Genomic DNA, 72,089 nt, shown 5'->3' on the forward strand with positions numbered 1-72,089 from the left:
TGATCCTCACACTAAATAAATTAACAATAATCAATCTGGTTCATTGTCCACCTTCTCAACTACTAAGCTAAACGACGCCCGAACTGCCGGCCGCCGTGTTATCCTCAATCCACAGGAGTCACCGAATGCGGATAAGGGAGGGTGTGTGGCCAGCATACCGCACACATCCGCTCGTATGTCAGTTTACGAGACCGCTCAGCTACTAATATTACCTATTTTTTATTCTTCTGCAACGGGCATCTGTGAATTTTACAGTCTAGAGTCTTTTCCCTTCTATTTTATTCCCCCTTGCTTCTGCTATTCTTCGATGACAATCACAACCGCGTTAGTTATTGTAATTTACTATTTTGCTACAACAACGTTAGCACGACAATTTCGTGGCAACTTCAGCGTTCGTCTCGTCTCCACATGTCCAAAGCGCTTCAAGTAAACTGCCTCCTGTCTATCACTCCTTCCGCTACTTAAAAGACACGCCCCTCACGTCTGTCTTTGTACGTCAACGGAACGGTAACCATTAACTCTCATTTGTCGCTTCGTCCTTAAAAACCTGTTCCGCCAATTTAAGTTTTCCTACTAGACCAAAGTGCTTCCTTTTACATATAAATTACGCACAATCAAGATTACATAGAATATGACAACATACACTCCAAGACAAAATAAAATGGCGTACCATGAACGAGTTATGCAAATCCGCCCAATTCGGATAATTCCTTCTTGGTGTGTCGTGTCCTTTGTGTGTGTGTGTGTGTGTGTGTGTGTGTGTGTATGTGTATGTGTATGTGTCTGTGTGTCTTAGAATGTGTTTTCAGAAGACATTAAATGTAATCTATTATGTACATTTAAAAAGTTGATGATACACAAATTATATACAATTAACATTACATATGTCGTTAATTATTGAATTACATGGTGTTTTATTATATTGGAGGAAATCCTCGGTATATAGGCAATCAGTCACCTCACTGTTCTCATCGATTCTCACAATACATCTGAGCACAGCTTTATAAACTTTATCAATACTTCATTCACCTCCGACCATTTCGTTTCCCTGTAAGCTCAACCCACTTCTAATGTAGTTTCGTAGCAATCAGTATCACGACCCCGTCTCCTGTCTTTCATGCCACCCGCTTGTATGTTTACTACTCTTTTTCTCTTTCTGTTGTGCCAAAAACACAACTTTCCATTCCTTGTTGGACGACTCTCAATTTCTGAACTGCTGGTAAATTTATCGTCCATTAAGCTTACCCATTACGTATATTTTAGAACCCGTGACTGTTAATTGAATGTAAATACATAAAACTGCAACCAATTATTTGAATAGTTATTTATTATTCCATGACACGGTTTTCGAATCTTTTCACGTTCAACTTCAGATGGTTTTCCATAAGTTTCATTTTATTTCTAACATATTGCTGGATGCTATCTTGCGACAGTATGGACACTTACAGAAAAAAGCTGCCCATACTGTCGCAAGCCAGCACCTAGCATTATGCTAGAAATAGATATGTCACTTCTGAAAAACCATATGAAGATGAACCTGAAAAGATCCGAAAACCAGTGTATGGAAAAATAAAAAAAATGTTAAAAAAAAGTATTGGTTGCAGTTTTATGTATTTACATTTACTATCCATGTTTCACTCCCGTTAGTTAGTAGCGGCGTCGTAAACTGGTCACAGACTTATTGTTAAGAAACATTGGTTATTTATTTATGAATACAGAATTTATTTTTTTAATTGAATTTTATCTACCTGCTCATTTTGTTTTTTTATTTTTTATTTTAATTTTATTTTTTTAGCGCAATCCTCTTGTTACTTTTATTTGTCCTAAAAAAATAATTCTTCGATTATTTCTCTAATTTCACCATTAAACTGTACTATTTTCCTGTCAGCGTGTTTGTTGTACTTTACTCTTCCAGTCTTTAACCTTTAGAATTGCTGTCGTAATTACTCTGTTCAGTTTCTCCATTCTTTGTTGATGTTCTTCTGTACCTGAAACAAATCGAAGACGGTTCAGCTAGGATACATTTATGCTTATGTCTTCTTCATTCCAATTTATAAATGTGAGGAGCACTTTCACAGCTACCGAAAATAGTTTTAGTGTATTGGAATCACCTTGCCTAACTCCTTTCTCAATTCTGATCTCCTCAAATAAAATGGAAACTGTAGCCTGGCTATATAGTATAGTATGTAACAAAATGATACAGAAATATTCAGGTCCTTGATTCTCAAGAGTTGTCAACAAAGTCCTTTTCATGACAGAAACAAAAGCTTTCTCGTAATCTACAAACTCCTGCTAAAGTAGAAACTGATATTCCTCGATTCTTTGCATAACTTTGTTGACAATTTGTAAATAATAATTATAACGTGTGGCTCAACGTCTCGGTGCAATTGGACGCCACTGCAACGACTTGCATATCTTTAACCAACCAAAAAAATATTTCCAGGAAGAGAGGAACCTGCAGTGTAACGTGGAATCCGAACCACGTGTCTTTCCTGGCGAATCTTCACATCACTGAGAGGTGAAGGCTTGGTTAAAGGCAGTCCATGGCTCGACCGAGCCTCGATCTGGCGTCCTTTCCGTTTCCAGGAAATGGTAAAAATACGGAGCGGGATGGTAAAAGCATAATGTGCACAGTTGTTCATAGGATGTTTGCGTAAGGGGACAGTACAAGGTGTTTGAAATGATGCTGTGATTGATATAATTCGGAGGGTAGAGAGTTGGAAAAAAGTGATATGCAAGATTTTTACAAAAAGTTTACTGCTCATTTAGAAAAACTTAAGATTAGCAAGTACGCTTGAAGCTAATAATTTTCACCGTTGATACACCATAGGATTATTCATCAGTATACAGTTTGCAGCTCTTTTTTATCTTTGGAACATCAAATTTTTCTTTTGTAAACGTACGTCGTCGAAGTACTATCAAGCCAAAGATATACTTCTGACCTTGAGCATTTCTCAAAATTACTAAAATTTTTCATGTGCTTCTAACCAGGTGATTGAAATTCCACAATAGCCACAACTGAAATAATTTTTTTCCATGACCAAGGTAGTAGGCTTCATTCAGTAAAAATTAGTTATTTTTTATAAAAAAAGTTTCACATGGTTTATTTCCACTAGAAAGCTAAAACGTTAGGCTATGTCATAAAATGTCCTCATTAAATAAAATGAACATGATTCGAGAGTGTGCAAGAAGATACTGAGCACATTTTTGAAGACATACATGACATTCAACATTCATTCATTTATGTCATTTCAAGATCATAACTGCCGCAGGAGATATGATATTCCGTAAGGGTTCCTGTTACCGTGATCTGGCTTCTACCACCTAGACATTGTATCCACCGCCATGATAACCTCGTGCTGCTCGAATTATAACCGTTAGTGCTCGCCAGCCTCCATGACATATATTTAAGAAGTAAAAATAAATAAAAACATTGAAATTTACATTAAACAAAATATTATTATAAGAGGCTTATTAGCTTGTGGTGGTGGACCATGGTGACGTTCGATTTTGGATCCGATATTCATGATTGTTCTCAATAAGAAAACAAATAAATTTCAAAACTGACTTTAGACGTTTACTGTACACCCTTAAGATTGTATCATGTATTTCTAATAAATGGTTTAGGCAAGAAGAGAATAGAAGCTTTCGAAATGTGGTGCTACAGTAGAATGCTGAAGATTAGATGGGTAGATCACATATCTAATGAGGAGGTATTGAACAGAATTGGGGAGAAGAGGAGCTTGTGGCACAACTTGACTAGAAGAAGGGATCGGTTGATAGGACATGTTCTGAGACATCGAGGGATCACCAATTTAGTATTGGAGGGCAGCGTGGAGGGTAAAAATCGTAGAGGGAGATCAAGAGATGAATGTACTAAGCAGATTCAGCAGGATGTATGCTGCAGTAGGTACTGGGAGATGAAGAAGCTTGCACAGGATAGAGTAGCATGGAAAGCTGCATCAAACCAGTCTCACGACTGAAGACCACAACAACAACAACAACAACATTTTAACAAAAAACTTGCACCCTTATGACACTACACATCGACGAGAGCCCTTCGTGGAGTGCGAGGGCGGTTGGTGGGAGCTCTGAACACCACAGTTTTCAACCTAGAACCAAATTTGAAAAATTACTTTGAAACTGATGATACTGTATAGCGTGGGACGCAGGGGTATTTAAAAAATGTCAATGTTCTCGACAAAAAAGTCATTATAAAAACGTGCACCTAAAATCGAAATTAAAATATATCGCAAAAATCCTACACGCTACACTGGACTCGCATTCGGGAGGACGACGGTTTAAACCAACGTGCGGCCATCCTGATTTAAGTTTTCCGTGATTTCCCTAAATTGCTTCAGGCAAATACCGGGCTGGTTCCTGTGAAAGGGCACGGCCAACTTCCATCCCAATCCTTCCCTAATCCGATGGGACCGATGACCTCGCTGTTTGGTCCCCTCTCCCAAATCAGCCAAGCAACCAACCCACATACTACATTAGAAAAAACGCCGAATCACAAGTTACAAAAAGGTATAAAGTAATTGCATGTGTATTTCGTGAGCTGTAGCTCTCGCCTATTTGAAATATGTTGTATAGAAAAGTAAGTTGAAGTTTTAACTTGTAATTTTGATACTAAAACTGAACAAACCTTTAGTTGGTAATGCCAGCACCGTACAGTTCGTCTTTTTCTCGCAGATGTTGATTAAAAGGCGTCCGCTTAGCAACCGAAGCGTTCTTTTGCATAATTGGGATAAATTTTCCAATATTTTCTGTCCGTATAAATAGATCTGCTTGTCATTTCCAAGGACTCACGTTTTACTTACAAGCGGAATGGCAAGTTAAACAGACGCGAGACAAGCAGACTTTTCAGACTGTTTACCACAAACGAATGATGTTATGAAGAGAAATCTTATTGAGCATAGTATTTTAGTTGATGCTGATACCTTCTGTGATACATCCGAAACTAATAAGATTCCTGTTCCATAGGTAACTATTATATGCTCGTGTTACATCGGTTGAGTTCGAGTGCTCGGGTGGGCCACACTTCCATACAGTAAGACGCGGTTTTAAAATATTTCAACATTTATGGCACACTTTATGCCAGTGCATCTTAAATACAGACTCTCTAAGAAACATTATAAGCCAATAAAAAATAAGCCTCAAAGACTTTCTACCCTGGTGTATCCCCTTAAATACGTATATATCGTACCTACCGTGTATGCGGTAAAGTTCTCTGTGATAGTGCTCATCTTGCATACCAACGCAACTGGGAGCAGATGAGTATGAACCTCATTGATCGACAGCGTCAAGGCGTAAACACAAACAAGCGACAGTGGTACATCGCCTCAGTTGGGGGAACTCTTTCTAAAACCCCAGCTAGTCGTGGTCTCTTCGACGATGGTGAGTTCTCGCCCCGCACTTGAACCGCTTAAAATTACCTTCTGGTCTGAAAACCAACTGCTGTAATTACTCCTCCGTCAGTTTGTCCCTAACGGTCGGCAAGAAATACACTACTATCAAAAGTATCCGGACATTTATCAGTGTACATTACCACGGTGTGTGTCCAGCCTTCATCTTTATGACGGCTGGGGACACTTTGAATGAGGTATCTGAGTGTCTGTGGAGGAGTGTCTAACAATACCACCACTTGCAAAGCAGGTTAGAAATCAGATTAATAATGTTGCTCACGCAGCATATGTTCGCTTTATCGGGCAACAACAAAGTTATTGGCTGTGGATAGTATCGTCAGAATGGAAATAATGAAGCCACTGTAAAAAAAGTCATTAATTTTGGCACTTATCTTGAATGGATTCCCACGTAGATTTCGTCGAAGTAGTTATGGCTCATCTTGTTGATTTTAAGGTGATTCCACTTTGACTGCTGGAAGGTCCAGAGCTCTGTTTTAGCAATATTTGAAGACCTAACAAATGCGTTTTTCAGGAAATTCTTAATGATCAATTAATCCCAGATCAGAACAATGGTATGGTAGAAAATAATTTTTGACTTGGTGTTCACGATCCACATTTTTATTAAACTTCTTGTAAATTCACATATCCTTCTTCTTAATTGTCACATCGTCAAGAAAACAGTTTTGCATCAATCTTCATATATTTAATTTCCCGTTTTAACCAAACACAAGACTTGACTGTTCTTTTACAAAGCAAAATAACAACTTAACTTCTGCAAAGTGAAACAAAGATTGCACTGTGCGCATTCGCGCCAAACGGTCATTAGTATGTCAAAGATTATGACAGTCTCACAGAAATGAATACACACGAGAACCATATCACTGTAAAATATCGATACATCGGAGTACCTATACATTAATAAAACCAAATGTGAATATTGTCACAAAAATATGTCTGTTACTTCGCAGAAAAGTAGTACGATATTACTGGTATCGAGAACTGGGGTTGGAGTGCCTTAATAGTCACATAAATAGAGAACCATTACAAGTGGCAGTTCTTTTTTCCTCAAGGGACGAAACAGGAGAAGGTAGTGATGTTGCATGCTGGGACATGAAGCAAAGTAGATCTTCTAATAAGTCACAAATGTGTTGCATTGTGTCCAGATTGGGACTGTGGGCAGGCTAGTCCATTTGAAAATCTTGCCTCACAAAGACCGAGTGCAGCGTCATGCTGATACAATCATCGTCTCCGAAACGTTCCTCTACCATATGCATGTAAAATGTCTTCAGATCCTTCCGCATTTAGCGCTTTCTTAAGTGCAATAAGGGAGTCATACCATAACGACGATATACACTCTCATAGTATACCATCACCTGTTCTGTACTTCACTGTTGACGCTACACGCCAAGGCAGCTAACACTCTCCGGGCATTCGCCGGATTGTCACAGGGTGCAGCGTGATTCATTAAGAGATGTCTTATGAGGAGTAGATGTACCATTGTGCCCCATTCTCTTTAATTCCCTATGCACAATGTGCTGGCTGGACTGCTGTTAGCATTTTGGAATTAAAGAGTCATTGTTTCTGCCGATTTCATGCGAATTTTTATTACCAAACTTCCACAGTCATCCTGGGTCCTATCCATCAGTGCATGATGTCTTCCTGATCTTGATTTAGTTGTGGTTACTCCTTCGTGTTTTCACTCCACAGTCACACTACTAGCACTCGGCTTGGGCGGCTTTACAAAGGTTGACGAGCCCCTTTTGGATTTGTTACTCAGAATGACATGCAATGAATAATTCACGTTCGAAGTCGCCGAGTTCTCCTGAGCGACCAATTCTGTTGTTACTGCAAGGGCGATCAACATTTGATCACGGTTTTAAAGGAGATGACCAATATCTGACTTCGACTTTAAGGGAGCATTTTCCGAGAATGGGTGACTACGAAATATAAAAATAAAAGAAACTGGCGTAATTTGGTTAGGTTTAGTCTATTATGTCACATGGTATCATATTTTGCATTTCTTTTGTGTCTGTCAAATGAGGGAAAAAGTAGTGTAACTAGTGTGTTTAAACATGAACATCTCTGTAATCCGCTTTCTCGAATCCTTGTTACTTCCGTGCGTTATATGTAACACAGCTGCCGACCGGTACGAGGTGAGCGTGCATGTGTGTTGCCAGTACTGACAGAGAAGCAACTAAACATTACCCTTCTTACGACTCTTCCAGACGCGTAGATGGTTCAAATGGCTCTGAGCACTATGGGACTTAACTTCTGAGGTCATCAGTCCCCTAGAACTTAGAACTACTTAAACCTAACTAACCTAAGGACATCACACACACCCATGCCCGAGGCAGGATTCTTACCTGCGACCGTAGTGGTCTCGCGGTTCCAGACTGTAGCGCCTAGAGCCGCTCGGTCACCTCTGCCGGCCCCAGACACGTAGACTATATTATTCTGTCTCCACTCCTCGTATTACCTTGAGCCAAACCGTCTTCTTTCCATAGAAGCACAACAGAAAAAAGACTGTATGTCGACAATGTTGGCGTTTACTACTCGATAACTTTTTGTGACCTGCCGGTCAGTAAATCTGAACTGTCAATAGCAGTGTCCGGGATTAATATTTATACTAGTGATCACTGATGAAATATACGCGAGGAACAGGTGGTCAATAAGGGAGCCGGGAAGGTTATAACAGAGTTGTTATAATATGGGAGATCCCTGGAAATGCGGGAGAGTTGGTCACCCTAGTTACTGCTTCTCTACTCACAACACAGTACTCCCCACCTCCTTCTATAGTGGCATGTCTGCCTTTTGTGGCAAAGACTGATCAGCCAATACATTACGACCACTGCCCACCGCGACGTTGGATGTCGTCTGGTGGTGCTTCTGGCACGTGATGCCGTAACGAAAGTATGTAAGCGTAAGAGACATCGACGGCGCATCACCCTATCGAAGATATGGGCCGCAAATGGAGAAATCCATTGAGTTATTTAGTTAATCGAATGGCTAGGGTCCCCCGTCGGGCAGGTCGTTCGCCGGGTACCGGTCTTCGAATTTGACGCCACTTCGGTGACCTGCAGTCGATGAGGATGACAGGATGATGATGAGGACAGCACAACACCCAGTCTCTGGGCGGAGAAAATTCCCCGACCCAGCCGGCAATCGAACCTGGGCCCAGAGGACTGACAATCCGTCACGCTGACCATTCAGCTACAGGGATCCATTGAGTTAAACGACTCTGAGAAAGGGAAGATTGTTTTTACGCATATCTCGAAAATGACGAGGCTGGTCGAATGTTCACATGCTACTGTCTTGAGCATCTACGGTAAGAGGTAGGACAGTGAAACTACCACTAGGCGCTAAATGGTTGAACGTTCACGACTCTTCACAAAACGTCGTGTTCGGATTCTTGACTACTGTGTAAACTAGGACAGATGGTGATCTGTGGCATCTCTGCCGAAAGAGCACAAAGCTGGTGCATGCAGAAGTGTTTCGGAACACTCCGTTCATCATACATCGTTGAACATTGATCTCCGCAAAACGCCATCCCTACGTTTTCACGTGCTGGCTCAACGACATCGTGAATTACGACTGCCGTGGATTCCACCGTCGATCAGTGGAAACGTGTGGGCTCTTCCGGTGAATCACATTTCTGCTGCACTAAGTCATGGTCGTCTCAAGGAATGCCGTCACTGAGGTGAACGACGTCAAGAAATGTGCAGCGCGCCACGGACGCAGGCTAGTGGATCTTACGAGAGACATTCTCCTGCGCTTGCATGGGACCTGTGGTAGCAATCGAAGACATGCTGACGGCCGCGAACCACCTGCATCCCTTCATGCTTCACGTCTTCCCCGACGTCGATGTCGTTATTCAGTAGTATAATTGTCTGTGTCTTGGAACAGAACCGTGCTACAGTAGTTGAGGAACGTTGCTGTGAATTCACGTTGATGTCTCGCCTGCTAAAATCACCTGATTTAACCCTTTGGGGACGCCAGGCCCGTATACGCAGCCCAATTGTCGCGTCACACACCCACCGCTGTATCTAGAGACTGGCTTGGAGTATCAACACGACATCATGACGAAAGGTTAATTGTCCTGGTTAATTTCTGGTGGGGATCAAAACATGGTTCAGATGGCTCTGAGCACTATGGGACTTAACATCTGAGGTCATCAGTCCCCTAGAACTTAGAACTAGTTAAACCTAATTAACCTAAGGACATCACACACATCCATGCCCGAGGCAGGATTCGAACCTGCGACCGTAGCGGTGGCGCGGTTCCGGACCGAAGCGCCTAGAACCGCTCGGCCACCCCGACCGGCGGTTAGTTAGGTTTAAGCAGTTCTACGTCTAGGGGACTGATGACCTCAGATGTTACGTCCCATAGTGCTTAGAGCCATTTGAACCATTCGACCTTCCAAAAATCTGCCAACAAACTGTCGGATCCCCGACAGGCAGAACAAGTGAAGTATTTCATTTCGTTCCAAAGACGGAAAAACAAGTTGTTAAGCAGGAGATCATAGTGTTTTGGCTCATTAGTGTGTACAATGACGATGGGACACAGAAATTGCTTCGCCATTGCATACAACAGTGTCCAAGCCGACGTTGCTATGATACTGGAACGATTACAGTAGGCCCATGAAACCTCTCCAAAGTGTAAATAACTTCTAAACGATGCACTTTTGCATGTTTATTCTAGCCTTGGAAGTGTGACAATAACGATGGTACACAGAAATTGCATCGCCCTTGCATACAACAGGGTCTAAGTTGACGTTTCTGTGGCACTAGAGTGATTACCACAAGCACATGAATCCTCTCCTGAGTATAAATAATTTGTAACCGATACACTGTTTGGTTCAAATGGCTCTAAGCACTATGGAACTTAACATCTCAGGTCATTAGTCCCCTAGAACTTAGAACTACTTAAACCTAACTAACCTAAGAACATCGCACACATCCATGCCCGAAGCAGGACTCTAACCTGCGACCGTAGCGGTCGCGCGGTTCTAGACTGAAGCGCCTAGAACCAGTCGGCCACCAGCGGCCGGCGACACACTTTTTCATGTTTTTTCTAGCCTTGGAACTGTCACAATGACTATGGTACACAGGAATTGCTTCGCCACTGCATACAACAAGGTCTAAGCCGACATTGCTATGGTACTGTAACGATTACGGTAAGCGCATGAATCCTCTCCCAAGTGAAAATAACTCGTAACTGATGCACGTTTGCAAGTTTATTCTAGCCTTAAAACTGTCATAGTGTCGCCGGTACATCGCCCTTGCACACAACACGGTCAAAGCCGACGTTTCTGTGGTACTAGAGTGATTATCGCAAGCACATGAATCAGTGCATACTGGTCTATTTCGCGTTACTTAGGGGTGGCCGGGTGGTAGGGTGATGCTGCGGGAATTAGATTATGAAATGAGACACTTAAAGTAGTAAAGGAATTTTGCTATTTGGGGAGCAAAATAACTGATGATGGTCGAAGTAGAGAGGATATAAAATGTAGTCTGGCAATGGCAAGGAAAGCGTTTCTGAAGAAGAGAAATTTGTTAACATCGAGTATAGATTTAAGTGTCTGGAAGTCGTTTCTGAAAGTATACGTATGGAATGTAGCCATGTATGGGAGTGAAACATGGACGATAACTAGTTTGGACAAGAAGAGAATAGAAGCTTTCGAAATGTGGTGCTACAGATGAATGCTGAAGATTGGATGGGTAGATCATATAACTAATGAGGAGGTACTGAATAAGATTGGGGAGAAGAGGAGTTTGTGGCACAACTTAACTAGAAGAATGGATCGGTTGGTAGGACATGTTCTAAGGCATCAAGGGATCACAAATTTAGCATTGGAGGGCAGCGTAGAGGGTAAAAATCGTATACGGAGACCAAGAGATGAATACAGATTCAGAGGGATGTAGTCTACAGTAGGTACTGGGAGATGAAGAAGCTTGCACAGGACAGAGTAGCGTGGAGAGCTGCATCAAACCAGTCTCAGGACTCAAGACCACAACAACAACAACAGCGGTAGCCGCACACTTAAGATGAGGTAATGTACGTTAAGGGAACGGAGTCGCGGGTGGGAATATGCGGCGAGCCAGGTGTGAGCCGCCAGGAGCGAGCAGCCAGCAGCTAGGGCGCAGGCGCGGAGCCGAGGCGCGTGGGCGCCGGGCCGAGACCTTGCCGTGCCGGCGACCCCGGTGGGCGGCAGCCAGCCACACTCCTCTGGCCCAGCTAAGCCACGGCGGCTGCCGCCGCTTTGTCTGCAGCCGCGCTCTACGCAGTCGATAGCCTCTGCACTACGCAACCCCTCCTGTTAGACCACCCGCCAAACACCAGTGTTATCAACCTCTTCGGCGCCATTCGAGCACAGTTTGTTTATTTTTAGCGTACAAAAAACAGTACGCACCCACGTCAAAACTAGAGAACAAGAACACAGGGTGGAGTTAAACGACTATGCGTCAGTCCCAATGGACAGAATAGGAGACAGCTAAAAACAGGCACGTGGGAAAAGGGCTACAAAAACACCACACAGTAATGGAGGTCCAAAACTAATGTACTTGCGAGTGAGAGCGCTACGATCGTCTAGTGTGTTTACATGTACTCTTGAAACCGATCGGAATGTACTCTGCCGATCGAACAACCAGATCACTCGCTCGTGAAGTTTGTCAGCGTTCCAGAGTGTATACGATAGTCGAAAACATTGATTTTGTTTTCGAATGAAACAACAAGTTTACTACACATAGTCTTATACCGTATTTGCTGCACTACTGAGTCAAACAGAGCTCGGATGGCGTGTACAGGTACAGCTGCCCATCAAGCTTCAACACGATACCACTGTTCATCAAGAGTAGTGAGTGGCGTATTGTGACAAGCCAGTTACTCGGCCACCATTGACCAGACGTTTTCAATTGGTGAGAGATCTGGAGAATGTGCTGGCCAGGGCAGCAGTCCAACATTTTCTGTATCCAGAAAGGCTCGTACAGGACCAGCAACATGCGGTCGTGCATTATCCTGCTGAAATGTAGGGTTTCGCAGGGTTCGAATGAGGGGTAGAGCCACGGGTCGTAACACATCTGAAATGTAACGTCCACTGTTCATAGAGCCGTCAATGCGAACGAGAGGTGACCGAGACGTGTAACCAATGGCACCCCATACCATCACGCCGGGTGACGTGATACGCCAGTATGACGATGACGAATACACGCTTCCAATGTGCGTTCACCGCGATGTTGCCAAACACGGATGCGACCATCATGATGCTGTATACAGAACCTGGATTCATCCGAAAAAATGACGTTTTGCATTCGTGCACCCAGGTTCGTCGTTGAGTACACCATCGCAGGCGCTTCTGTCTGTGGTGCAGCGTCAAGGGTAACCGCAGCCATGGTCTCCGAGCTGATAGTTCATGCTGCTGCAAACGTCATCGAACTGTGCAGATGGTTGTTGTCTTGCAAACGTCCCCATTTAATGACTCAGGGATCGAGACGTGGCTGCACGATCCGTTACAGCCATGCGGATAAGATGCCTGCCATCTCGACTGCTAGTGATACGAGGCCGTTGGGATCCAGCACGGCGTTCCGTATTACCCTCCTGAACCCACAGATTCCATATTCTGCTAACAGTCATTGGATCTCGACAAACGCGAGCAGCAATGTCGCGATATGATAAACCGCAATCGCGATAGGCTACAGTCCGACCTTTATCAAAGTCAGAAACGTGATGGTACGTATTTCTCCTCCTTACACGAGGCATCACAACAACGTTTCACCAGGCAACGCCGGTCAACTGCTGTTAGTGTATGAGAAATCGATTGAAAACTTTCCTCACGTCAGCACGTTGTAGTTGTCGCCACTGGTGCCAACCTTGTGTGAATGCTTTGAAAAGCATATCATAGCATCTTCTTCCTGTCGGTTAAATTTCGCGTCTGTAGCACGTGATATTCGTGGTGTAGCAATTTTAATGGCCAGTAGTGTATGTATGTTGACGACTCCCAAGTATTTTGTGTCGTTTAATTCTTCATTTTTCCCGCGGATTTGACGATGGTAGGTTTTTTTCTCTTTTAATACTCTACCGACACCGCGAGCTGTGTTTTAGTTTACATTACGTTCATTCTGCAATGTTTTGTGATATTGGTTTCATCCTATCATACATGGATTCTCATGTGCTGTCCGGATTCGTCATTTGACTGTGTTTTGGAGATGTATTAGTTATCATACAGGTTCGGATCGGATGCCCATCCGCCGCTTCATACAAGGTTTTACCGAGGACTGACAGTTTTTACATGCACTTGCACGTTCGATTTCGTGGCCATAAAGTATTAACTTTGTGAGTACATCGCTTTGCTATCTACTTTGTTCCGTAGGTTATTTTGCCTACTAGCCCCTTCACTTACGTAGTTTTATTCTATATGCAGGTATGACAAAATGTTCAAATATGTGTGAATTCCTAAGGGACCATACTGCTGAGGTCATCGGTCCCCTAGACTTACACTACTTTAACTAACTTATGCTAAGAACAACACACACGCCAATGCCCTAGGGAGGAGTCGAACCTCCGGCAGGAGCGGCCGCGCAATCCGTGACATGCCGCCTAAACCACGCGACAACTCCGCGTGGCATATGACCTGATGGTATTTCTCCAGGATATGAAACCGGTCGTCATACAGTGAAAACATAGTAAACAACTATTGCGGATTTCGACTTTCACTCAGTTTTAATATAGATCATTTTATTATATCTGAGTTTAAATTATTTGATTGTCCTTCACATTATGAACAAGTTTACTCTTACCAGTCACTGTTTATTTATATCTACAACGCGTTTCGAAGGTTTAAACCTCCAATGTAAAGCGGATTTACATGTGTTAGTATGAAAAATGTTTGTGCGTTGTGTTACGATTTCAGGGTCACTTGTGGCTCTGTCTAGTAGACACAAAAACACTATTTCAGAACTTGGTTTTCGAGAGGTTTATGACTGAAAACTAAACGTATATCTAAAGGTGAAAATAAACAAGTACAATAGATTACCTCCAGTGGTCATAGGCTCCTTTCACCCTCGTAGCACATCACACGCAAACTGTCATGCTTTGGCCGGCCGGTGTGGCCGTGCAATTCTAGGCGCTTCAGTCTGGAACCGCGTGGCCGCTACGGTCGCAGGTTCGAATCCTGCCTCGGGCATGGATGTGTGTGATGTCCTTAGGGTAGTTAGGTTTAAGTAGTTCTAAGTTCTAGGGGACTGATGGTCTCAGATGTTAAGTCCCATAGTGCTCAGAGCCATTTGAACCATTTTTGTCATACTTTGTAAAAAAAGATGGTGTTTGGAAATTATTAGGTGCGGAGAATATACAGCAAAACAAAACACTGTCTCTATGTACAAAGAAGATGTATGACAGCAACATTATTTGAAATAAGTTTTAAAGGATTTTAGAGCTCTTTATTTGAGTTGCTGACTATTTCAAGGGGTATATAAATCCTTTCGTGTCAAGTTTATGTAGCTTGGATTTCACACTCGTTTATATAATCAGGTGGCATGTTGGAAACTTTAACTGCAATAATCATGTTGCCAAAAGTGGTAAAATGGTACATAAATACCTGGGATTCAGAGATAGGGATTAAAGAATGTAGCGAGTGAAAGAAAGAGGGAGAGACAGACAGACAAACTACAGAGAGACTGAAAGAGAGAGAGAGGGGGGGGGGGAGTCAGAGAGTGAGAGAGAGAGGGATTCAGATACAGGATGAAAGTAGTGATCGGAGAAGAGTAAACATTTCCAGAGCAGGGGGTTCCTAAGTTTATATCTGTTACATGGAAATATAAAGAAAAGATTGGAGTAATACATTGGTTAATGCTTTAAAAATTTGCAGATAGATGTACAGTTTATGGTGTTAGTTGATGGACAAACTGACAGAAGTGCAAGCGGCTGGAGACGGCCGGTGTGGCCGTGCGGTTCTAGGCGCTTCAGTCTGGAACCGCGTGACCGCTACGGTCGCAGGTTCGAATCCTGCCTCGGGCATGGATGTGTGTGATGTCCTTAGGTTAGTTAGGTTTAAGTAGTTCTAAGTTCTATGGGACTGATGACCACAGATGTTAAGTCCCATAGTGCTCAGAGCCATTTGAACCATTTTGCAAGCGGCTGGTATAATGGTATATTTGTAAATGAGGCCATTCCATTATCCATTTGGGAATGTTATGGGAACATAACTAATTATTTATAGTATATATGAAGGGTAATATATAATGCACACAAGTGTGTGTGTGTGTGTGCGTGTGTGCGTTAAAAATTTAATAACGAAGGCTGTCGTTGAAAACAGGGGTGATACTACCGTAAACGGTACCATTTTTATGATGTGTGTGTGTATGTGTATGTGTGCGTTGAAAATTTAATAATGAAGGCTGCCGTTGAAAACAGGGGTGATACTACCGTAAACGGTAAAATTTTTAACATTTAATATGGATTCAGGTTTTTTTCTTTGGTGTTTGTATATTTGGAATGTTTCAAGGATGTCTAGTTTTTGCCTTTAGTTTGGTGTGTAGGATGGTGATTCTTGTGTTGTTGACATGGTGTTTTGTTTCATAGCCGCGCGGTATTAGCCGAGCGGTCTGAGGCGCTGCAGTCATGGACTGTTCGGCTGGTCCCGGCGGAGGTTTCAGTCCTCCCTCGGGCATGGGTGTGTGTGTTTGTCCTTAGGATAATTTAGGTTATGTAGTGTGTACGCTTATTGACTGATGACCTTAGCAGTTAAGTCCTACAAGATTTCACACACATTTGAACTTCTTTTTTTTTTATTTTCATGGCAGGTAGGTGGTTACTGCTCTTGCGATGTATTTTTTTTTTTTGTTTTTGTACTGCCTTGTGTTCTTCGACTCTAATCTCAGATGACCTACCTGTTTGGCCTATTTAGAAACAGTTAGAGTCAAAACATTCAATTTTGTACACACCCATATGATGAAGTAGTGGATTCCGTGTCTTGCTGTTGTGAGGTAATTTTTGCCCAGTGCTGTTGTCGGTGGTAATGAATATCCTGACACCTTTTCGTTTGCAGACATTGGCAATCTGATATGAAATATTCCCTACAAATGGGACTGTATGGAAGATGTTCTTTTTGCGTTTTGTGTGGTGTGATTGCTTTACCACTACCGAGCGTTTTAGGAAGTGTACTATAGAGCTGTTGTAGCCATTTGCAATAGCTATTTGCTTTATTGTTTCAATTTCTTGTTTACATTTACCCTGGGAGAATGGTAGAGAATAGCTCCGTTGATCATATTCTGGAATGATTCCATTTTGTGGATTGTGGGGTGACAGGAAGATCTGAGGATGATATGTTTTTTGGATGGCTTCCGATAAAATTCAAACTATTATTCTTTATTGTAATTGTTAGGTCTAAAAAAATTTTTGCTGGCGCCATCTTGGTGTTCAATTGCGAATTTTATATTTCCATCGTAATTTTTGAATTATTTATTCAACTCACTAATATATTTTGTGCCATTGATTAAAATGATGGTATCATCTACATTTCTGTAGCAGATGTCTTCGAGGAAGTGGTGATTGGGATTCAAGACTTTGTCCTTTGAATTGCTTATAAATATTGCGTTTCCGATAACGGCCAGGGAAAGCCAAGCGCTCTAACATCACCGTTGGTCAGTACATCGCTCATCCTAACCACTGTACACTTGCCTAACTTGCACTGCGAATGCAGAACGTACTACTTGCAGCAAAGCAGAGACTTTGTTTTACCTTACTGGCGTGAAAACTGAATGTGACGTCATCAGGACTCGCAAAATAAACACAATAAATAAACATTTTGTATACCAGTACCTAATGAATCGCAAAGAAAATCGAGGAGCTGTTAGAAGACGATCACCACGGCTTTAGGAAACCTAAGGGCACGAGAGAGGCAACGCATATACGTAGTACTGTAGTCTTATTGTAAGAATCAATTTATTTGCCAAGGTCGCTGTGTTAACACAACTACTGGATTACTAGTTTCGATAATATGTATTGCTGTCTTCAGCACGATACAATTGCGCAGTTGTAGTTGTGTCATACAGTGCTTAAACCACTCTATCACAAATAGACTATACAGTATGCAAAAGAAAATCGAGGCGTTCCAGTGTATTGTCCTTATGCGGTAGAGTGGTTTAAGCATCTTATGATGCAACTATCACTGCACAATATTATGGATCTGAAGGTGGCAATACATGTTGCCGAAACTAGTAATACAGTAGTTGTGTTAACATAGCTATCTCTTTAAATAAATTGGTTTTCACAAGAAGAGTACAGTAAAAATTTATAGATCGCTTGCTGTTCTGAATGATCGTGTCTGGTAACCAAAATATTCATAGGATTTCTCAAACTAGGAACCACATTCGACATTGTAGTTAAATAAAAAACTAACAGATTTTTAAAAACGAATAAAAAGTATTATATAATTTCATCTTGCTCCCTAGAGATTCCTAACCTCACACAGATAGTTCTGAAAATTTGTGCTTGTTAATTTTTAGTAATTGTGACAATACGTGTGAAATTGAAAACGGAAACGTGGAGCGCATGCAATAGATAATTGTTGCATGAATAGTTCAATTAATTCCCTAACATTTTAACTGCACTGAAAATGATTTGTTGTGTAACTTTCTCTCTACACTCCTTACTATTATCTCTTACATACACCTCCGTTTTAAGCTTTAAATTATACAAGTACAATAGCTATTAAAAGCTCACAAACACAAATTTTCAAAATTATCTGTATGGGATTAGGAATCTGTATGGTGGCAGGATAAATTATTTTATACCTTTTAATCCGCTTTGAAAACATATTATATCAAACATTGTTTTTTACTAACAATTTTCTGTTTTTCTGCCTTGTGTGTGTGGAATATTTCGTACAATTTCGAACATTTTGATCGAAAAGTTCGTGAATGTAAAAATTAGGCAGAATCGAGAACACTCGGAGGCTTGCCAGCAACCCTTTTGCTGCAAAGTGTCATGACTGGATCAAGAAAAGGGGAAAATAGCAGTGGTGTACAAAATACCCTCCGCCTTACATCAGATGCGGATACGAATTAGCCGGCCGCGGTGGTCTAGCGATTCTAGGCGCTCAGTCCGGAACCGCGCGGCTGCTACGGTCGCACGTTCGAATCCTGCCTCGGGCATGGATGTGTGTGATGTCCTTAGGTTAGTTAGGTTTAAGTAGTTCTAAGTTCTAGGGGACTGATGACCACAGATGTTAAGTCCCATAGTGCTCAGAGCCATTTGAACCATTTGATAAGAATTAATGTGGCATTGTGATAAGCTTGAACTATATTGTAAGTTACAGCTGTCTAGCTCATCAGGAAGTTAGTTTAAAATAAATTGCAAAATTTATATCGAACAAACAGAAAAGCAAAGAACGCTCCGCCACACAGTAGACAATAAATCGAGTTAATATTGCATTATCATCCAATTCTGACCTATGTTGAAAATTACAAGTCTCTTGTTCATCGGGAAGTTAGTTTAGATAAATTACGAAATTTGTACCGAACAGACTAAGAAAGCGAGCTAATAAAAATTTGTTAATATGGTGCAGGATGTTCGAAATTCTCAGCAAAATTATAGGGAAAGACAGGAATACGTAGAGTATGTATAAGAAACAAGAGGGAACAAAAAGTATGAAAGACCAAGAACAAAGAGATCGAATTGAAAGGGTCAAAGACAAGGGTTTGGCCTTTCGCTTCAAGCGTTCAATCTGTACACCGAAGAAGCAATGGCTGAAATTAAAAAAACATTCATGAATGGGATTAAAATTCAGGGTGAAAGGTTATCAATGATAAGATTCGCTGACGCCATTGCTGTACTCGGTAAAAGTGAAGAAGAATTGGAGGATCTGTTGAATGGAACGAACAGTCTAATGATTACATAATATGGATTGAGAGTAAACAGTAAAAGGTGGAAATAGCGAGGTATAGTAGAAATAAGGTTGTTGGTAAACTTAACACATAAATTGGGGACCAAGTAGTACTTGAAGTTCAGGAATTCTGCTACATTGGAACCAAAATATCCAATGTGGAACGAATCGAGGAGGGCACAAAGAGCGGATTAGCACAGATGAGAAAGGCATTCTTGACCAAGAGCAGTAACCTAATATAAAAACCGGATAAATATAAGAAATAAATTTCTGAGAACATACATTTCGAGCACAACTTTGCGTGGCAGTGAATCATTGACTGACGTAAAGTCGAAAGTAACAAGAATCGGAGCGTCTGAGACGTCATGCTGCAGAAGGAGGATGAGAAGTAGGTGGACTTATAAGGTAAAAAATGAAAAACTTCCACGCAGTTCGGCGATGAAGCGAACATATGAAACAATATGACAGCAAAGGATAATAGGACATGTTTTAAGACATGAAGGAAAAACATCCATGGTACTAGAGGGAGCTGCATGGGGTAAAAATTGTAGGAGAAGACAGATATTGGAATATACAATAATCAAGGACATTGGAAGAACATGTCACTCCGACATGAGGAAGTTTGCACAGAAGGGGGAAACATGTTGGGCAGTATCAGATCAGCCAGATCAATGAAGACTTACAGAAAAAGGCCTTCATTGATGCCACACAGCGAAATTCCTCGAAACTGTTTGGTTCTGTGTACATATTTTGTTAAAAATCTGAAATATGAAAATAGAAACTGAAGCGGATTCTCGTATCATGCAGATACTTTAGTACACTACTGGCCATTAATATTGCTACACCAAGAAGAAATGCAGATGATAAACGGGTATTCATTGGACAAATATATTATACTAGAACTGACATGTGATTACATTTTCACGCAGTTTGGGTGCATAGATCTTGAGAAATCAGTACCCAGCACAACCACCTCTAGCCGTGATAACGGCCTTGATATGCCTGGGCATTAAGTCAAACAGAGCTTGGATGGCGTGTACAGGTACAGCTGCCCATCAAGCTCCAACACGATACCACAGTTCATCAAGAGTAGTGACTGGCGTATTGTGACGAGCCAGTTGCGCAGCCACCATTGACCAGACGTTTTCAGTTGGTGACAGATCTAGGGAATGTGCTGGCCAGGGCAGCAGTTCATTTTCTGTATCCAGAAAGGCCCGTACAGGACCTGCAACATGCGGTCGCGCATTATCCTGCTGAAATGTAGGGTTTCGCAGGGATCGAATGAAGGGTAGAGCCACGGGTCATAACAAATCTGAAATGTAACGTCCACTGTTCAAAGTGCTGTCAATGCGAACAAGAGGTGACCGAGACGTGTAAACACTTGCACCCCATACCATCACGCCGGGTGATACGCCAGTATGGTGATGACGAATACTCAGCCGGCCTCGGTGGCCGAGCGGTTCTAGGCGCTTCAGTCCGAAACCGCGCGACTGCTACGGTCGCAGGTTCGAATCTTGCCTCGGGTATGGATGTGTAAGACGTCCTTAGGTTAGTTAGGTTTAAGTAGTTCTAAGTTCTAGGGGACTGATGACCTAAGATGTTGAGTCCCATAGTGCTCAGAGCCATTTGAACCATTTGAACGAATACACGCTCCCAATGTGCGTTAACCGCGATGTCGCCAAACACGGATGCGACCATCATGATGCTGTAAACAGAACCTGGATTCATCCGATAAAATGACGTTTTGCCATTCGTGCACCCAGGTTCGTCGTTGAGTACACCATCGCAGGCGCTCATTTCTATGATGCAGCGTCAAGGGTAACCGCAGCCATGGTCTCCGAGCTGATAGTCCATGCTGCTGCAAACGTCGTCCAACTGTTCGTGTAGATGGTTATTGTCTTGCAAACGTCCCCATGTGTTGACTCAGGAATCGAGACGTGGCTGCACGATCCTTTACAGCCATGCGGATAAGGTGCCTGTCATCTCGACTGCTAGTGATACGAGGCCGTTGGGATCCAGCACGGCGTTCCGTATTACTCTCCTGAACCCACCGATTTCATATTCTTCTAACAGTCATTGGATCTTGACCAACGCGAGCAGCAATGTCGCGATACGATAAACCGCAATCGCGATAGGCTACAATCCGATCTTTATCAAAGTCGGAAATGTGATGGTACGCATTTCTCCTCCTTACATAAGGCATCACAACAACGTTTCACCAGGCAACGCCGGTCAACTGCTGTTTGTGTATGAGAAATTGGTTGGAAACTTTCCTCATGTCAGCACGTTGTACGTGTCGGTACCGGCGGCTCCAACCTTGTGTGAATGCTCTGAAAAACTAATCATTTGCATATCACAGAATGTTCTTCCTGTAGTGCGTCATAGTCGTGGGTAGCAATTTTAATGTCCAGTAGTGTATGTTATGGCGTTGTTGTTTATTTTTTGCTAACTCTCACGATAATTTAGTTTATTTAACAACATAAGCTCCAACAGTTGTGATTCTTTCACCAGGTCGTCATCCGCCGTCGTCGACTTTTCGGCGGGACTGTCCAGCCCCGTTGAGTGAGGTGGCTGTGCAGTGGCGAGTCCTTCCGGTATACATTTGCATATGCGAGAGGTAGAGACGTCGCCATGTGTGTTTCTACAGCTTCACCTGTCAATATTTGTGCAGTTCTTCTTTGGAGACACGCTGACATGGCCTTCCTGACCAGACCCTAAGGAAATTTTCGGCTGACCATCGTAAATGACTATCGCTGTGCAGTCTCCATTTGTGAGATAAGACGACACATGTTTTGATAACTCGATCCGTATTTGTGGCACACCATTAAGTACCGGGTACGTGCTAAATATTGTCCATTTTTCTGCTATGCAACTAAATACCCGACAACGGGGTTGTAGCGCGATAACTACGATCTCAGCCGAAACCTCAACTGGTAGCTCAAATACTCTGACAGTTCTCAATCCATGATCAACAACCACCGCTCCGACATGATCCTCAGAATGATCAATAGCCACCGCTCCGACATGGCCCTCAGAACGTTATAATTTAGGTCCATCTTATCGCACGCAAACCGTGTCGTTGATCAGTTTGGCGTAGACCACACTGCTTGTGATAGAGAAGTGAATTCCAATCATATCACGTAGTTCAATTGTAATTTCTTCACGTGTAAATCGTTCTGTTTCAAATGTCTTCGGTCGTGCAAATACATTATTAAAGCTCATTTTGATACTAGGCTGTCGGTACGAAAGACCTACACTCATGCTCATAAATTAAGGATAATGCTGATACATGATGAAACAACGCCCTGGTGGGCGGTTTGCGGGTTTAAATCACTTCGCGGTACGACTATGTAGTGCACGGTGGCGCTGGCAGCAGCCCACAAACGCAGAGGTGTGTTGGTGCATGTCAGAGTACGGTGCAGTGAGTAAGTGTGCAGACGTTTTCAGGCGTGCTAATGGTGACTGTATGTTGAAAATGACTCATAGAACACATATTGATGACGTTGTTAGGGGTAGAATACTAGGGCGACTGGAGGCTGGTCAGACACAGCAGGTCGTAGCACGGGCCCTCCGTATGCAACAAAGTATGATCTCAAGATTACGGCAACGATTCCAGCAGACAGGAAAAGTGTCCAGGCGCTTCGATATTGGACGTCCACAGTGTACAACACCACAAGAAGACCGATATCTCACCATCAGGGCCACGGAGTACTGCAGGTAGCCTTGCTCGGGACCTTACCGCAGCCACTGGAACAGTTGTCTCCAGACACACAGTCTACAGACGACTGAACAGAAATGGTTTATTCGCCCGGAGGCCTTCAAGGTGCATTACACTGAGCCCGTAAAGCCTGGTGTCAAGAACACAGTACATGGTCATTGGAACAGTGGTCCCAGGTTACTTTCACGGACGAGTCCAGGTATAGTCTCAACAGTGATTCTCGTCGGGTTTCCATCTGGCGTGAACCAGGAGCCAGATACCAACCCCTTAATGTACTTGAAAAGGACCTGTATGGAGGTCGTGGTTTGATGGTGTGGGGTGGGAATATGATTGGTGCATGTACAGCCCTGCATGTCTTTGTCAGAGGCTGTAACAGGTCAGGTGTATCGGGACGTCATTTTGCACCAGTATGTCCGCCTTTTCAGGGGTGCAGTGGGTCCCACCTTCCTCCTGGTCGATGATTAACCACGGTCCCACCAAGCTGCCATTGTGGAGGAGTACCTCGGAACAGAAGATATCAGGCGAATGGAGTGGCCTGCCTGTTCTCCAGACCTAAACCCCATCGAGCACGTCTGGAATGCTCTCGGTCGACGTATCGCTGCACGTCTTCAAACCCCTACGACACTTCAGGAGCTCCGACAGGCACTGGTGCAAGAATGGAAGGCTATAGCCCAGCAGCTCCTCGACCACCTGATCGAGAGTATGCGAACACGTTGTGCGCCCTATGTAAGTGTGCATGGTTATCATACCCCATACTTTTGTAGCATTTGTAGACTTAGATAAAGCTTTAGACATTGTTGAGCAGAATACTCTCTTTCAAATTCTAAATATGGCAGTGGAAAAATAGAGAAAGCGAAAATCTACTTACAATTTATACAGAAATCAGATGGCAATTGTAAGAGTCGAGGGGCACGAAAGGGAAGCAGTGGTTGAGAAGGGAGTGAGAGAGCGTTGTAGCCTATGCCCTATGTTATTTAATCTGTATATTGAGCAAGCAGTAAAGGAAATGAAAGGAAAAGTTGGAGTAAGAATTAAATACTTTCAGGTCTGCCGATCGTATTTGCAATTTTGTCAGAGACAGCAAAGGACTTGGAAGAGCAGTTGAACGGAATGGACAGTATCTTGAAAGGAGGATATAAGTTGAACATCAACAAAATCAAAATGAGGATACCGGAATGTCGTAGAATTAAATCAGCTGCTGCTGAGTCAATTAGATTACAAAATGGTAAATTTACTAGAGTAAATGTGTCTTGCTAATTGGGAAGCAAAATAACAAAATGGTTCAAATGGCTCTAAGCACTATGGGACTTAACATCTGAGGTCATCAGTCCCCTAGACTTAGAACTACTTAAACCTAACTAACCTAAGGACATCACACACATCCATGCCCTAGGTAGGATTCGAACCTGCGACCGCAGCAGCAGCACGGTTCCGGACTGAAGCGCCTGGAACCGCTCGGCCAAATCGGCCGGCAGCAAAATAACAGACGATGTTCGAAGCAGGGAGGATATAAAATGTAGACTGGCAATGGCAAGAAAAGCGTTTCTGAAGAAGAGAAATTTGTTAACCTCAAGTACAGATTTAAGTGTCAGGAAGTCCTTTCTGAAAGTATTTGCATGGAGTGTAGCCTTGTATGGGAGTGAAACATGGACGATAAAAAGTTTAGACGAGAAGAGAATGGAAGCTTTTTAAATGTAGCGCTACAGAAGAATGCTGAAGATTGGATGGGTAGATCACGTACTGAATGAGGAGGTACTGAATACAACTGGGGAAAAGAGAAATTTGTGGTACGACCTGGCCAAAACAAGGGATCGATTGGTAGCATACATTTTGAGGCATCAAGGCATCAGCAATTTAGTACTGGAGGGAAGCGTGTGGGGTAAAAATGGTTGAGGGAGACTAAGAGACGAATATACTAAGCAGATTCACAGGGATGTGGGTTGCAGTAGCTACTCGGAGACGAAGAGACTTGCACAGGATAGAGTAGCATGGAGAGCTGCATCAAATCACTCTTTGGACTGAAGACCACAACAACAACAAAATAATCTAAATGTAGAGAGCGTTTAAGAAACTAACTCTCATGCTTTCAAGAAATAGCACTGGTCAAAACTAGCAAAAAAAATCTTATAAACATGTCCGGAAACAAAGACTTGTGATAAAGGCCGCTTATGACAAGAACAGCCAGTACTCTCTGACGTAGGCTGCCTTCCTGTTGACTTCCATTGGCGATTTTTTGTTGGTTGTGCAAGTCTTTGTAATAAATCCTCTTACTGTGATGATGCTGTTTAAATATAATACCTAAAAGTATCTACGAGGTGAACCATTCCGTAGGTATCGCTCTCAGAAAATGCGTATTTTCCAGGATAAGAACAATCTCTTACCAAACAAATGCTTGAACTAGTATTTACATTAAAACGAATTTTATAAGGAGAGGAATGAGAAACGTAATTTCCAGATAAAAGACACATATCGTGCATGACTAACTCCAAGATAATTGTCGCCTCAGAATTAAACATCTTGTTATTGAATTTTTTTAAGACGTCCCGAAGAACATTGTTTCGAATCGATTCGAGAAAATGAGCAATAATTGGAATCTGTTTCAAAGATAAATGCCAAAAGTGTTGACAAAAGCTAAGAAAGCATATTAGAAATAAGAAACTGTGGAACTCAAACAATAATAATCTGCTGCTGAAATTGAGATTTATCAGGACTGAAGAAATGCCTACTTGTGGTGAGCTTGTTTTAACGTAATCTCGAGGGATTTCATGGAGTAAGAAACGTCAGTATAATCCAAGGTATGCTAAAAAACGCTTTTAGAACCTGAATGAGCAGTTCTGAAAAGACGATGCGAGAGCTGAGATCTACAACCATTTTGATTCCTGTAGACGCTTTCGATTCCCGCACGCTGTCTTAAACATTGTCCAGATCACTTGTATCTTCTAAAGGGAATTTTTAGAAGTCCTCACCTCTCACTTCCATTTTTCTCTCCCTCGCTACCTGCCCTTTCCTCGTCCTCCATCATGTTGTAACATACTGTAGCTTCTACTTGTGCATCACTATGAATCTACTGTTGTTGAAAATTATGATTTTGAACTGACTCTAATCCCAGTATGGAAAATTCTGGTCATAGAGTTTAAGGGGCTCCGGAAAGGCTCAAAATCATGAAAAGTTCAATTTTTACTTTTTTGCGTTTTCTGAATCTGCAGACTATTACCTTTTAATAGATATATAATTTATTCACTTCCGAAGACTACAACTATTTTTAAATTTTTTTTGAAATGTGTTCTACATGGGCGTGACCCACTGTGGCGCTGTTAAACTGCTGTCAAATGGTGTTATTATTAACGTCCGTGTTCATCAGGTACATTTTAGTGATGTGAGATAAAGTATGTGTTGTGGCTAACCTATTTTCAGAGACTTAGCAGCACCTGAACTGTTGAAAAAGTGTATTCACGGAAAAACTCAAAACCCCAATAAAAGTGTAAATAGTGTTATATGGTCGAGAATCCCCAAGAGTGTATTTGTTGGAATAGAAACACTTCACTTTGGTGTGTATGATGCTGTTGCGACTTTCAATGATGGCAACATTGTAAGGTGCAAGGTATTTAGAAATATGGGAATGAAGATAGGTTCTAACATGGTACGAGCGATGCTTGCTTTAGACAAGGAACGCCTTCGGGCTGCAGACAGGGCTGTAAAGAGTCTAGAAATACAAGCAAGAGTAAGAAATACAAGCAGGAGGAGGAACAAGAGGAAGCTGGAGGAGGAGTTTGCAGAGGATGAAGATAATCCATCCTATGGACCTGGAATGCACTAAAAAGTTTATCCAATCTTTGTCGCTCGATTCCCAAAAGTTTTATTTTCTCATACTAATTACATGTTTTCTAAGGATCTTCCAAACATATTTGTTTCAAACTTTCAGTAAATGTTACACAGTACCTTCTGCATAATTTAACACAGCCTTTTTCCAAAAAACTGTATATTTTTGAATATATAAATAAAAAATTGCAAAGAAATGTTGTGAATATTCATTACAATTGAAAAAAAATCATCTTTAATAACTGAACTAAAATTTTGTAAAATCCCTGTGTTAAGTTGTAGCCCATATTCCAATAAATAATCTGTAAAAAGTTCAACTTCCTACCTCAAATACTTTGTGAGGAAAGATGTAATTTATCAGCGTTATTTTAACATTGCAAGTATAGGGCGTTCCGGAGCCCCTTAAGACAGTTGATGTCTTAGGATCTGTCATCAGCTCTTTTCACTTCGAGATATTTGGAGAACGTGTTCTTAAACATGTGGAGAAGAATAGAATAAAGATGTGACCGTTCTCTGCGTGAAGAAGTATCGCCGTCTTTATCTCAAGTTATTTCGATACACACAGTCGTGATCGCATTTAAGTTGTTTATTTTTAGATGACTGGTTTCGATCTTCTAAGAGATCATCTTCAGATCTTACATTCCTTGATGACCGGAAGAAAGGTTGACGTGAAGCAGGTCCATCTGTGAGGGAATGGAGAACACTGTTTGTACCGAAATAAGCAATAATATAAAAATCGCTGTTTTTGCTGGAAAGAGTTTCCAGAAAATTCTGTCTCAAGTGATTAAGAGGCGATGTATTCGTATACGGGGGGGATGATGGTTAAAATACCCATCTGGCCTTCCAAATCCACGTTTTCCGTGATTTCCTCAAATCGCTTAAGACGAAATTTGATGACTACTCTGAAAATGCAATGTCATTTCCTTCCTCAGTCTGAACTCGTACACCGTCTCTAATGACCTTGTCGACGGGACGTTAAGTCATAAAATTCCCTTCTGCTTTTTGGAAATCAGGGAAACCCCGAATATGGGTGCGCGAGCTCTTGCTTGTGACATCCTTTACATGGAAAACATCCGCTTGTAGTCAACAATACCCGTGGTACTTTTTTTTATACTACGATAAACGAGAGAATAAACAAGCAGTCTGACCTCATTAATGAGCGCAGGTACATCACTCAGTACTGAAGGCAGGTCGCTCAATCACTCATCCGCCATCTTGAATGTTGTGCTTAATAGTAGTCGCCGTAACTGACAACAGTACTCCATATGAACCATCCAAAACCCGATTAGCAGCTCTGGGAGAAGAAGTAACTGACCTCTCACTAATAAAGGAAACCTACCACTGTCTTTATTATTTTTTTATATTTCCTCTTTCGATTTCACGCAATGATATTTCCAGTTGTGCAACCATTGAAATGGAATAATCACTACAACCATGCTCACACAGCACAAAACCAGAGTAAGACTGTGGAAGCGGAGCTAGCGACACGATTGGAGGCTCGTTGAATGTCTCGCAGCTGTTCCAGTGAGAAATGCGTCTCTGCCAGCTGCTGGCGCCACCTGACACTGCATTAAAGGATGGCATCAGCCTCCGACAGAGACACCCTTTCTACCGCGCGGCAACCCACGCGCCACTGGCGCTTTCACCGTCTGCATGCTTCCTCAATTAAACAGAAAACTGTCAAGTCATAATAGAACGTATGTTCCATAATCACACATTTATAACCAGAACGTGTTATGATTTGCCTCTGAAATGTTTTTCAGGCTTCTTTAGAGCCCTGTATTAGGACATTACTACGCTAGTCGTAAACGTATGACGTCCACTGAAGGACATTAAAACTGCACCGTAAAGGCGGCGTGCAACGAACGCCCAAATGGCATGGAAGGTGCTACATACTCGAATCCGCAAATTATTAGCATTTCAGCGCAACCATACGAAACAGGTAGGCGTAAAGCCATCAACATCCCATATATAAAGAAAGATGAGGCAGAGGGTTTCTCATTCAGAGATTGAATTTTCCTGTTGGTTGCTTGTGAAAAGATCGTGCTGTGCCTCGTCTAAGAAGAAGAGGCGTCTGCCAGCACATATTGGAACTCGACATCGGTAGAATACTGGTCTGTCGAAACTGGTTTATCGTTCCGCGATATTGCTTGCTCACGTTGAAAATGGCTCTGAGCACTATGGGACTTAACATCTGTGGTCATCAGTCCCCTAGAACTTAGAACTACTTAAAGCTAACTAACCTAAGGACAGCACACACATCCATGCCCGAGGCAGGATTCGAACCTGCGACCGTAGCGTTCACGCGGTTCCAGACTGAAGCGCCTAGAACCGCACAGCCACACCGGCCGACTGCTCACGTTGAGCCGGATCCCACAACGATCGTACGAATATGGTGTCGATGGTTACAGTGAGCGTGGGAATGCAGCATTTGTGACTGCGAGCGCCTCCAGCAGCACAAGCGAGAAGCTGTATTTCAGTGTTTGTCTTGTGTATTGCATCCAAAACTACAGGACTAATTTACATCGGCTTCCAGTTGTATTTCACGTCTTCCACTGTAAAGAAAAGCATAATCCTTCAAAACGGTAACCACTTTTTTTTAATATAACGAAATATTGCGCGAGGAAATGTCTGGTGAGAGCTTAAGAGAAACTTGCGTTAATCAGCATCTTTATTCGGATAAATCAAAGTAAATTTTGCAATATGGGAGCGTTATATGTATCAAGTTAATAAGCGCGTGTACAATATCTCTTTTTTCGGGTAGATTGTGACAGAAAAGTGATCCAAAGTGAATGTGAGTGTAGAGCAGACCTTGTCTATGAGACCACGGAGAATATTTTCGTATCAGTACAATGTCAGACCATATTTTTGTGTACCTTTAAGTGACCATTATAGAAGTCGAGCGGTATGGTGTACGTTTAATTTTAACAACAGCACTTCCAGTTAACTTACAGCAAGAAGTTCTGCGGTATCACAGAGCAACGGCGCACAGTAGTGTCAATTTATTGTTAGCTACGGTTACGTTGTCCCCGTGCGAGCATGTATACAGTATTGGATTCGTTTAGTTTTAGAACGGAAGTTTTCTTGCTCGATACCTTATTTTAGTATTCTTTAAGTATTGTAACTACGTCATGGCATATTCTTACAAGGCAGTAAAGGAGAGAATTAGAAGCCGCTATTAATTGCAACACAAATATGAAAGAACAACTGAGAAAAAGAGAATTCTTGAGAGCTAGCTTTCTTTTGCGCTCCTGCAAGACCATTTTCAGTAAAGGGAAATGTCAAAAACTTTTCAAAAAAAGTAACAGAGAGCTGAAGAGTTTTTGGGGTGTGAAAATCTCTAGAGCGAGCTTACGAGTATGATGTGTGAAATGCAAAACCAAAAACAGAAAAACCATATATGTTTGTGAAATGCAAGAAATAAATTTGCCTCGAACATTCTGTTACTGTGTGTGAAGACTGTATCAAACAAAATATCCAACTGAATATATGTTCTATTTTGATAGCAGGTCATTTTTGGAAACTTTGGAAATTTGTGGTAAGTTTCTATGGGACCAAACCGCTGAGGTCAGGCCGCGAGGGATTAGCCGAGCGGTCTGGGGCGCTGCAGTCATGGACTGTGCGGCTGGTCACGGCGGAGGATCGAGTCCTCCCTCGGGCATGGGGGTGTGTATTTGTGCTTAGGATAATTTAGGTTAAGTAGTGTGTAATCTTAGGGACTGATGACCTTATCAGTTGAGTCCCATAAGATTTCACACACATTTGAACATTTTTTGCTGAGGTCATCTGTCCCTAGACTTACACACTATTTAATATATCTTATGCTAAGAGCGACATACACACCAACGCCCGAGGGAGGACTCGAAGCCGCCCAGTGTGGCCGAGCGGTTCTAGGCGCTTCAGTCTGGAAACGCGCGACCGCTACGATCGCAGGTTCGAATCCTGCCTCGGGCATTGATGTGTGTGATGTCCTTAGGTTAGTTAGGTTTAAGTAGTTCTAAGTTCTAGGCGACTCATGACCTCAGATGTTAAGTCCCATAGTGCTCAGAGCCATTTGAACCATTTGAGGACTCGAACCTTCGACGGGGTGAGCCGCGTGAACCGTGGCCAGACGTCCCAGACGGCGCGGCTCTCATTTTTGTGTATCTCCCTTACGTCTAAATGTATTTGACCGATATACAATTTTTTTCTTTTGGATAGATATATTACAGTGACAGGCAATGATGCTAATTCACTTACTAACACTTCCCTCTATATATATGTGCAACCTAAAAGCGATGGAGGGAGAGTAACTGGATTCTAGGCTTGTGCACCGCCACTTTAATAGTGAAAGAGGGTTTTCTAAAACAACCATGGGAAAGTCCATCTCCCGATCGTTGCACTTTATACTACAAAGTAAAACGGCTGAAGAATTGTTTCGCGGCAAAAGACGCAGGCCATTTTGTTAAATCTGTAGCAACGGATTAGCACTCTCTTTATAATCAAGAAACATCTCGAAAGGTTAAAGAGGCTGAGAGCGCCTCTCCTCACATATTACGAAAAACTGTAAATGAATATGTAGCTAAGGCTGTAGCCAACTCAAGTGTGAAACTGTTGCTAATCGACGCTTTTGAAAAATTATGTAGATAAAAAAAGAAGGGAGACGGCGCAATAGACTTACGCTGTACGTTGTTTTGAAGCCAGAGTGGGCGGGTTCTACCACCATCTTAAATAGCCCAGACAATTAGTAGACTGCGGTTCACGATTGCTCTCTGTTCATTATTTCTTTGTGAGCAAGCAACAACTAAAAATTACAGTGCTTACATCAATAACAAAGTGTCAATAACGCAATTTCCAACGTTTTTTCTATTCTTGACTGCGTATTTGCTCTGGTAATACGATACATTTGGCCTTGTTAATGTAACTTGTTTTTTGTTGAAGTATTTCAAGTAACGAAATAGAGAAGGAAATGACGTAAAAACAATGCTTTCGTTATCCAATACATTCCACTTTTACTGTATTTGTATCGATAGCAAATTAAGCTGGAACTCCAAAACTAATGCTTGTTTGCTTAATGTTACCGGTACTGCATTTTTTTCGTCAAATCTTCAACTTTCAACTAGTATGCACATCACTTTTAATTTTCTTGTTTGCAAAAAACTTATCTACGTATTCTTTGCCAGCCCGTAAACGTGTTTAATGAGGAAAGGAGCAAGGCATACTATCTTATCTTGTGCATGTCAAGAAAGTGAACGATATCTGAAATGTCAAAGAAACAGAACTGCATAAAGGTATGCCTCCATGTAGAAAAGAGTTTTTCTTTTATTACAGGATCAGTACATTAGTTTCACAATAGTGTACACATCTTCTCACTTTGAAATCTTACCAATGGTCCTCCATTCAGTGTGTGACCAATAATAGCAATAACATTGTCCAATACTATAAATGTGATTAAATGAATGGTCTCAAACGTTTAGACACCGTAAAATGGATATTTTGCTGTAACTTGTATGTTCCTAACCTTTGTTACATACAGGCCTACTTTTTTAACGATAGCCCACCTGCTTCTTTTTCCCGAATATTTCTCGACAGTAACTCTGTAAGTGTTTTAGGAATAACCACGTGTATCATAAATGCAAAGTATGTCTATTTTGATCACCTGTTTCATTTTACTTTTGAATTTAGTTTTGAAGTTTTCAAAGTACACCATGTTTGCGATATACCAATAGTAAGCTAGTTAGTCAGTTACTTAGTTACATGTTCCAAGCATAATTTGCATGATAAATTGTAATGACGTGGAACAAGTCATTTTACTTAACATACAGCTGTTACAACTTACAATAACAGATACTGTTCTGTGGAATAGGAGGAGTTATCAAAGAGAAAAGATTTCAATTTATTTTCAAATTTTACTTTACTTTTTGTCATGCATTTTATATCACTGGGAAAGTGATTGAAACTTTTGGCTGCAGCATTGTGAACTCCTGGTTGTGCTGCAGGCAAACTTAATGGGGCGTAATGAATGTCATATTTTCCTTCTGGTGTTGTATTTATGTACATCGTTGTTCCTCATGAAGTGCTGTGGATTACTTATAACAAACTTCCATGAGGGAATAACTATACTGTGAAGTGGGTAGATTGCTAGTCACATGCTGAGCAGCAGGCAGGCACAAGAAAAAGACTATCCCACAAAAGTTTTTGGCCAAAGCCTTCTTCAGAAAGAAAGCAAAGCACACATACTTATACATACAATAACGTACACAAAAGTCAGACACACATGACCGCTGTCTCTGGCTGTTCTAGCCAGAATCTTTTCTAAGGAGGGAGGAAATGTGAACAATGAACAATTATCGGTGGAGGAATTTAGGGCATGAGATACTGTGCCAACAATCACTGCGGTAACGTAGCCGTGTGTTGTTTGGAGAGGAGACCACAGGTGACGCTGTGACTCGGCTGTCGGAGCGTTTGCGGTTTGAAAGGCAATGAAAAACACAGGAAAACAAAAGTAACAGAGCAACCATAAATCATGTATAAGAAAGAAAATATTCTTGAACTTCTTCAATTACGAATGAAATCTTAATTTCTTTAAACTTCAGATTCCTATTGCATCGACGAGTACACCCGTAAACGACACTTCTTGATTCGTCCGTCATATGGACAAGAACTCCTTCACTTCGTCTACCTCGTAGTCACCAAATTTGATATTAAGATTTGATATTAAGTTTATAGCTAAATTCTAAACTAATGCTATCCTCCGGGACGATTAATTTTTGTCGAGTGTTATCTACATGTTCTGCAACGTTGTGTTCGTTGGGAAGTCGCTTCCAGAAAGGAAAGCGGTTACACAAAGGTTGTGACGATCACTTCTACTCAGCGGGGAGTCTTCCGCCCTTGGGAACTGGAGGGACAGGACGAGCGTACAGCCACCCCGACCAACAAACGGCGCCTTAACGGGAAAGCCCTTCCGAGAACTCACGGGACCCATGCTACACGGTTGTAGCCGCAAGGTGTGGAAGAACTACGGCCTTGAACCGCTTATAAGGCAGGCTGAAGTCAGCAGGAAAGCAAGGAAAGGCAGAGAGAACGTACATTCTCCCACAAACCACAAGAATAGAAAAATTAAAGGCAATAAAACGAAATCGCTTTGAACGTATATGAACACTAACGGCGATTGGCACTTACCGCAGCAATCATCACACATGAACCTCTGAAGCTGTATCCATACTACACAGGGAACATACCTGTATACACGCTTATCAGTCAAAACATTATGACCTCTTTCCTAATAGCCGGTATGTCCGACTGTGTCATGGATAACAGTTGCGACACGTCGTGGCATGAAAAAATTGAGCCCTTGGCTGGTAGCTGGAGGGAACTGGCACCATATCTACACACACGAGCCACCTAATTCCAGTGAATTCCGGGCAGGGGGCAATGAGTTCTGACGCCACGTTAATCACATCCTAGATGTGTTCGATTAGGTTCATATCTGGCGAGTTGGGGGGCCAGTACACCAATTGGAACTCGCTACTGTGTTCCTCTAACTATTCCATCATCCTCCTGGCCTTGTAATACGGCGTATTATCTTGCTGGAAACTGCCACTACCGTCGGGAAACATGGTCGTCATGAAGAGGTGTACGTGATCTGCAACCAGAGTACGATACTTCTTGGCTGTGAAGGTGCTTTGCACGAGCTCCACTGGACCCATGGACGCCAACTTGAATGTTTTCCAGAGCACAATGGAGCCTTCGCCACCTTGTCTCCATCTTGCAGTACAGATTTCAAGGAGCTGTTCCCATGGAAAAAAATGGTTCAAATGGCTCTGAGCACTATGGGACTCAACTGCTGTGGTCATAAGTCCCCTAGAACTTAGAACTACTTAAACCTAACTAACCTAAGGACAGCACACACATCCATGCCCGAGGCAGGATTCGAACCTGCGACCGTAGCGGTCGTGCGGTTCCAGACTGTAGCGCCTTTAACCTCTCGGCCACTCCGACCGGCCTGTTCCCATGGAAACCGGCGGATTTGCACCATCCCATAGACATGATGAAGAAGGTATCGGTATTCATGAGACCATGCAACGCTCTGCTACTGCGCCAATGTCCAGTCCCGATGGTCACGTGATCATTTCAGTCGTAGTTACCGATATCGTGGTGTTAACATTGGCACATGCATGCATGGGTTGTCGGCTGCGGTGGCCCATCGTTAGGAGTGTTCGGTGCACTGTGTGTTCAGACACACTTGCACTCGGCCCAGTGTTAAAGTCTGATGTTAGTTTCGCCACAGTTCGCCGCCTGTCCTTTTTTACCAGTCTGCCCAGCCTACGACTTCCGACATCTGCATTGAGGGGTGACCGCCCAGCCCTACGACGTCTGCACGTGATTTCACCTTGGTTTCACCACGTGTTGAAGACACTCCTCGAACACCGGACAAGTCGTGTACTTTCCGAAATGCTCGTCCCGAGCCTCCGAGCCATCACAATCTGCCCTCGGTGGAACTCGGATAGATGGCGCGCCTTCGTCATTCTACACAAGGACAGCAGGCTCACTGATACTACATGTATCGTAGGTGTGTCTGACTAGCTGCCATTCCTCCCCAGGTGACGCCGCTATCGTTTGGACGGGCTTATATCGATAGCAGGTGGTGGTCATAATTTGCTTGCTAATCAGTGAACACACATTTAAAAGCGCCAGCGCTTACAACTTTGACGCTCCATAGCGTCATTGGATGACGTTACCGCACGTGGGCTCATATGTAACACATGATCTACTAAGCGCCGTCTTCAGCCTCTAGAACTGTGCGACATGAATTGTGAAACACTGTACGGGGCTATTACAAATGATTGAAGCGATTTCATAAATTCACTGTAGCTCCATTCATTGACATATGGTCACGACACACTACAGATAAGTAGAAAAACTCATAAAGTTTTGTTCGGCTGAAGCCGCACTTCAGGTTTCTGCCGTCAGAGCGCTCGAGAGCGCAGTGAGACAAAATGGCGACAGGAGCCGAGAAAGTGTACGTCGTGCTTGAAATGCACTCACATCAGTCAGTCATAACAGTGCAACGACACTTCAGGATGAAGTTCAACAAAGATCCACCAACTGCTAACTCCATTCGGCGATGGTATGTGCAGTTTAAGGCTTCTGGATGCCTCTGTAAGGGGAAATCAACGGGTCGGCCTGCAGTTAGCGAAGAAACGGTTGAACGCGTGCGGGCAAGTTTCACGCGTAGCCCGCGGAAAATTGGCTCATGCCAAAACTGGAGACCGACAGCGCCGACTTCATCTTTCAACAGGATGGTGCTCCACCGCACTTCCATCATGATGTTCGGCATTTCTTAAACAGGAGATTGGAATACCGATGGATCGGTCGTGGTGGAGATCATGATCAGCAATTCATGTCATGGCCTCCACGCTCTCCGACTTAACCCCATGCGATTTCTTTCTGTGGGGTTATGTGAAAGATTCAGTGTTTAAACCTCCTCTACCAAGAAACGTGCCAGAACTGCGAGCTCGCATCAACGATGCTTTCGAACTCATTGATGGGGACATGCTGCGCCGAGTGTGGGAGGAACTTTATTATCGGCTTGATATCTGCCGAATCACTAAAGGGGCACATATTGAACATTTGTGAATGCCTAAAAAAACTTTCTGAGTTTTTGTATGTGTGTGCAAACCATTGTGAAAATATCTCAAATAATAAAGTTATTGTAGAGCTGTGAAATCGCTTCAATCATTTGTAATAACCCTGTATATTACAACCAAACCAGACTGGAAATACGATCTATCAAAAGACCATCAAAAAACAATAGCCAATCAACAAATAGCTGATCCAGAATGGACCAAGAAAATATTGGACACGTGCACACGCAGGCTTGTAACACGACCAAAAAACACATAAACACTGAAGTGTACCACAGCATGAAACCGTCTCGGAGAAAATTGCCCAATCTATGTGGAAAAACAAAAGTGAAAAGTCATTCGCCTTGGGCTAGGAAACATTGAATGATACCTGTCGTCCTTTACTACTGCATGTTACTGGTAAGATAGGCTACGCAAAATATCTCTTTACTGATTCCCTAACTCCCAAGAATGACTCTACAAGTAGGTGCTACGTTTGCTTGCCTGCAACAAGTACCAAACACAAAATTTCTGACTAGTGGGTCAAATTTAAATATTAATTAATTAAACTGATAAAAAGGCGCCACCTCACAGATCATTTGATGATTTAATAAAATACCAATCCATATATTGGATATACAATAATAAGGATAAATTTCATTGAAACATTGCTAAGAGGAGGAGAGCATGTCCTTCCCTTACACAGAGTGTGGGCTCCACTCTACCTCTAACACAGCGCAATGGAACTCACACAATTAGTTGTACTGATTGATAGCAATTCATGCTACAGTAATAAAAGAGCGTGTTACTGCAAACCGAGATACCACAAGCACACAAATGTGTTTAAATCCGACTGACAGAAAAAAATCCGCAATGGTCAGCCACAAGCACAGTAACAAACACTCAATAAAAGACATAACTGGTTTCTCGCCATCCAGCACATTGAAAACAAAGATACAACAAGGACTTCCTAGTGCTATTGCTGGCCGGTGTGGCCGAGCGGTTCTAGGCACTTCAGTCTGGAACCGCGCGACCACTACGGTCGCAGGTTCGAATCCTGCCTCGGGCATGGATGTGTGTGATGTCCTTAGGCTAGTTAGGTTTAAGTAGTTCTAAGTTTTAGTGCTCAGAGCCATTTGAACCACTTGAACCATTTGAACTAATGCAATTAGAAACACACCTACATAAGATAAGATTTTGTTCAACGAAGAAATAAATTTCAACGGTCTTTTAGCAAGTTCGAAGAAATACTTTTCGTGCACAAGCAAACATTCAGTTTCAGGAGTAACAACGTCTGTGTTTTCGGAAATCAAATCAAATCAAAGAACACATAAGCCGATGATACACATACGAGATGAATCTCGGAACATTGACACTTCGAGTGTTTCGTTAATGGTTATAGGTATCGAAGCGAAGTTTCGAACAAACCCTAGCACGCACGGGGACAAGTAACTCATTGTATTGGTAACACTTCTATCTTTTTTCTTTCCCGGGACAATGAAGTAACTATTTTTTCAATGGTATGATATGCTTTTCAACGGGTATTCGATACCTCTAGAATTGTTAATGTTTGCAGCAATGCAAATCTTCAAAGCACTTTTCCCACTAATAATTTCTCTTGCTCACTCGAATTAATGTCGCTTTTTAATGCTACCCCTAAACACTTCTAAATGGAACGGCCTCTAAAGTTTTGTGGCCAGTCGCCAGTCTCGCAGTCGAGCATGTCCGTTTCTCTCTCGTTGCGGACATTATCTTATATTCATCCTCTTTCAAATAGAACTTTCATTCAGTACGTGAAGTCAAAAGCCGTCCTGCATGAGCACATGAGCATCCACAGAGAATAGTTTTCTGTAGTAAATAGCATTGCCAGCGAAAACGTCACAGAGCTGTTGACCCTACCTGATAGATGATTTATGCAGACCGAGAATATTAAGGGTCTTAATGTGCTTTCTTAAGGCACATCCGATATTTCTAATAAACATTCCCTGTACGGTGCAACGTACTGTCTTTTATTAATCTTAGAGCCAAACATACATATATTTGTGAAACTAGTTCGCATGCTCATATCATGCTAATCATTTTACGAATTAGCGTTACGTTAGACGTCATTTTAGAAATCCAGGAAGACAGAAATTGTTTTCTTGCATCTAGTATATGACTGTGTATGATAAAAGTGGAATTTTTTTCACTCGAGTAGTTTCACCTGACTCCACAAATATTTTTAATTTTTTAAAATTTTTATAGATGCTTCTTCTCTCTAGGAAAGATACAGCTTTGAATGTAGACCTGTATTTTACAGCCGCTAGCGATGTTAGTCTATAAATCTGTTTTTGCCTTGTTTTACTCACGAGTAGCTCTGGTGGTGACTCGTGTTTGCAGACCCAATAAATTACTAGTTCCCAACTATTCTTTTAATACTGTACACCCATAAGTGGTATCTGCCGGCTACCTTTAGACTTATTTACCCTAAGTTGTGACCTTGGCAGTTCCTACATGGAGAGTGCTCGTAGAACGGTGTCGCTGACTTACCGTCTGTTGAAACACCAGTAAGTGGATCAGGCTTCATCGTGTCACTCCCTTAAATAGCAGGCCACCAATCTGTAACCAAAAGATTTCCATCAGGCATGTGCGTAAGGGCCTGTATCCAGGATTCGTAGCTTTTTAGAAACTGTTTTACAGTTTCAGCAAATTCTGTACTAATAACCCCTCATAAATAACGTATTGCTACTAACTATGTGATAACAGGTGTGTGTAACGGGTATAACTCCAAGTATTTCTATTGGTGACTGAGGATGGAGTACTGATCAACATACCATCACTGTTTATGTTATTTGTAGACTAATAATTACAGTTATTACAAGTCGTACGTTTTTAGATTAGTTACTACCTCCAAGAACATGTGGTAACATCACTCATTAATGCTTATCTTCGCCTGGGTAGTAGGTCAGGTGTTGAAGTGTGGGCGTGTGAGCGTGTGGACACAAAACTGTTAGTCTAGCCTGACGGGTGCAGTCCACTTAGTGGTGGAGTATGACTGTGCACAAAACATCAGATTGTTAAGTACGCTACGCGTTTGTGGGAAAACTGTTCGATGGAGAGATAGAACAACCAACACTCTGATGTGGGTACACATAAGGTACCACATATAAAAATATTTGCACTTGTACCATTACACCCTGTATATTTGTCAATACTAAACTTCCATTTGATTCATTCAGAGATTTTTTTAAATCAGTAACTAAAAGAGGGTGCCGGCCGTTGTGGCCGAGCGTTTCTAGGCGCTTCAGTCTGGAACCACGCTGCTGCTACGGTCGCAGGTTCGAATCCTGCCTCGGGCGTGGATGTGTGTGATGTCCTTAGGATAGTTAGGTTTAAGTAGTTCTAAGTCTATGGGACTGATGACCTCAGATGTTAAGTTCCATAGTGCTCAGAACCATTTGAACCATTTGAACTAAAAGAGGTGTCAGACAAAGAGATCCAGCCCCACCAAAATTATATACAACAGTCCCAAAGAAAGTGTTCGAATCAGTAAATTGGCAAAAATGTTAATTTGGCTTACCCGAATAGCTTCATTTCGTTGATGAAAATATGTCACTTGCCTCCCGTGCAAATAGAATTCAGCAACTAATGGAACAACTAAATAAAACAATAAGGAAAGTATGGCTGAAGGCCGGTAATAACAAGAATAAAGTTGTGTGGTTAATGCCATGAAAAGAAAATTTTAAAGATTAACAATGAGGTCGCAGAACCAGCTGAAGAGCTCTTGAATTTAGGATGGGAAAAGAAATAAACAGAAAAGCGAAACTGATGTGGAGTCGTTCGGGAAAACTAAGACTTTTTCAAAATTAAACTTGTGATTTATCTGCAACGGAAAGTTTTCAGTCAATTTTGATCAAAAGTTTTGACTTAAGACGGTAAGACGTTGACATTTACTAAGAAAAACAAAAAAACGAAGCATAAACCAGACCGTAATTTTTATTACAGTCAGTACAAATTAGCGGCTCATGTAACCAGGAGAACTGATGGTAAACGGAGAAAGCAAGTTATTTACTGGATACCAAGAGATAAAAGCGGTAGATAGCTGCTACCAAGAGATAAAAGCGGTAGATAGCTGCTACCAAGAGATAAAAGCGGTAGATAGCTGCTACCAAGAGATAAAAGCGGTAGATAGCTGCTACCAAGAGATAAAAGCGGTAGATAGCTGCTACCAAGAGATAAAAGCGGTAGATAGCTGCATGTTGGGAATTAGCAAGAGAGACAGGGATGATGAAGATGATGATGACAACGTGGCAGGCAGTGATGGCGACGGTGTCGAACAGCTTACGAAGATGATGTCGGACAGCTGACGATGATGATGTCAAATAGCTGACGATGACGATGGCAAGTGGTTGACGATGACAATGTCAAATACTACTAAATGACAATGTCGAATAGCTGACGATAGATACGATATTCGGATGACTGATTTAGCATCAACGTGAACGGGTATAATGTACCACTAAACGTGTTGACTGAATAATGTCTCTACCTCTGGGATGCAATGCCATAACGCTCTGTTTGTGATAACAATGGCGCTTATCGCTGTAACAACTGGTTTTCGGTTATATCGTTTTTTTCGCTGCCAATTTAACCTGAGTGTTAGAGCCGCTCAAAATAACCGGTTTCTGAAATAACGGAAGGTTCCTATTGTTGCCTACAATACACGTGGAAATCGAACGAAGATTGAAAACTTTTGACTGCCTCAGTTTCAAATTGGTTCAAATGGCACTGAGCACTATGGGACTTAACTTCTAAAGTCATCAGTCCCCTAGAACTTAGAACTACTTAAACCTAACTATCCTAATGACATCACACACATCCATGCCCGAGGCAGGATTCGAACCTGCGACAGTAGCGGTCTCTGGGTTCCAGACTGTAGCGCCTAGAACTGCTCGGCTACTCCGGCCCGCAAGCACTAAAACACCGGTGTCGATTTTAACCGGTCGATTTTTCCCATCCCTAGTTTGTGACGAGTCCCTCAGTGACTACCGCGGAGTAGCGCTAGAACAGGGTGGTCCGCCCCCTGGCACACACCGCAGGCGGGTAGCCGCTAAAGGCCCCTCGGCTCCCAGCAGCGGCCCCCGGCGGCGGCGGCGGCGCATCGGCAGGCCCTGCACGTCCCCGTCGCCCCCCATTACGCGCCCCACGGGCCCCTGTCCTCATCACGTCCTCAGCCACGTCCCTGCCCTGCCCTGGCCCCCTGTCTTTTTGTTTGAATTTCACGGTAATTTTCGGGGCCTACACCCAGGGAGGCGGCGGGTAATTCCGACAACACGGACTGCATTATCTCCCACTCCTGCAGTGTGAGCCGACAACCCCGGTGCGGATCAGCTCCCTCGCTCCCGTCAGCGGGAAATGAGATCTACATGTACCTACACTACGTACCCCGAAATTGGAAGACAGAGCGTACTTCGTGTCAATGCCATCGACTTTCTGCCGTGTTCGATTCGCTGTCCGTATGGCTCTGCAAGCGTCCTGATCTCTCTTATCCTACCCTAAGATGGTGACAGAATAATGAGCGCTTAGTCTACATCGAATACAGGTTCTCTGCGTTAGCAAATAGACTTTTGTCTGTCTTCCAAGAATTTCCATTTAAGTTCAAATGGCTCTGAGCACTACGGGACTTAACATCTATGGTCATCAGTCCCCTAGAACTTAGAACTACTTAAACCTAACTAACCTAAGGATATCACACAACACCCAGTCATCACGAGGCAGAGAAAATCCCTGACCCCGCCGGGAATCGAACCCGGGAACCCCAGCGTGGGAAGCGAGAACCCTACCACACGACCACGAGCTGCGGACACCCGAGCATCTCTGTCTCACTTTTGAAAGGGCCGTTCGACCTCTTACGGTCCAAGCAAAACATCTCCGAATTCTTTCAATGTCTCTTATCAAGTGTCTCCGACTACAAAACTAGCGGTGACGGCAAATGTGAGCTATGTCGTACAATCTAATACCGTATTTTACGGATTATACGACGCTAAGGGCTATAAGAAGCACATGAATTTTTAAGAAATTTTTAAAAAAATAACATTTTATCATTTTCATTATTATATTGCAAAGCCAAACTAAAGAAAAAATTCTTAGTTTATAAAAACGAACTGACCTTCGAAATCCCCGAAAACTGTCATCTGAACTTTCCTCTTCTTCTTCTTTTTCGTCGCCACCGTTATCCTCTTCATATATAAGATGGTCTTTACTGCCGTCGAGAGCGTTACTTACGCCACGCTTCTTGAAAGATTTAACAATATTGCCTTCTCTCACTCTAGACCACTGCTGTTTTATCTACTGACACACTTGTTTGACTGTACGACGTTTAAAAGTTCCCTTCGGCTTGAATTCGTGTTGGGCTTAATCTGTCATCAATTTGTTCCATTCGTCTCTCGTATACATTTTAAATGTTTTATTTATCGGGAGATCAAGTGGTTGCAGTTGTGTAGTAAGTCCTCCCGGAATAATATCAAGCTTTATATTTCTCTGTCTCAATTTCTCCTTGAATTTTCAAATTACTGTTAAACAGATGTAGCACAAGAAGGGAACTCTTCTTCAAAAGGGCGCCGGCCGCTGTGGCCGAGCGGTTCTAGTCTACGGTCGCAGGTTCAAATTCTGCCTCGGGAATGGATGTGAGTGATGTCCTTAGCTTAGTTAGGTTTAAGTAGTTCTCAGTTCTAGTGGACTGATGACCTCAGATGTTAAGTCTCATAGTGCTCAGAGCCATTTGAATAATTTTAACAGTAAAGAGTATAAAACTATGACAGGATTCATAATCAACTTTTTTTTTCAACTGTCGTTCACAGACGCATAAAAAGTCCGTGACAAATTAGTTTAAATCATCGTGCACAGGCACACTAACCGTCCATGAACATCAGCGTGCTCAAAACATCAGTAAGAGAACAACTTACGCCACTGCTAAATCTATGTGGCCATCGTTGAATTACATGTATTCATTGAAAATCGATTTTAACCTGATTGTATCCAGTCCATCACCAAAGAAAACTCGTCGAAGTGTTTCTTGAAGGAAACATGTTTTACCGAAGACTCAGTGCAAAGGCATTCACATCATTGTACTGGTTTATTTGTGATGAGGATAAAAGCAGACTCAGAGAATGCAGTATTTGTCCATAAATATTCCGTTGACAACTCAGAGCCAAAGTCTCCCACAGCAGTACTGTAAAGTGGCCTAGTAATGCTAAAACGTACCACTTTTTCACTTTTCTGTGAAATAACTGCATAAATCCAGCTGAAGTCAACTAACGTATCGTTGTTGTAAAAATACCTTCATACATTGCATAAGTGTCTCATAGTGCGGAAGAGTATGCCTAAATATGTCCATGAATGGTCTGATTCAGCATAAGATACAAAAAGCTAACGCTGTTACAAATGAGTAAATACATAAGCTAGAACAGAAATTGAAATTTTTGTCTGTTGCTGTATGGCAGTACAAACAAACATCTGAAGTAAGTTTCGATAGCAGAAACAGTTTTTGGTGGCATTTAAGGCCAGACCACAATATACAGCTAAAGTTAACATATCATTATAAAGGTTCCACAGTAACAAATACATGAAAGTCTTTACATCAGTATTACACAGTATTCTACATAAGAAACCTTGAGAAAATCATTGTATGTATAGAGGACATGAACCGAGAATACAAATTATAGCATTTTCGTACAATTATCTGTCAAAAAACATTGACAAAAATAAAAGATTCCTTAAAGACTGACTAATATACTGTATACAGCAATCATAAGATATAAAACTGTTTCCTACAAAAATTTTTAGCTCGAGTAACTATTCAGAAGGGCAGTGGATGAAGGAAGGGAATAAAGGTTAGTGCACAGACTGTTGTTGTACCTTTTAAAAGAAATTAATCACATTAAAGCATGAGTCGTAGGTTGTCACAAAAGATAATGAAAGTGAAAATGAAGCCACAGATGTTTATTCTGGCAGTTGCTAACTAATCATTGTCATCTAAAAAATGCTTAGCATTCCTCAAATGGAAGGAAGATAAAGTGGTGCCAAAAATGCCTTACAGCTATAAACAAATAAGTAAAAACTAGTTGTGCTAAATGGTTAGTAAATGTACAGAAATCTGTTAAACGGAGCTGAAAAAGTAAAAAAGTAATTAACCTGTTAAACGAGAAAGAACGAGTTGTTAGGACAGGTAAAACCAAGCAGCTGTCAAATCAAGCACGTGAGCAGAAATGCCAACTCTCATAAACATCACTGCTTATACAGAAAAATGCTGCAGACCCCCCAACAGTCCGTAAGCTCATTGCCTGTCTCCTGAAATCTTAAAACAAATCACCTCCAATGCGTAATCTATAAGTCCACAAAATCATCACCTCCATCATTACAAACTCATAATTACTTCTATTACGTACCATCATTCCTCAAAAAAAGCTCATATGACGTTGTACTTACAGTTGTTACTCCATATTATAATGTTAAGTGCTACTGAATCCAAGAAAAAATTCTCTACCTGTTCCACAGTTTCGTGCTGTGCAACATTTGCCAAATTAAACTGTTGCATAATTCATGTGTCAGCCTATAAGGAAAACCCCGTACTTTATGCAGTACTGGATGTTAACAACCAACACTCATGGTTTTGTGCCATTACGTATTCTATGAGAAAGTCATACACATCACGACATGAGTATGCTAAGGAATGTGTACAAACGAGAAAAAAAGTACCCAAGGATTTCTCCACAAAATGATTTACATTGGAAATGTGGTATAGACCATGCGATATTTTTTCTCTTTTTTTGCGCAATGTTCCAACTTCAGCCGAATTAGGGTGAGTTATTTGGCGAACACAGAAAGGTGCATTGTAGAGTAAGAGGAATTTTTTGTTCTTTGATTTGCACAATAACTGGTGAAAACGAGCTAACACCTTTTGAACTATCCCTAAGTCTTTATTGTTGCACATCCTCTTCTGTAGCTTTCTTCTTCTCTTCGCCGCCTGTTTTATGTTTTAAGGGCTATTTCAGTGATTTCATAATGTCTTAAACATTGTGACTTTGGAAAAGGTACAGTTTCTCTTGTTTTGTCAGGCGACAGTTAATTTTTCAGTGCCAAATGTGCAGAGAGTAAAGTCGAATCATTAGGCAAAGAATTTAGGGTGACCTGAAAGATCTGAATGTACTTATCCCGTTCTGTGTGTGTTTTTTATAACAGTACAGTGTGCATAATTTCACATTTCTTTCGTGCTTCTTTCAGAGGCGTTGGTAGAAGGATGGTACCAGAAAATGATAATTTTGTAATTTGTCAATTTTTCAATGTACTTATCCAAAGAGCAAAAGGAAACTGAGGTCAATTGTCGGAGATAATTTCGTCGTAATGTTAAAATTCTCTCGAAGAAACCCTTGGTAAAGGCTGCAGAAACAGTTCTCGCAGTCACTTTCAGAAGTGGTGTAAAAGAGACAAATTTTGATGTGAGTTCTACTGCCACTAAAATATACGAGAAACCTAATCTTCTCATTAGAAGGGCTCCATACAGGCCCACGGCTGCTAAATGGCGTAATTTAACTGGAGTGACGGGAGATGGCTGAGCAAAACGTAAAATGGCTGATATTTTAGCTTTTTGACAGAGTTTATATTTCGTCAGACCACGTAGGATGCGTTTTCTCGTGTTGAGAAAGTAAGAGGTCTCACAAAGTATGTGAAAACCTTTTTGCTCCTTATTGTGCATAACTGAGATGAATGCATCGAACTAACTTGTTCACCAAGTTACGTGGAATCCAAACAAGTCACGTTGTAGTGTTGTTGTTGCTTAATTTGTTCTGAAATCGGTGCTGATATTCAAGACCATAAAAGTGGGTTAAAAGCTGTGAGCTATCTGAGGAAGTTAACCTTGCATTACTGCGCAACTGTTTCACCAGTTATCCAGTCTGGCCTACCAAATTCCCAACCTGACTAACATTAATTATAATCTTTTAGCACTCATCTTACGATAACCGGTGATATATATATATATATATATATATATATATATATATATATATATATATATATATATATATATAAGACAATTTAAATAAAAATAAATAAATCAGTTTATATTTGGACATTTATTTTAACACGCCCGGGTTCCCGGGTTCGATTCCCGGCGGGGTCAGGGATTTTCTCTGCCTCGTGATGGCTGGGTGTTGTGTGCTGTCCTTAGGTTAGGTAGGTTTAAGTAGTTCTAAGTTCTAGGGGACTTATGACCACAGCAGTTGAGTCCCATAGTGCTCAGAACCATTTGAACCATTTATTTTAACATTGATCATTGTTCCGTTAAAATTTCAGCATATCAAACTTGATTCATAACTAAACTGGTGCCTTATTTAGGATTGTGAAAATGTGAGTTTGTAATCTTACGGAACACTTCAAATAGGGAGCCAAGATTGGTAGTCTACATACTACACAGCATTCATAAAATAACACACGAAGAACGTTGAAACATATGCAAGAGGAAATTAACCACAACCAACCGATTCAATTTTCACCCAAAGAAGTTACGTTCGTAGCGCAATCCTGTCCGTCATGAAATTACCACACACTGGTATACTAAATTCATACTAAGTCTCTGTGAAATCTTCCCGAAAAGAATAGCTGAGGGCTACTTTGATGCTTACACCACATGCTTCACGTGGTCAACTTGGTTTACACAAAGAGTGTAACTCCACAATAATTTTGATAATTAAAATAAATCACATCGAAACGCAATTTACAAAAGAAAAACCTCGAACTGGTTACTATCGTCTTACTATTAACCTGATGGGTCAAACAATTATATAAGCACGTGGTACTGGTCTCACAAAGTACACCCCACGTGGGTTGAACATAAAGAAAAGTTGCTATATTGAAAAATATTGTCAAGACAAGACATTATAATCTCACGCACATTCGCATTTAAGATTGATGATCTTAGTTAGAGTTACTGATCAACACGTGGTTCCACTTTACTCACAAAGTAGTGACAAAGCAACTACCAGAATATATTCTGAACTTCACACTCGAATTACACTGTGTTGCAATTTAAGATAACATTAGATATTTTAGAGCTAAACCTGAAATAAAGGTGATTAAATTTTCAGTTAGGCCGAACGTAAGAAATCCATTGTCCTACGGACTTAGCAGACACGCGCTTAGCCGGAGATCTTACCACTTCAGACGCTCGCCGCGGACAGGCTGACCTGGGCCCCTACCGACCGTGCTTAACAGATACAAACGGAAGTGACCAGAGAGGCAGCTTCCTATACCAACATGACAAGGGACGGACAGGACCATACTAAGAATAGAAAATCTCTCTGCTTTTAGAAAGCGTAGCTACCTGTTCCAACATTGGTCCTACTGTTCTCTAGCAGACAGGCTTGTCTGCTACCATCAAGCATGTAACTAGAAATACATTTGCTCATTCATCCTCTCACACAGAAGGGAAGGGGGATGACAGTATCTTATCATATACAGTATATAAAAGAAAACTGATGTAGGTTCTGTTTGAGACTGTGTGACATGAATTACATATAAACTGTGTTTTAAAGTGTAGTAGTGTGACAGATCGTTCTTGTTTATGTGTAAAAGCAACACGTTCCACTGCTCAGTCTCCTCCCAGATAGTCAGAAACACCACAGTAAATTTAGAAGAGGAATTTATACCGTAAATGACAACATATTTAAGAAATTACCATGAAAGGAATCCAACAGAGATCTTTCAACGTATCGCTGTCAGGCTTAGTAAGAGAATGTTGTTCCTAACCAAATAACAACGTCTAACTGTCGGATTATTTGTGTCTCTCCACAGCTGCTTGATGTTTCTCCATATGGGATTTTTATCTTGTTCTTTCACAATGCACTTTAAAGCAGAAAAAGACATATTTTTCGAAAGCAACCTGTTGTATGTATAGAAGACTTAAATTAGACTGACAAAATTCTATGGATGAACCAGACAGGGAGTCCGCAAGACATCGTGAAAAGGCGTCAACAACAGTTTTCTCTTTTCCAGACATGTGTATAACAGTGAAATGAAATTCCTGTAAATATAATGTCCATCTCCCCAAGCTATCATGTGAAAGTCTCTCTGTCATAAGAAATTGTAATACACAGTGGTCTGCGTATATTGTTGTATGTTTTCCAAATAAGAAGTATAGAAATTTTGTAAAGGCCCAAACGACAGGTACTGTCCCAAGTTCTGTGACTGATTAATTTCGTTCACAAGCGGAAAAGACGCAGCTGGCAAATTAAATGCTCTTAGTAAAAATAACACCATTTTTATTTATCTCTTGAAACACCTCAACCCCGAGGGCTGTCCTGGAGTTGTCAGCCGCGATGCAAAAATCACGCGAAAGGTCCGGGCAAGACTGTAAAATAGCATTTAGTAAAGATTATTTCAACTTATCAAATTTATTTTGTGGTTGCTCGTCCCAAAAAAGTTTAAATTTTTTACCATTTAACTGACATAATCTTGGCGTACCCAGAACTTCGTAGTGAATGAAACAGCGAAAAAAATTAACGAGGCCTAAAGAACTTCTAACTTGGCGTTTAGTAGTAGGAACTGCAACGTCACGAATGGTTTGAAGTTTGTCTGACTCGGGTTCAATACCAAAAGCTGAATATTATATGACCAAAAAGTTTGATAGAAGATTTTTCAAACGGTTATGTGAGATACGAAAGTTCAAAGACGCTTTAGGACCCTTTTACAAAAACTGAATCACAACCGGTTGTTGTAAGACCTTCTCCAATAACATACACAGGCGACCAAAAGTATTGAAATGTCAGCCGTTTGCTGCTAAAGAGAATGTTTAAATACCAAAACACACACAGTGAAATAAATAAATTTCTTCTATGCCTTTAGCACACACTTATTTCAGTTTTAGTGTCACAAGTATGTACTTGAACTAAACATAAAAACATTTTCGTAATGAAAACTGAAAAATGTGTTCACAACATTTGGACATAAATTTGCTAATAAACAAAACTCTGCACTCTAGCACTTGGTCATTATGCTTTTCCTATGAATAACCGCTGCCAAACACCTTGACCTTGAATGTAAGTGCTTGCTGATTAGACCTAAGTCGATATTATCCCTTCCTGAGAAAAATGTCTTTCAGGTCTTGTTTTACTTGTGATGTGGTGTTTCCTGATCCCCTCTTCCAATTCTTGCCAGATGTTTTCGAGTGAGTTCAAGCAGGATGAATGAGGTAGTGTTTTGAGCACCTGTGATATTCTACAGATCACTTAGCGTTGTCTTCTTGGAAATAAAAATTATTTTCATGGTTTAGTTTATGAGCGCTTGTTATAGTGTATTCTTATAAACACACTTGTTCATGTTCTTCTACCTCCACATCTTTAATCGGTCACTATCTCGGTTTACATTGAACCTGCTTTCATCTGACCATAGCACATGATACCAGAACTCATTTTTCTTCGTTATATATTCACTGGTAAACACTAAACGCATGTTCTTTATTACTTTATTTAGATATGGTTTTTCTGTTGGTGTTCAGTATTCAGTACTGTTCGAAGCGCTATGAACTGATCTTTCATGACCCATCTTCCCAAAAATTTCTTCCAGGTGTCCTCTGATTTCTGCTGCCGTAATTCTGCGATTTTGCTTCGCCATTTTCAGCACTTGTCTTTCATCTCCAGAAGTAAGTTTTGGAGGAGCACCTTTCCTAGCTTGATTTACTATGGTATTTCTCGTTTTATACCGATGGTTTACACACCACACAGTGAACCGATTTCTGTGCAGAGCTTCTCCATGTCTCATTTTGTTCATGCACACGCAAGGTGACTGACTGACTCTTCTCTCCCCTGGGATCGTCTCTTTTCCTTTCCGCCCCATGAGGACTGTGGCCACTCGTAGCTGAACTTGCTTGTGTACTGTATGACGACAGACACGAATGAGGAGTTCTCAAGGTACAAAAGACAACATTTCCATCGTTTATCGTGTTTACTGCTGTATCATAAAGCGCGTTTGAATACTTGTCACCCGAGGTAACGTAACGTTGCTATAGGAAATCACATGTTGAATAATACAGGCGTATTCTTATCATCCGTGTACTGTGTATGTGCTTAAAATGGTTGGGAAGGGAGCGAGACAGTGTTGTAGCCTATCCCCGATATTATTCAATCTGTATATTGAGCAAGCAGTAAAAGAAACAAAAGAAAAATTCGGAGTAGGAATTATAATCCATGGAGAAGAAATAAAAACTTTGAGGTTCGCCGATGACGTTGTAATTCTGTCAGAGACAGCAAAGGACCTGGAAGAGCAGTTGAACGGAATGGACAGTATCTTGAAAGGAGGATATAAGAACATCAACAAAAGCAAAACGAGGATAATGGAATGTAGTCGAATTACGTCGGGTGATGTTGAGGGAATTAGATTAGGAAATGAGACAATTAAAGTAGTAAACGAGTTTTGCTCTTTGGGGAGCAAAATAACTGATGATGGTCGAAGGGAATTATGGTTCACATGGCTCAGAGCACTATGGGACTTAACTGCTGAGGTCATTAGTACCCTAGAACTTAGAACTACTTAAACCTAACTAACCTAAGGACATCACACACATCCATGCCCGAGGCAGGATTCGAACCTGCGACCGTAGCGGCCTCGCGGTTCCAGACTGTAGCGCCTAGAAACACTCGGCCACTCCGGCCGGCTGCTAAGGGAATTAGATTAGGAAATGAGACACTTAAAGTAGTAAATGAGTTTTGCTCTTTGGGGAGCAGAGTAACTGATGATGATTGAAGTAGAGAGGATATAAAATGTAGACTGGCAATGGCCAGGAAAGTGTTTCTGAAGAAGAGAAATTTGTTAACATCGAGTATAGATTTAAGTGTCAGGAAATCGTTTCTGAAAGTATTTGTATGGGGTGTAGCCATGTATGGAAGTGAAACGTGGACAATAAATAGTTTAGGCAAGAAGAGAACATAAGCTTTCGAAATGTGGTGCTAAAGAATAATGTTGAAGATTAGATAGGTAGATCACATGAGTAATGAGGAGGTATTGAATAGAATTGAGGAGAAGAGAAATCTGTGGCACGACTTGACTAGAAGAAGGGATCGGCTGGTAGGATATGTTCTGAGGCATCAAGGGACCACCAATTTAGTATTGTAGGGAAGCGTGAAGGGTAAAAATAGTAGAAGGAGGCCAAGAGATGAATAAACTTAGCAGATTCAGAAGGATGTAGGTTGCAGTAGGTACTGGGAGATGAAGAAGCTTGCGCAGGATAGAGTAGCATGAAGAGCTGCATGATACCAGCCTCTGGACTAAACCACAACAACAACATCCACAAATGTTAGTACTTCTGTTCTCTTCTGTATGTTAACTTCGCGGTGTTCAACAACCCATTACGGAAAAATTCTAGTTTCGCACCACCCTTTTGAGATAGTCTTGTGTACAATTTTGTGGTCCACTTAAGGCGGGAGCTGCAGCGAAGATACAGAATAACAATGGACCGAGTGAGTGGTTTCGAAGGACGCGACTGCTCGGCCTTATTGTGTAAACCCGCTAGCCGGAGTGAGAAGTTGGCCCTCTAGGGCGACCAGCTGGCTGCTGAGGGTGGCCGGCGCACCTGTGAACGGCACGGCCGGCCCACAGGCCGGGCACCTACCTACCTGCTACGTCAGCGCCCGAGGCGGCGGCGGCGGCGGCGGCGGTGGAGGTAAACCTACCCCGCGGCCCAAGGCCGCATACCGGGGGGCATTACGCGCCTACCCGGCTGCACCTGCGCTGCGCCAGCGCCGCGGCCCGCGGGCCGCCTAGCGTGAAATGCCCTCCGCCGAGCGCCGCGGGCTCAGCCGCCATTACCACAGTTACAGCACCTAATGAGCGGTTTGTCTCAGGCAATCCCGGCAGCGGCTCACGGCGCGCGCTGTGCTTTCGGACGCCAGGCAGCGCCGTGAGGCTTCTTGCGCCCCTCGGCGAGCAGCCACTACAAATACGATTCTCTGCGGCGTTGTTGTTCCCGAGAGCTGCTGTACCGCTGCTAACATGGCGCCTATTCCGCTTCGCTGTTTACGGCTGAGAGTCTCGTCATAACCAGCTGCCTGGAAGCAAAAAAGATTACTACAACACAGTCTGTCCATATATGTCAATTCTTTTACTTCTGCGTAAAGCTTACACCACCGATCTCTTTTATTTGTTGTATACTAAAAATTGAAAAAAACTGGAAATATACACTCCTGGAAATGGAAAAAAGGACACATTGACGCCGGTGTGTCAGACCCACCATACTTGCTCCGGACACTGCGAGAGGGCTGTACAAGCAATGATCACACGCACGGCACAGCGGACACACCAGGAACCGCGGTGTTGGCCGTCGAATGGCGCTAGCTGCGCAGCATTTGTGCACCGCCGCCGTCAGTGTCAGCCAGTTTGCCGTGGCATACGGAGCTCCATCGCAGTCTTTAACACTGGTAGCATGCCGCGACAGCGTGGACGTGAACCGTATGTGCAGTTGACGGACTTTGAGCGAGGGCGTATAGTGGGCATGCGGGAGGCCGGGTGGACGTACCGCCGAATTGCTCAACACGTGGGGCGTGAGGTCTCCACAGTACATCGATGTTGTCGCCAGTGGTCGGCGGAAGGTGCACGTGCCCGTCGACCTGGGACCGGACCGCAGCGACGCACGGATGCACGCCAAGACCGTAGGATCCTACGCAGTGCCGTAGGGGACCGCACCGCCACTTCCCAGCAAATTAGGTACACTGTTGCTCCTGGGGTATCGGCGAGGACCATTCGCAACCGTCTCCATGAAGCTGGGCTACGGTCCCGCACACCGTTAGGCCGTCTTCCGCTCACGCCCCAACATCGTGCAGCCCGCCTCCAGTGGTGTCGCGACAGGCGTGAATGGAGGGACGAATGGAGACGTGTCGTCTTCAGCGATGAGAGTCGCTTCTGCCTTGGTGCCAATGATGGTCGTATGCGTGTTTGGCGCCGTGCAGGTGAGCGCCACAATCAGGACTGCATACGACCGAGGCACACAGGGCCAACACCCGGCATCATGGTGTGGGGAGCGATCTCCTACACTGGCCGTACACCACTGGTGATCGTCGAGGGGACACTGAATAGTGCACGGTACATCCAAACCGTCATCGAACCCATCGTTCTACCATTCCTAGACCGGCAAGGGAACTTGCTGTTCCAACAGGACAATGCACGTCCGCATGTATCCCGTGCCACCCAACGTGCTCTAGAAGGTGTAAGTCAACTACCCTGGCCAGCAAGATCTCCGGATCTGTCCCCCATTGAGCATGTTTGGGACTGGATGAAGCGTCGTCTCACGCGGTCTGCACGTCCAGCACGAACGCTGGTCCAACTGAGGCGCCAGGTGGAAATGGCATGGCAAGCCGTTCCACACGACTACATCCAGCATCTCTACGATCGTCTCCATGGGAGAATAGCAGCCTGCATTGCTGCGAAAGATGAATATACACTGTACTAGTGCCGACATTGTGCATGCTCTGTTGCCTGTGTCTATGTGCCTGTGGTTCTGTCAGTGTGATCATGTGATGTATCTGACCCCAGGAATGTGTCAATAAAGTTTCCCCTTCCTGGGACAATGAATTCACGGTGTTCTTATTTCAATTTCCAGGAGTGTACACTATTGGCCATTAAAATTGCTACACCAAGAAGAAATGCAGATGATAAATGGATATTCATTGGGCAAATATATCTTACTAGAACTGACATCTGATTACATTTTCACACAGTTTGGGTGCGTAGATCCTGAGAAATCAGTACTCAGAACAACCACCTCTGGCCGTAATAACGGCCTTGACACGCCTGGGCATTGAGTCAAACAGAGCTTGGATGGCGTGTACAGGTACCGCTGCCCATACAGCATTGACCAGCCGTTTTCAGTTGGTGAGAGATCTGAAGAATGTGCTGGCCAGGGCAGCAGTCGAACATTTTCTGTATCCAGAAACGCACGTAAAGGACGTGCAACATGCGGTCCAGCATTATCCTTCTGAAATGTAGCGTTTCGCAGGGATCGAATGAAGGGTAGAGCCACGGGTCGTAACACATCTGAAATGTAACGCCCACTGTTCAAAGTGCCGTCGATGCGCACAAGAGGTGACCGAGACGTGTAACCAATGGCACCCCATACCATCACGCCGGGTGATACACCAATATGGCGACGACGAATACACGCTTCCAATGTGCGTTCACCGCGATGTCGCCAAACACGGATGCAACCATCATGATGCTGTAAACAGAACCTGGATTCATCCGAAAAAATGACGTTTTACCATTCGTGCACCCAGGTTCGTCGTTGAGTACACCATCGCAGGCGCTCCTGTCTCTGATGCAGCGTCAAGGGTAACCGCAGTCATGGTCTCCGAGCTGATAGTCCATGCTGCTGCAAACGTCGTCGAACTGTTCGTGCAGATGGTTGTTGTCTTGCAAACGTCCCCATTTGTTGACTCAGGGATCGAGACGTGGCTGCACGATCCGTTACACCCATGCGGATAAGATGCCTGTCATCTCGACTGCTAGTGATACGAGGCCGTTAGGATCCAACATGGCGTTTCGTATTACCCTCCTGAACCCACCTATTTCATATTCTGCTATCTGTCATCGGATCTCGACCAATACGAGCATCAATGTCGCGATACGATAAACCGCAATCGTGATAGGCTACAATCCGACCTTTATCAAAGTCAGAAACGTGGCGGTACCATTTCTCCTCATTACACGAGGCATCACAACAACGTTTCACCAGGCAACGCCGGTCAACTGCTGTTTGTGTATGAGAAATCGGTTGGAAACTTTCTTCATGTCAGCACGCTGTAGATGTCGACACCGGCGTCAACCTTGTGTGAATGCTCTGAAAAGCTAATCGATTGCGTATCACAGCATCTTCTTCCTATCGGTTAACTTTCTCGTCTGTAGCATGTCATCTTCGTGGTGTAGCAATTTAATGGCCAGTAGTGTATAATAGAAGCAAAAACGTTCTAGTCAACTTGGGTGCGCTAACTAGCTGTATTCGGGAAATGTATCAGTTGTAAGTGGGCTGCTTCTATGTTGGCAGCTCTGTGTAGCGCTTTGCATCGGATCTCTGACTGCGCTTTCTTTGTAAGAGACTTTGTGGCTGGTTGGACCCGTTGTTGGCCGGTCTGTGTGGCCGAGCGGTTCTAGGCACTTCAGACTTGAATCGCGCGACCGTTACGGTCGCAGGTTCGAATCCTGCCTCGGGCATGGATGTGTGATGTCCTTAGGTTTGTTAGATTTAAGTAGTTCTAAGCTCTAGGGGACTGATGACCGCAGATGGTAAGTCCCATAGTGCTCAGAGCCATTTGAACCATTTTTTTTTGACGCGTTGTTGGAAATTAATCGCCAGTACTGTTGGCCAGTTGGAAGTTAGTCGCCAGCAGTTGGGCAATTGGAGAAGAACAGCCAGCAGTGATGGATGTTAAAAGTGAGAAGTTAGCATTGATGGAGGGTGAAGTCTGAAGTGTTAGTGTAGGCTAACGATCTGTAAATGTTAGACCTGGAGACTGAATATTATTCATGATTATATACCTTTGTAGTAGATGTCAATGACGATTTGTATTCGTGTTTGAACTTGATGTCGTATTATTAAAGTAAAAAAAAATACATTATTTTGTTTGCAACAAAGTCATTCCTTTGCTAACAACATGGCTATTAGTAGTTAGTGGCTTTAGTAATTAGAGGCTGTAGTAGTTAGAATCTTTTATTTAGCTGACAGTATTGACGCTCGCTGTATTGCAGTAGTTCGCGTAATGAAGATTTTTGTGAGATAAGTGCTTAATGAAATGTATAGGTTATTGTCGGGATTGCTTCTTATTCAGGGCCATTCTTTTGAACTAATTATTTGAAGTCAGGTTGTAATTCTTTTGAGCAGTCACACTGCGTTGGGTCGGTGTTGACATGATAAGAAAAAGTAAAGAGAAAGTAGGCCTTAGTACGTTCATTTTACTCAGCTGTTTCAGAATCAAATAACGTAGAAGTTTCATCTTCTCAGTCATTCTGCAATTTAAGTACAGACACACTCATTTAAATAAAGAAGTTTCACAATGAATGTTTACGAGCTGCCACTAATCTCTGTTGTGTGAAATATTGCCCTACTTAACACAAATGGATATTAAACTAGCGACCCAATTCGGCTTAGCACGGGTAGCGCTAAGAACATATGCTGACTTAAACAGCCTTCAACAAACTTCAACAAAGTAAGGTGACGAAAGTCTTGGGATCCCCCCCTCCTGCCGCCTCCCCCCCCCCCCCTCCCCGTCAAATACTTTCTTTCGGACCTCCTTTTGCCCGGCGTAGTGCAGCAACCCGACGTGGTATGAATTCAACAAATCGTCGATCGTCCCCTGCAGAAATATTGAGTCATGCTCTCTACAGCCATCCATAATTGCGAAAATGTTGGGTGGAGGATTTTGCGCAGGAATTGACCCCTCGATTATGTCCCACAAATTTTCGATGGGATTCATGTCGGGCGATGTGGGTAGCCAAATCTTTCGCTCGATACCTGTGGCCCAGTGACAGGGCGCATTGTCGTCCATAAAAATTCTATCATTGTTTGGGAACACGTAGTCCATGAGTGACTGCAAATGATCTTCAAGTAGCCGAACATAACCAGAGGACCAAATCCATTCCATAAACACAGCCCACACCCTTATGGGGACAGCTTAGATCCATGGCTTCGTGGGGGTCAGCGCCACAATCGAATCCTACCATCAGGTCTTGAAAACTGCAATCGGGACTCAACTGACCATCCCACAGTTTTCGAGAACTCTATGGTCCAACCGAATATGGTCATGAGCCCAGGAGAGGCGCTGCAGGCGATGTCGTCTGTTAGCAAAGACACTCGCATCGGCCGTCTGCTGCTATGGCCCATTAAGGGGCTCCGGAAAGGCTCACAATCATGAAAAGTTCAATTTTTACTTTTTTGCGTTTTCTGAATCTGCAGACTATTACCTTTTAATAGATATATAATTTATTCAATTCCGAAGACTACAACTATTTTTAATTTTTTTTTGAAATGTGTTCTACATGGGCGTGACCCACTGTGGCGCTGTTAAACTGCTGTCAAATGGTGTTATTATTAACGTCCGTGTTCATCAGGTACATTTTAGTGATGTGAGATAAAGTTTGTGTTGTGGCTAACCTATTTTCAGAGACTTAGCAGCACCTGAACTGTTGAAAAAGTGTATTCACGGAAAAACTCAAAACCCCAATGAAAGTGTAAATAGTGTTATATGGTCGAGAATCCCCAAGACTGTATTTGTTGGAATAGAAACACTTCACTTTGGTGTGTATGATGCTGTTGCGACTTTCAATGATGGCAACATTGTAAGGTGCAAGGTATTTAGAAATATGGGAATGAAGATAGGTTCTAACATGGTACGAGCGATGCTTGCTTTAGACAAGGAATGCCTTCGGGCTGCAGACAGGGCTGTAAAGAGTCTAGAAATACAAGCAAGAGTAAACAGGAGGAGGAACAAGAGGAAGCTGGAGGAGGAGTTTGCAGAGGATGAAGATAATCCATCCTATGGACCTGGAATGCACTAAAACGTTAATCCAATCTTTGTCGCTCGATTCCCAAAACTTTTATTTTCTCATACTAATTACATGTTTTCTAAGGATCTTCCAGACATATTTGTTTCAAAATTTCAGTAAATGTTACACAGTACCTTCTGCATAATTTAACACAGCCTTTTTCCAAAAAACTGTATATTTTTGAATATATAAATAAAAAATTGCAAGAAAATGTTGTGAATTTTCATTACAATTGAAAAAAATTCATCTTTAATAACTTAACTAAAATTTTGTAAAATCCCTGTTTTAAGTTGTAGCCCATATTCCAATAAATAATCTGTAAAAAGTTCAACTTCCTACCTCAAATACTTTGTGAGGAAAGATGTAATTTATAAGCGTTATTTTAACATTGCAAGTATAGGGCGTTCCGGAGCCCCTTGAAGCCGAATTTCGTCGTACTGCCCTAGCGGCTACGTTAGTCGTCCGTCCATCAGTGATTTCTACGGTTGTTTCACACAGTGTTGCTTGTCTGTTAGCAACGATAACTCTGCAGAACACCGCTCATCCCGATCATTAAGTGAAGACCGTCGGCCACTGTGTTGTCCATGGCGAGAGGTAAAACCTGAAATTTTGTATTCTCGGCACAATATTGACACTGCGGATCTTGGAATATTGAATTCCCTAACGATTTCCGAAATGGAATGTCCCATGCGTCTAGCTCCAACTGCCATTCCGCGTTCGAGGTCTGTTAAATTCCCGCCGCCGGAAATATTTTCACATGAATCACCCGAAAACACATGACAACTTCTCCAATGCAACGCCCTTTTATACCGAGTGTACGCGCCACTGTGTATGTGCATATCGCTATTGCATGGCTATTCGTCACCTCAGTATATCGTTTCGCCCTCCAAAGAGCACGTGGAACTGTCACTAAGTCTGCCTTTCTTGGACTTCTTATCGTCCCAAGACTTCCTCATCCTTTCACTTTGGGTCTGTCTTTTTTATTGCGTTCATGCATTTTTAAGTTCCAAATTGCTTCCTGTTGGGTTCTTGAGTGTAATGTCACGTGTATTTTTTCTGTCCGTATGTAATTCGTGTAGTCTACACCGATTTCTGTGAGGCCGCTTTGTGTGTCTACCGGCTAATGTATTTTGGATTGTCGGGTTGTGGTGATAATGAGCAACATTTTCATGACCAAGTGAGAGCCGTCCATTCGTGCCGTATGGCCGCTGAATTTCTTACCTCTCCCCCGTGCAAGTGAGATGAATCAGTCAGTCAGCGAATATAGTTCCTCTGAGCTTTAGCGCATCCAGAAACCCTCTTGAATTTTGTGTCCAAATATTTTTCTCAGTATTTGTCATTCTATTTTCTCATCGTTTACGACACTGGCAGTTAATCATGCCGTCTCCGTTGCGTGGACTGCTTCTGTGAGAACGACGATGAGGTAGTGACAAAAGTTTGTCTTTGGTGAATAGCTATTTCTTGTTGTAGATATTTCAGATAATTGTGTAGGCTTTAAGCAATTTTTTCTGTACGTATTTTGTTAGCTACTCTTTCGTTACTAGTGTTTCCAATGCACCTACATACCTAAAGTGATTAACCTGTGTGACGTTGCCATACTTGGTTGCAGGTGATGCCAGAGTTTGGTTCTTGGAGTCTATGTATCGCATTTTTTCGTAAGAGATTTGGAGTCCGGTCCTGATGGTAATCTCATGAAGTTTCTTGTTGACGTGGGAGTCCGAGTAATCATTGCTAGGTCGTCAGCAAAAGCAAGGCACTTGATATTCATTCGTTTGACATTTATTCCTCTACTTATTCCTAGTATTTCTTTCTCCCAAGTTTTGATGATTTCGTCGCGTACTAGGTTGAAAAGCAGGGAGGCAGTTCATCCCTCTGTCTCCCTACTGTTCAAATTTGAAAACGTTTGGAGATTTCGCCCATGGATTTTACTTTAGATAATGTGTCTGTCAAGGTCTTTTCCATTAACATGGTTGTTTCCTTATCCACACCGTATTCACAAGTTATATTAAACAGGACAATGCTGTCGACCGAGTCACAGGCTGCGGTTTGCCTCCCTCGTGAACTAACCCTATTAGTGTGAATCATATCAAAATTCCTAAAGTAGTCCCTGACATTAGCCTTCACATACACAGAACTTTAATTTATAATTCGTATAGATGGACTCTTTCCGATTGTCTGCAAATCTAAGTGGGCTCAAATTTCATCCATGGCCTATCCTATCAAGAAATATAACACTGTTTCAGCACGTTACATGTTGCAGTTTACTATACACTCAGACCTGTTAAAGGATTGTCCTTGTATTTGAATGCGATACTGCCCTCGTCTCTGCAGTGATTCACGAATTCTTTAAACACCCGAAATCATCTCGTAAATCTTGACAAGACTGCAGATTTCGATGCTCTAGTTCCTGAATTGTATAAAAGGGAGAGCTTTTCATTCCACGTTTGTGACTTGCCCAGACAGAAAAGTCCAGAGGATAGAGGTCAGCTGGTCCTGGAGGCCAAGAACAGGCCCAGATCGACCTAACCCTATTGAGCAACCCAACACGTTACATGTCGTTTTCATCAGCAGAATAATGTGCCGATGTCCCATCACACATCTATCACATTCCACAGCCGTGGGCCGCAGGTGGAATTTGAACCATTTAGGTAAAGCCCCAATCCAAAACAATACTTTTTCCCACACATTTGAACTTACTAGCACAATATTTCGCACTAAAACTATTGGCACCTCGTAAACACTATTTTGTAGTTATTTCGCAAACAGCTCGTTGCCGAGCAGTTTTTACTCGAATGTTTTCTTTTATAATCGTGTACATCCATCCATGTTAGTTTTAGTTATTAATCGTCAACATGTTGTTATTGTGGTCTCCGGTCGCAGCTGCAGCTCTCCATGCTACTCCATCCTAGGCAAGCCTCTCCCTCTTCGAGTAACTACTACAACCTACATGCAGTTGATCTTGCTTACTATATTCATCTCTTGGTCTCCTTCAGCAATCTTCACCTAGCAGATTAATCTCCAATACTAAATAGACGATTCTTTGACGTCTGCGAATATATCCTACCCTTCGACCCCTTCCATTAGTCAATTTGCGCCACAAATTTCATCTTTCTCCAGTACCTCCTAATTAGTTACGTGATCTACCCACCTAATCTTCAGAGTTGTTCTGTAGCACCACATTTCAAACGCTTTCTATTCTCTTCTTGTCTGAACTGCTTATTGTCCACATTTCACTTCCGTACATGGCTGCAATCCAGACAAATGCCTTTAGAAAATACTTCATAACACTTAAATCTATACTCGATGTTAACAAATTTCTCTTCTTCAGAAACGCTTTTCTTGCCATTGCCAGTCTACATTCCGTATCATCAGTTATTTTACTGCCTGAACAGCAAAACTCACATACTATTTTTACTGATTATTTCCTAATCTAATTCTTCCAGAATCATCTGACGTAATTCGATTTCATTCCACTACCCTTATTTTGCTTTTATTAACGTTCATTCTATATCCTCCTTTCACGAAATTGTCCATTCCATTTAACTACTCTTCCAAGCGAATATACAATGTCATTGGCAAACTTCAAAGTTTTTGTTTCTTCTCCCTGAACTTTAATTCCCTCTCCAAATTTTTCTTTTGTTCCCTCCTTTATCTGTTGCTCAATATTCAGACTGAATGACATTTGGGATAAGCTAGAGCCCTGTCTCACTCCCTTTTCAACCACTGCTTCCCTTTTCTACCCTTCGACTTTTGTAACTGCTATCTGGTTTCTGTGCAAGCTGTAAATAACCTTCCGCTCTCTGTATTTTACCCCTGGACGAATGTATTACAATAAACATTGTCAAAAACTTTCTCTAAGTCTGCAAATGCTATAAGCGTAGATTTGTTTACGATACACCCTGTGTACTCCAATGTCTCTATCTTCCACTGCAACTTTTGCCCCTTACAGCACCCTCCATTCTCTGGATCGTGTTTCTTTTTCTAGTTAGTTTTTCAATATAATTTTTTCCTCAGTATTTCAACAGAGAAGATCCTGGTTGATATGCTATTGAACGACTTAATTTTCAGCAGCCTTCTTTTCAATCAAATTGCCAACTTTCAGTTCTCTCCTTTCGCTTCTTCCCATAGTCCATACTTCACTTATTCCTATACTGTGTTCCAGATCTAAATTCTCCAACTTCCTTTCCACACTAACGCCTGTTTTTGATTCCAGAAGGCTCCTGTTAGCGACGAATGCAGTCTTTGAGTGAGTTTGTCTGCTTGTTGTATCCTCCTTACTTCGACTGACATATAGTATTTTTTTTTCATAGTAGTAGAATTCCTTCGTCTACCACTAGGTCCCCAATTTTGACACAAAGTTTATCGCTACTGTCATTCCTGATACTTCTAATCACTTTCATTTTTTTCTAATTTACTGTCAGTCGATGTTCCGTTTTCATCAGACTGTTCATTTCTTTCAATACCTCTCGTAATTATTTCTAGCTTTCACTAATCAAATTTTAAACCCACTCTTGAATCTACCATTTTTTATTTACGTCATGGCTTCTTCGATGCGAAGGTTGAACATTATGGGAGAAATAATTCATCCTTCTCTTATACCCATTCCAATCCGAACACTTCACTGTTTGTCATCTACTGTTATTGTTCCCTCTTGGTTCTTGTTCACATTGTTCATTACCCATTTTTTCCAATACTTTTCATACAATTTTCTGAAAATTTCAAATATGATGCTCCGAACTTATGAACATGATTTTTCTTAAGTGTTTGCTCTCTTGCCAGATACGATGTCATAACGGGTTGCGTTGTGCCTTTACCTTTCTCAAATCCGAACAGATCGTCCTCAACTTTCTTTTCCATTCTTCTGTGTATTTTCTTGTCTCAGAGTGCACAATTTGCTATGAACGATGACGTTAATAATCAAGTGAGCTAATAATTCATCTTGAGGTGAAAGCTCATCTTTCTTTTGACAGTCTTACACTTTTCACTTTTCTGGAAGAGAATGGGGACATTGACTCTTGTAGACTTGTTGTGGAAAGTAATAAACTATTTATTCTCTTTATTTTGTATTTAATGTTTTAATGTTGTTTATTAATCCCTATCGATTTTGTAGGGTTGAGGCTTTCATCACCAGTTTCGTGTGGTGACCACCGACGTATTATGCTACTTAAAATCCGTCTTGATTGCAAATTTTTTTATTATTCATATGACCGGTTTCGGTTCATTCAGAACCATCTTCAGATCTGATATTTCAGTTACAGGAGTAACCCGTCCAAATCCAGCAACTTTCACGTGCTACGTCACATGCGGGTTACTCCTGTAACTGAAATATCAGATCTGAAGATGGTTCTGAATGAACCGAAACCGGTCATATGAATAATAAAAAAATTTGCAATCAAGACGGATTTTAAGTAACATTATAAAATCACTGATTGCGGTTATCCCGTAAGACATTATGTCTGTTTTTGCAAAGACGTATTATGCATCCGCAAAGTCTGTATTTCACAATTATGGATGGTTATCAAGAGCGACTCGCACTTAACTAGCATCTTTAATATTACCATTTTTATGTCAGATGCCGGTTGTTACATTTTATCAGTAATAATTAGTAAAATTCAGCCACTTTAACGGTGCGTGAGGCAACTCAGCGACTCGTTGTTACCCTTTTTAGTATTTTAACCATATATGGCGAGTGTTGACAACCTAATGATGGGAGCACCGTATTTCGAAAAGCGCCGTTGAACTGTATCATTTGTAACATACCATTTGTTATTGTTAACCGGTAAAATCAACGTTAATGCGGAGCCATACTTTATAATCTACGATTCTGAGACACTGCACTTTGTGGTTACACAGTACGTCAGTGGTAACTCGTGTACCATATGATGAAACCTTGAGTGCTTTAAAATCGATATCGAATAATAAACAACAGTACGTGCAGTTGTGTGAAGTAGGAATTTTAATGAAGAAAATAAATAGTTCATTATTCTTCACAACTTCTTTTCATATTATTCTTTATTATAACCTGTTATTCAATCTGTATATTGAGCAAGCAGTAAAGGAAACAAAAGAAAAATTCGGAGTAGGTATTAAAATTCATGGAGAAGAAGTAAAAACTTTGAGGTTCACCGATGACATTGTAATTCTGTCAGAGACAGCAAAGGACTTGGAAGAGCAGTTGAACGGAATGGACAGTGTCTTGAAAGGAGGATATAAGATGAACATCAACAAACGCAAAACGAGGATAATGGGGTGTAGTCAAATTAAGTCGGGTGATGCTGAGGGAATTAGATTAGGGAATGAGACACTTAAAGTAGTAAAGGAGTTTTGCTATTTAGGGAGTAAAATAACCGATGATGGTCGAAGTAGAGAGGATATAAAATGTAGACTGGCAATGGCAAGGAAAGCGTTTCTCAAGAAGAGGAATTTGTTAACATCGAGTATAGATTTAAGTGTCAGGAAGTCGTTTCTGAAAGTATTTGTATGGGGTGTAGCCGTGTATGGAAGTGAAACATGGACGATAACTAGTTTGGACAAGAAGAGAATAGAAGCTTTCGAAATGTGGTGCTACAGAAGAATGCTGAAGATAAGGTGGGTAGATCACGTAACTAATGAGCAGGTACTGAATAGGATTGGGGAGAAGAGAAGTTTGTGGCACAACTTGACTAGAAGAAGGGATCGGTTGGTAGGACATGTTTTGAGGCATCAAGGGATCACAAATTTAGCGTTGGAGGGCAGTGTGGAGGGTAAAAATCGTAGAGGGAGACCAAGAGATGAATACACTAAGCAGATTCAGAAGGATGTAGGTTGCGGTAGATACTGGGAGATGAAGAAGCTTGCACAGGATAGAGTAGCATGGAGAGCTGCATCAAACCAGTCTCGGGACTGAAGACCACAACAACAACAATAACCTGTCATGGGTGTACAAAACGGAAGAAGGAAGATCGCTAAAACAAGTTTCATTATACAGATCGAATGCCAAAAGAGACATGGCAAGAGGAAGGAAATGTTGACAGCATTGACATCTGTCACCTTGAAGGGAGAAGAAGAAGAAACCAAAGAAGAAGAAGATTAAGCTTATCCATTGTGGACATTTTAGGAAACGTGACTGTGCTTTAATTAAATATAAATAGAGATATCAGCGACCAGTAAATTTTTAAATACTTATTTGTTTCCGTAAAATATTTTTCCAGCGTTTCCAGTTCCATGTTCAGGTGGGCTATGCAGAATTATCGCGATGCTAGGTACTGGCTTCGTGACGAGAAGGTAATCTTCATGAAAGTTATCTTGCAATTTGTGTAGAAAAACTAACTTCCGTAAGTTTTTCGGCAATAAGCCCGGTATTGTAGTTAACATCCACGTGGCGGCTTCCATTTTAATTGTCTGTTGGCAGCAGAATTAAACAACTTAAACTATTGATACTGACGGCCATAAATGTACAAGGATACACATGATGGATGCTGGCGGATTTATGTTGACACTCGAGCGTTTGTGATGAATGAAAGTGGAAGCTGCCAGATGAATCGTAACTACGGTACCGCCCATACTGCATCAGTCAGTAAGAAAAATCTTTCTCAACGGAACGTGCCAGATAGGTATCATTTAAGGCTATACATCGAAGAGTTTTATACCTGTTTGTCACAGAGTCAGTATCCCGCATTACGCTAAGAAAAGAAATGTGCAACTTGTGCACTCCCCATTCGAAGATCAGCCTGAAAAGGATCGAAAACAAGTTTAGAGAAATAAACAAGTATTTGAAAAGTTATACGTGTTTATATTGAACAAAATGGTTCAAATGGCTCTGAGCACGATGGGACTTAACTTGTGAGGTCATCAGTCCCCTAGAACTTTTTTAAAAAATATTCTTTAATTTCCATAACAATACTAATTATACATGTTATCCCACCTCCTAACATGATTAGTGGGTCATAAAATGATACATAAATTGGATTACAATGCAGCTTTACAATTACAGTTGTGTTAGTGAGCTACAGTTTAAACTACTACAGTGTGTTAGTTTTCTACAACAATGGGCAGTTTGATTTAACCTACTTGTTAATTAACTAATGTAGAATGACTACTACCTGCAGCGCCACAGGTGTGCCAGTAAAGTACAAACCTACTTAGAATAGCCAGGCTCCACGAGCTAAACCCGAGGAGCATGCCCGTGGCACTGGGCTGGCCAAAGTTAGTATTCGTTGCAGTTTCCTAAATTAATGTCCTAAACCTAAGTCCTACAAAAAACTAACTTAGCCTACTTCATATCCAGTGCTTTTGTCATAATCGGTGGTATTGACCCCCCCCCCCCCCTAGTCCCGTACGTGGTGGTTTCCAACTATGATGGAACGTAGAACTACTTAAACCTAACTAAAGTAATGACATCACACACATCCATGCCCGAGGCAGGAAACGAACCTGCGACCGTAGCGGTCACGCGGTTCCAGACTGTAGCGCCTAGAACCGCTCGGCCACCTCGGTCGGTTTATATTGAAGAAGAAGTGCAAGAAAAAGAAGTCAACGCGGACAGAAAAAGTGAGCTTTCACCTAAAGATGAATTACTAGCTGACTTGATTAATGCTGTCACGTCGGCAGCAAATTGCACACGCAGACGTAGGGACGGTGAATTCGGTTGCAGCTGTCACTCGTTGATGCACGCGGCGATCGTCGGTCAGCTGGCTGTCAACTTGCGCAGGCGACTGCGAGGGCTGGAACGGGAGGCGGCGCGACTCATCTCTTTGTCCGGCGCTGCGACAAAGGCGGCGGCGGCGGCGGCGGCGGCTGCCGGCGTTACGTCGCTGTCGCATCGGCGTCCCCGCACCCACGTGGCTCCTCCTCCGGAGCCGGCGAGCGAGCGCCGCGTGGTTTTTTGGCTTTGTTTGCGCTGTCCTTGTCTGAGCGCGCTGCTAAGGCTGCGGCCGAGGCAGCGCAGCAGCGGCGGCCGGCGCGAGGCGCGGGAGGGGAGACAGAGAGGAGCGGACCGAGAGAGGAGGACGGAGGAGGTAGGTAGAGGAAGGCGGCGGCGAGGCAGGTATGCCGAGAGCCGGCCCGCCATTGCAGGTTCTGTGCTGAGGGCGCGCGCACGCAGCGGACCGCTCCTCCCGCGCGACTGCGTTTCTCCGCCAAAACCGGTGCGCCAGGACACCCGAACCGACCCCGCCGGCACGACGAGGCGAGGCCGCTCCACTTCCCCCGCGGGCGGCGGCGGCGACGACGACGACGACGACGACGGCGGCGGCAGCGGCCTTCCCAGGGAGCCACCTCCCCACCCCGGGGAACCCCCTCTCGCCCCGCCGGTGTCGGGCGCGCGCGCGCGTGTGCGCTAGCCAGCGAGTCGGCCGCGTTTCCGAATCGGGGAACAGGTTCATCATAATCACTGAGTCACTCGCGTCCGGGGAGTATTTTTACGCGGCGGGCCGGTTTCCTTGACGCCCGGGCAGAGACACACGCCGCGTTCGGGCGAACCGGTCCCCGGCCGGTACAGCGCGCGCCCTCCGCTGCCGGTGGCCACGTGCAGCCGCGGCGGCTAGAGCCGCGATGACGAGGCGCGCCGCAGACGAGGTGCGCGTCGACGAGGGCGGCGCGTCGCCGCTGTCGCAGCCGCCGACGCCCTCCGCTGACGACGCCGCCGCCGCAGACGCCGCCGCCGCCGCAGCAGCAGCAGCGGCGGCCGCGGACGCGGTGCGCGCCACGCCGCCGGCGTCGCCGCCCAGCCCGCCGCTGATGCTGGCCACCATGACGCCGGTGAGCGTCATCGAGCTGCAGAAGGACCTCTGCGACGCGGCGGCCGCCGCCGACCACGCCGCCAAAGCCGCCTACGAGGAGGCGGCGGCAGCGGCGGCGGCGTCGGTCGTGGTCGGCCCCGGGGGCGGCGCCGCCGGCGCGGGAGGCCTCGGGGGCGGCGTCGGGCTCGGCGGCGGCGGCGTGGGCGGCGTGCCCGTCAGCGGCATCGTCAACGTGGGCGGCATGACGGTGGTGCAGGCGCCGCCGCAGCTGTTCGGCGCGCCTGCGGGCCCCGCCACCACGGTGCTGGTGCTGTCCGAGCTGGTGGACGACATGGCGCCCGTCATCGGCCTCAGGTAAGGCGCGCGCGAACAAAGGCGCGGCGGCGGAGCGCGCCGCGGGGGCGCAGCCGCTACACCTGCGCGCCCCGCTCCCCCACCTCACTGCCCTCGCGTACAGCCCGCAGCACCGAGCCGACATTTGCTGATTGCTGTATCTTTAAAATCACGGATATTAATATATTACACGCTTACTACTTTTCTCGAACATGAACGTTGTTTACAGTAACCGGAATCCAATTTCGTTACCAAATTCCTACTGCTTACCACCAATGAACCAATCTGCTTTCATTTGAAAGACAGCCTCAGCAACGGCGTACCCCGTTGGTACTTGGCGGTGGGGGGTGGCATGGTGGTGGGGAGAGGGTCACTGTATTCTCCCCCCCCCCCCCCCCTCCACCCAGAAAAAAACTCTTCTGAAACAGAATTCGCAAACTGCCCTGTGAAACAGCCGTGTTAATTTCACGAAAGCGAGAACACGCAATGGATACTGACTAGTAGTAAGTTACGCACGTCATATTTTAATGCCTGTGATCTTAAGTGCACAGTAACAGACAGTACACGTGGTTCGCAGAGTTTTTAGATTCTACGATAGATGTACCGTAGAATCTGAAAACTCCGCGAACCTCGTGTACTGTCTGTTACTGTGCACTTAAGATCACAGGGATTAAAATATGACGTGCGTAACTTCTGTTTTTCTTTGAGATACTACCTTCTGCAGAAGCTATGTAACTTGAACGTTTGTTTATAATAAGCGGAACGCAATTTCGTTACTAAAACTCAGCTGTTTACCACCGAAGACGCAATCTCCTTTTATTTGAAACCCATCTTCAGCAAGAGCGTACACAGTCAGTGGCGAGGGTGACATACTGCTGGTGGGGGGGGGGGGGGGGCATCGTCGCTCCCCCTCCTGAAAAAAAGAAGTCCTCGCAAACAGTATTCGGATCCAGCCCTTGAAACACAAATGTTACTTCAACAAATGCTAGAACATGTAAGGGGCACTGACTAGTTATTAGTGTAACTATTTCATCATTCATTGCGCAGTCGATACGAGTTCCTTCCCCCCCCCCTCCCCCTTCCCTCCTCTTAACGCCACCCACCCAAAACAGATACTGGATACACCCTTGATTTTAGTTGGACAATGCAAAACATTGCGTGATTCGTTTCCTTGAAGTTGCTTATAGATTCTTATTTGCCATGTTATTGACTGAGAGTTTCAGTTATTTTTCATTATACAGTTGGTTACAGTCAATGTTCATACACACCACTTGCTCAATGACTATATCACTTTTGACGGACTAGTCAGTATCAATATCCTGTTGACATTTCTCGGCCGTTGACTACGTCAAAAGTCTAAACGAGGCCTTTAGAAATAAAAAATCACAAGACGAACTTTTAGAATTCTTAGCAACAATACAAAATTTGCGTAACCGTAAGAAGCTACATGTCCCCTTTGTCTAATGTCTTTTTAATCTGAAATACGACCAGCATTAATCTTCACTTCCATAAGATAAATGAAGTGAAAGAATGTATTCAGCAAAACGAATATTGGCGATCGATGTTATTTCTACCGGAAAGGTGCACTTTTCAGAATTACATTTGATTTGATTCGCAATCATTACAGAATTCTTTGAACCATATTTTCACCACTGACCGCATATCTTCATGGTCAAACCCGCAATTCTGATTTCGGTTTTTAACCATTATCAGTTGCTGTAGATAGTGACAGTTGCTGTGTATCAACGTCTTAATCACTTAATAAAGTTTGAAACAGAAATTGCAACTGTGGGATTTTCAAAGACCATAAGGCGCCAGTAGTGAAAACTTCGGCGTTAAAAAGAGTATTTTTTGATTGAGGTGGTCAGATCACCAGAATTTATCTGTTCAATTTTAATTTATTTCAAGAATTCCTATGGCATGTGATTTCATCTGGCTACACTCAGCTATGGAACGCTTTAGGAACGGCTCACATAATGATATATTACAACAGTAAAAATGAACTCTGTTTGTTATAAACAAACCTACAAGTTGATTTCTTTCGGTTCAGGATTTTGTCAGCAACCTGCAACACTATTCCTCAAGGCGTATTATAAAATAACATACACATCACACGTTTCATTTTCCATTAATGAAGTCTCAGACTGAGATAAGTGATGGTGGGATGTGTATAATATTTTGGAAACTACCCTGTTACCACTTTAGGGTACTGACACATGCTCACAAAATCGTAAACAAAATAGTTAATTAATCTTCTTCAGCATTTGTTTGGAGAATGTGAGGAGTCTGAGTGTATGTTCTAGGAGAGGAAATTGCTCTAATGTGGCAGTCACCATTTCTTCCTCTCGATCGATATTACTCCTGTACGACCTACGCCCTCATGGTCCTGTACTTGTCCTCTAAATTACGTTTGTATGATGGCAGCACCTGTTGCCATACGCTCCTTAATGTCGTGCCAGATCGGTTTGCAATAGAATAAAGTGACTAATTCATGTATAAAAACAAGATATGTGCTTGTGCATGCCTTATTTACTCTTTAAACGTGTGTACGATCCCACTGTGTCACACAGGAGTATACAAGGCATTTTATTTGTTCTTTAGTAAATAGTTATGTGTTCTTTCTGTTTCTTGAGCAACGGAAAGAGTTATCATGTAAACATGAGTTCATTTAAAGGCACTGAGATGGCAATCTGAAAACTGATGATAAGTTAAAGATTTTAATTGAGAGAGGGTAACAAGCAATTTTCATTCGCAAAGGAATATATGCACTAGCTTTAGCCAAATTATTCGTCAATATGGAAATAAAGGACTCCAAAACGTGTCATAATATATGTGTGACTGGTTGCAAATAATTTTGTCTTCCAGCTCATATTGATTTCAGAGAAGCTTAAATAAAATTCACATTTTGCCAAAAGTCACTATCCTCTTTCTATCTTCTTTATTTAACTCATTACCAGTTTTAATTGTTACATGACTGGATGCCTATTTATTCAAACGTATCTAAAGACCTCAGAGATGACATGGATTGTACCCAATGAATCCCACAGACTAACGTGTATGCTCACTCCTTACTAAGTGTAAATGTCATTATTAACTTACTGGATACTGTTACGGCGTGTGAAGAAATAGTTTGTTTCACCATAAGAGTGTTTATTACAAAATAGCTGTCTGTTATACACAAGGAAGTTAGTGTCAGATCACGGAGAAAGTGAATAAATGACGATCATTTACTTGCGCTAGTACTTTTGGATTTCGTCTCATCGGCTGTCTTAAAACTATTCCGATTTGAGAGAAATCAATAGTAAAACGAAAAAAATCAGTAATCAAATACTTGTTTACGTAAACTGAGCAACCAATAAACACAAAATGAAACGTTCTCTTTTATCGCCTTACGTCCGCGAATATCGTCTTAGTTGTGAGGTCTTTTGCAATTTCAGTAAGTCTTTCTTTCTACCAAATGCTTTTTGTTTCTTTACGAAGTGAAATACCAGTAACTATAGACATAATTGTTTCGTGACAAGAGCCACAAGGGAGAACAAAAACAGTTCGTAGCATAAACTTTGCCTTCGCGGTAGGCCTGTTCCCCTCATCTCCTAGCCTGGGTCACGTATGACGTCAGAGACACTGGTGTCAGACTTTCGACACACGATGGATTCAAGTACGTGGTTGGATGGGAATTACGTGTAGCGAAGCGAAAATTATCACTTACATGTTTGTATGGACTTGTGGCGTTTGATGTAAGGGTGTATGTACTGCGTTGACCACGATTAGAAAACACCATCTCAAGAGGTTACACAGAGCAAGGAAGAAGACGTCTCACTTCTGGAGTACATGGTGAGGAGTAGTAGATGAGAACACGTAAAGTAGGGGGTGGTGTGTCTGGAGAACCAACAGAGGAAGCGCACTATTTATCGATTGGATATTTCTCCTAGCTTAACCAGAGTTTATTTTTAAAGAATCGAACAATGAATTTTTCAATGACAAAACTAAACACAAGATCTGTTTTGGCCCCTTCTATGTAATGTAGAGGAGTGGATGGATCGTCCTTTT

The sequence above is a fragment of the Schistocerca cancellata genome, chromosome 6 (genome assembly GCF_023864275.1).
Source record: "Schistocerca cancellata isolate TAMUIC-IGC-003103 chromosome 6, iqSchCanc2.1, whole genome shotgun sequence".
NCBI lineage: Eukaryota > Metazoa > Arthropoda > Insecta > Orthoptera > Acrididae > Schistocerca > Schistocerca cancellata.